Raw genomic sequence first — 63,422 nt, 5'->3', positions numbered from 1 at the left:
AAGTACCTCAACAAGGGATTAGCCGGAGATAAACGGGTGTTATTGACAGCGTCAGAGCAGCTCAAGCTCCCTCCTGTTAATTTAACCCCCCGCCCCGTATATGACAAAACCCTCCTCGGACCAGATGGTGAAAACCGCAGGTTCGGTATCCGGGTGAAGAATTAGATTTGACAACATTTTCTGATTTTCTTCCTTTGTTTTGCCAGACGAACCGAGGACTCCGGGTGACCCGTGACCGCTGACTTGTTTCCCGTTATCCTCCGAGGCAGCTGACACGGAGAGGATTGTCACACAGGATTTCGACGCGGATCCGTTTCCCGTGTCCGGCCGTCGGCCGAGCGTCTTAATCCCGCAGGATTCCGTACGTCCGGGGACGTCAGATACCGGTGTCACGAAAACGCGAACATTAATTGCCAACGCTCTATCGACTGGCCTGCCAAGCCCTGTGAAACCACCCGGCGGCTTTACCGAGATCAGAGCTCGCGTCGCGTCGCTTTGTACCGATGACAAACATCCATTCTCCCCCTGCAGCGATTTATCTGCCTTTCAATGTGTGTCACCTTTCATTCCTCGCTATTGTTTTCAGCTGTCTTCCCTTCTGACCCATGTTCTCTCTTGAAAGATGCACTCGGATTTCTGGCAGCCCGCTGCTTTTTTTTCCTTTTTCTTTCTTTTTTTTTTATATTATGCCGCGATCGCCCCGCGGAGAGCGTCCGGAAGCTTTCGTGTATTTCTTTAAACATCGAGGGGGAAACATCAAACACCGTATATTATATGGGGGCGGGGGGCCGAGTTCGACCGAGAGCCCCTGAAATTCGGTTATCCTCGCCCCCCCCCCCCCCCCCCCCACATGCGCCCGACACCACCGTCATGGATCTTGTCTCGCTGCAGCGCTGCTGAAAGGAAAGAGTAGCTTGCAAGGAGGAGCGGGGAGGAAGCTGCCTCTTCCCCGGCGTTTTTGTCCATCAAGTGTCATGGCCGCTCTCAGCTTTCATGTTCTCTTCGGCTGAACCTCCTGCTCACCAGTCTGTTTCCTCCTTGAAAAAAAAACCCGCGTCCCTCAGAGGCGGGAGACGATCTCTACTCTGCATCCATTTCACCTCGGCTCAGCTCGGTGTACCCGGGCTCCGCTCTCACCTTCCTGACACCTGGTCCTCGGGCAGACGCCTCCGTCCTGCATGGGCTCAGCTGGCTGACAGGCAACTGTCTGTGCGGATCAAGCGGGAGAGGACACACACTGTACTCCAAGTTAACGTCAATCCCCCGCCTGCCCGACACCCTCGCTGTGTGAAACCGCTTTCAGAAGAATTTCAAAACGAAACATCACTTAACCTGACAACGGGTTATGCGCGTCTCGATTGAGGTGAAAACGCGGCTTTCCGATTTTTCGATCTATTCGAAACATTTACGCCGGCGCGCCTCTTTAATGCGGCCGCTTTTTAACATCCGCGAATAATCTCGTTCGCTCCCGGCTAATTGCTGAGTCGGATAAAACGGACTTTGACTCGAAACGCTGACAAGCGGGGCCGTGTTTGATTACCGCTGGAAAGGGAAAATTCAGTTGGAAACCCAAAACAAGCCGGTGGCTTGATGAAGACAAATGTGCAAACACATGTTGGCAGAATTGCTTTTCGGTTGAATGTGATCGGCCACGCTCGGGAGGGCGGAACCGGGAGTAGTGATTTATAGTTTTGCGCTGCCCCTGGACCACCGCTGTCTGCTGCCTCCCACTACTGTAATTACTATGTGTGTCTATTAAAATGGTCCTGCCGCCGACAACACATCAGCCCGGCGGAGAAGAGGAGAGCGGGGGGAATCACTTCTCTCGGCTATTCTTGCTATTCAAACTGCGTTGTCCAAAACAGCCGGGTATATAGAGGGAGAGCGGAGGGCAAAAAGACACCGCCGATGATTTGATAAAGGTCAAAAAGAAGCACGGTGAAAGGTTGAAGAGTGCATCGGAGCAGAATAGGGACAAAAAGGCCTTCTTCCCACAGCAGGTCGTGTGCATTCGGATTCCGCGAACCACAGAAGATTTTGCGTCGGAAGTTTATTTTCACGAGTAAAAAAACAAATTCGCCCTCTCGGTGTTGTTAAGCGAGAGTTATTCACGCGGACTTGTGATTCAGCGAGAAGCTCGTTGTGTTGTTCTTTATTTGTTGCCTCGGCTGCGGATTTAACAACCTATTCAATCTTCTTTTACCTGTCCTCCTACGTCTTATCCGTATCGCTTTGACCACGCCAAAAATCTGCTTCAAATTAGGTCTTGTCTGGATTTTGTTTTCTTTGCCCGGGGCCTTATAGCATCTCCTAGTGGACAAACCGCCCACTATCGTCATCCCCATGAAAATTAATGCTGTAAGAAATTCCAATTCAGTCAATATCCTCACGAACCCCACAAATAAGAAAACTTGACACACTGAGTTTGTTTATAAGGTGCATTCCTCTGCAGTGTTTCAATTATAGATATTTTCATTTGCTATTTTGTAACCACCTGTGTGTGTGCGTGTGTGCGTGTGTGCGTGTGTGCATGTGTGCGTGTGCGTGTGTGTGTGTGTGTGTGTGTGTGTGCGCGCACCCCATTACACTCAAAGCTTTTGCAAAATATGTGTCTGTATTTATTATTTTGATTCGATAATGATCCAAGCAAACCAATAACTGTTTTTCTGGCTTTTCAAATATTTTATTACAATTAATGGATTTTTTCCACGGCTTCCAGGAGATGAACAGAATCAGCTTTTTCTTGTTCATGAGAGCTCTGAACTGATAATGAGATTTGGCACTGAGCTCTGGTCAGTGTCATTTATGCTGTAATTGGGTGTAAAGGGCAGCCATGCATCAGAATAGACAGAGAACTAAGTGGCTTCCAGTGACAGGACTGTGAGGATGAAATGCAGGTAAAAGGTCCAAGCAGGTCACGCACTCAAGTGTTTATGACACAAGAATTGATGAATTAACTGCTAAATCGCGTCCATTAAATCATGCATTATGATAAACAGATTCATATTGTTTTCCTAGCTGCCCCGCACAAGAAGATAATCACTCTGGTCCATACGTCTCAGAGACAGAATTGTTGGCTCGCGTGTCATCGACCATTTCTCTTCACGTGACAAAAAGAGGAGAAACTCTGGCTTAATTAGCTCCTTACACGGAGCCCCGTCATTTGACTTTCAGATATACATCTTACATGTTATTCAAATGAACCGCTAAATTCATCATATTTCTTGACATGTAACAGCCGCCTCTGAATAGACAAAATGAACGGATACAATTTGGAAAACCCAAAACATATGTTTTTAAAGATAAAATTGCACCGGTGTTCTATAAACCCACAAATTAACAAGATATCCACGGCATTGTGGTTGCGGTTGATTTAAATATGTGATTCATGGGTCGTACGGATAATTGAGGTCAGACAGAGGATGGGGTTGTGCCATTCACACTGATATCATAGCTCATTAGAGAAATAACAATGGTCTCATTTGATCTCTGCGACCATGAGATCCAGAGCTTCAGGTTGAATTTACGAGCCATTGATTTCTATGGCTTATTAAAGGTGTGAGTATCTTCCTATACAGAGACATATGAAAGCCGGATTAGCAGGAAAATAGAAGTATCGATTGGGTCTAGAAACAAGGGTGTTTCATTTCAAATTCCGCCAGGGAGATACTGTTTCACATGAGAACCATATTAACTTGAATGTAAGGGAAAATAGTCTGGTGTGTCACGAGCTCTTCATTCTTGTTTAAGACCTACGATGAAGGAGAGAGATACTGGGAGATTAGTCAACATGTATGCACACAGAAGATGCAATAACAGAATAAAACGAGACATTGTAAAACAATACTATAGCATTTTTTCCGCTGATGAGCATTTTTTTTACATTTCCCGCAGGTGATTAATCTGATAGCACACAAGAAGTGCTGGATGTTTAAACTTCCCTTTGGAAATTAAATATCAGATTTAAGGAAGGTGAATGTCAGATATTTAAAAAAATAGTTGTGGCCGTATATTTATAACGTGAAAATGTCAACTGCCCGGTTCCAGGAGGCTGAAATAGTGGCGGAAGTTAAGCTTAATAGGTAGCATCCTGTGTCAAGTGGTTTGCCCTTTAAACAGAAAAAAAACATTTATTTATATTCATCTGAAATTCACATCCCAGGAGGAAGGCATCATTTTGTTTTAGAATAAGAATAAGAACAACTTTATTTATCCCGAAGGAAATTGTTGTGCCAGAGTTTCAAGTAAAACATAAGAATAATAGATAATAGTAGGAAATTGTATAAACAGTATAAAAAAGGGGGGAGAATAAGAAATACAAATAAAACTATAAAGTGTCAAAGTAGCAGAGACCATTCACTTTGTTTTACATTGTTTTTTACATTGTTTCATGTTATGTTCCATGTTATATTTTTCCAACAAACAAATAAATAAACAAAACGTCGCATGTCAAGTAAATCCTGCTTTCGAGATACATATCTACTTTTATTTACTATTGATTGATAGATTTGTGACATAAAAGCTGCTACCTATTTTGGCCGGTAGGGGGCAGTAGTTCGCTTACAATGCCTCTGACGTCATAACCGGAAGCAGGAAGCGATCGTTTATCAACGGGGCTGTCTCTCTTCTAGATGGCACTGTCAATATCACCATTATATCCAGGATTTATAAGAATTTAATAATTTTTCGAAAAAAAATTCCACGCATAATAGCTGTGTAGCAAGTACGTTTTTGTCTGCGGTCATTTTCTCGACAGTGCCACCGCCGTGTTGTTATAGTGTCATAACCTTTTTCAAGCTAGCTGCACAGTTGCTACGTGTTTTGAAGCGAGCTGGCCCAGTGACGACGTCGATGAAAGCTTCTTGTCCGTAGAGAAATGTTTACCTGGCAAGGACCCTGGATATCCCTGCTCGCGTCAGTGGCGACCTCCTTTCTGCTCAACATTGTCGCGGTTGCACAGGCGAAGGTAAAACTTGCAGCGCCAATCCCGATGGCGCAGTTGGCTTCGCATTAAATGTTCATGCATAAACAAGTATTTATCAGCAGGACGCGTTCCGGCCTATACTTCCCCCAGATGTTATGGTGTTTTTACTGACAGTAAAAAAATTGGTTGAAAGAGTGGAAATTCTCTGTTTCTCTTAAGTAATCGCTTGTGTTCGCCAGCGGAGTTCTGGGCTAAATTCTTTACAGTATCTTCTTTCCCATAGGGCAGCCTTAACTGTCCCTATGTAAAGCATCTCTTTGTAGTAAATATTCCAAGTGCTGATGTTTCAAAACATGATTGTAAGATAATACAGACCAAGCAGTTGGCTTAGTTTGGGAAATTCTTTGACCTGGTTTTTCCACATTTGTAGAGCTTTGAAGATGTTCGCTGCAAATGCATCTGCCCTCCGTACAGAAACATCACTGGCCACATCTATAACAGAAATGTCTCCCAGAAGGATTGGTAAGAGGACCTCCTGTTTCACCTAAGGTTTTTAAAACAAATTTCTGCTGAGACAAAGAAAAGTTCAGCACGCCGGACCTTTGATAGATATTTATTTTGTTATTTTTCAGTGTTTCAAGCTGTGTGTTATCTGACCTTCAAGCCAACTACTCACTGAGATCACATTTGTCTCTGCAGTAACTGCCTCCATGTAGTGGAGCCCATGCCGGTGCCCGGCCATGATGTGGAAGCTTACTGCCTGCTGTGTGAGTGCAAGTATGAAGAACGGAGCAGCAACACTATCAAGGTACGTTGTCACGGTTAATGTCATGAAGTAGACAAATGGAATGTGAATGTTTGGAAGTGTCAGAATGTGAATGTTTGGAAGTGTCAGTGATTGTTTAAAAGGTTTGTTTGAGTATTGAGTATTAAAGCCCATTTATCATATTTCATCTCAAGACAATAAAGATAGTAAAGTAAAAAAGAAAAATGCCCTGGAGTTTTGTTAGGACGTAGGTTTTTGCAGTGAAACAGTGAATCTGTGTGTAAAACTTGGGAGTGCCATCTGGGAAATAATGTATGGGTGTAGAAAAATGACAAGGGTTTGTGTTTGTTTGCTTCTTTTCTACTTCCAAACAAACTCAAAAGTCTGTTTTTCCAATACCAATGACAATCTGCTCCTGTTTTTTTTTTTTTTTTAAGTGTTTATTTTGAAGATCAGGTCAGTTTTAACCTTTAAAGAGTTTTTAAGGGACAAGTGTCCATCAGCATTTTAATGAACATAGTTTTAAACTGTCTTAATATTATTTTTAGTCTGTATTGTAGTATTATTTTCATAGATAGATAGATAGATAGATAGATAGATAGATGGAGAAAATAGACTTCCATACACCATGATCATATCTCCCACATCCACGAAACATTTCTAATACTGTTCCAAATAATTTTCTAACCATTGACGAAAAAGACCTCCTGCAGCATGCTGCAGGAGGTAGAGCAATCGTCTTTGGAACCAAACTTTCGATTCCTGGCTCCTCCTAGTGTGTCAAAGTGTTGTTGAGCAAGACACTGAACCCCTAACTGCTCCCCTGGCGCTGATGGACGGCAGCCTACTGCTCATGGTTCATCCATGATGGGTTCATTGCAGAGAACAAATTTCCCCACGGAGATTGATAAAGGATAAATTATTATTATTAAAATCAAGTTTTTTTTTATTTTTATTACTGGAATTCCCGTAAGATCCACTTGAAGTTGCCACTCAGAAGAAATGAGAAAAACTTTCTGTCCACTTGCATTATGGGATTTCACTCAAAGATACTTTTGAAGATCAGCGTGATACGATGTGGTCGTGTTTGATTGCAGCAAGATGACAAATGATGACTTTCGTCCCTAAATTGCAGGTGACTATTATTATTTACCTCTCTGTCGTGGGGGCACTCCTGCTGTACATGCTTTTCTTACTCCTGGTCGATCCACTGATCCGCAAACACGATCCCTACACACAACCCCTGCATAACGAGGAGGACTCTGAGGTACATGCTCAAACAACACACACCTTAAATAAAAACGATTACACCGAGTTGAATATTAATCACCAAATTTGGCCTTTTTCTCGCATGTGCACGTGTGTTCAGGAGATGCGTCCACAGCTGGACAGCAGGCAGGCCAGGGGAAACACGGTCCTGGAGCGGGTGGAGGGCGCACAGCAGCGCTGGAAAAAGCAGGTGCAGGAACAGCGCAAGACCGTGTTCGACCGCCACAAGATGCTCAGTTAAACCGCGGTACTGATTCAGAACAAGGCTTAACGGAAGCGACCTCCCCTCGACTCAGATCTTGAGCACATTCAGGGGCTGCACTATTACCACCCCTTCTACATCGCTGTGCACTGCACTCTCAGATTCAGTTATGTCTGAGAAACAATGAAATATACCTATCTGGTTTTGGATTTACCGTAGCAGAAAACTGCAAAACCCGCATGTGCATTGGAGCTCAATCACGTCAGGGCTCGATACAGCACTCGCTGTGAAATTTCTGAATTTACGATTGTGAAATGCTTTTGCACTTACCGTGGATCATTTTGCTGTCACGATTTGCTGATTTTTACAATCGGTTTTGTTTGTAGCATATTTATTTTAATTACCTCAGAGCACGAGACTTTCTGGTTTGTGAATGGTGTGATTTTAGAACTGGGATAGCCAGACGCCCGCTTTGGTTTTGCTAAGCGTTTCACATACCCAATTTAAGAAATGACCTTATTTATTATGATTATCATTCATTTGTGCTTTATTTTTTTGTACATTAACCTCTGGGTCCATTTTCATTTCAACAATTAGAGTAATATAAGACTTTGGTCTTTGTAATGTAAAGACTGGATCTTTAAAGAAAGTCCTATGATGGTTCTGTTTGTCAGTGTGCTTTGTTTGATTCACCACAGAATAATGAGCTGAATGAGATTTGGCAGGTGTGCTTGTATAAATTCTCACCCCAAATTTGCAAGTGAAGCTCGTGCTGAGAATGTTGTCATTGAACGAGATGCAGGCTGGAGAGCACATTGATATTCTCGCTAGTGTTTGCTGGAATAAGTTTCCCTGTGCAAAGGTTGAAATGGATAAAACACCAGAATTTAAATCATCCTAAATTAGCATGTGATAGCATATATATGTATTTTGGAAATTGTCCCAAGGTTCTGGAGGGTCTCGGTGCGCTCTATGAGAACGCAAGACCTGCATCTGATCCTACTACTGAAATTCCCAGCAAGGGGTATTTTTAGGTGCCTAAAGGTGCAAGGTGCCTTAAATTACCCCCATGCAAAATGTGAACTACTGAAGTTTTATGCCCTTGTTATTCATTATTTTATCAGTAAAGTCTTGTTTTTTTTCTTTTTAAATGAATGTTTGAAATGATCTTGAAACTAATATTTGTGTTTTCAGTAACATCTTTGGAACCCAATTGTAGTTATTTATTGCTCGCATCCACATTTTGCTTGATGTGAAAAAAAATGAATAAAGCATTCAGAGTCAGTGCAAAATGTTTCATTCTCAGGTTTTTGGGAAAAATACTATTTCAGTTGGGGTAACATTTTCATATTTAGAGTATTTTCCATCATTGAATGATGGCTTGTACAATATGCTTTCTGTAGAAAAACGTTTTCCATGAAGTAACTGATCCTCACATGTCTCATGAGCAAGTTTTTGTCTTTGGCATTCAAGACCAGTTTGAGAGGTTCAGAATGATCTTTAAACATAAAATTTCATACGAGCAAGAAGAATTTAAACAAATAAGGCCCGCAATTTATACATTTTGCATAATTGAGTTACGAGTGTCTTGTCTCACCATCAGCGATTGTGTGTCTCCTTATTTCAAGCGAAGCTTTTCCTGAGTTTGATGGTCGCTTCTCTGAGCCGGCGTCAAACCGGAGATACAAAAACAGTGTGTTTGTTTTGCCGCTCCTTGGTTTGTCACAGCTCAGGTCAATGCCCCCCTCTGGAGATGTCCTGCGAAGGCTGTTTCAGAAGTGCACGCAGGTGTCGGGCGCCGATGACCCCCTGTTTTTGCTTCTCTGCCTCAGCGCCCCCCCCCCAAATCCCACCAGGGCCTGTTCTACACCCCGCCCCCCAGCCCTTGACCATCCCCAGGCATGGCTTGTCAGTGGTTCACCATCTAAATTTAAACTGCAGCAGGGCCAACTGCTCCCCCAGCCTAGTTGCCCTCACAGGGGGCTTTTTCAGTCAGAGGCCCCCAGCCAGCAGCAGAGGCCCGTGGCTCTGTTTGAGGGGGACAGAGTCAAAGGAAGAGGGGCCTGAGGGCAGAGCGCACGAACGGGGATTAGCGGGTCTGTAACCCCGGGGCCTCGACAGCAACGGGCCTCGATTCGGAATCCTATAGTGAGAGGATCCGTATTTCTCCCGGACTGAAAGCTCGTCGGAGGAGCCGTCTTCAAGGATGGCGGCCAACGCGGAGGCGGCGAAGCCCGTCATCATGAATGAAGAGGAGCTGAAGAGGAAGCAGCGGGAGAAATTGAAGAAGTTACAGGCCACCGGAGGAAACCCGAGACCAGCGAGATCACTTTTCTTCTTTACTCTAAAAAACCCTTTCCGCAAGGCCTGCATCAACATCGTGGAGTGGAAGTATCCTTTATATAATATACACACTCTCATTTAGTGATGTACACACTGCAGTGTACACGTTGCAGTGTACTAAAACATCTGGTATCTGACAAATCCTGTTGGAGATTTGCAGCATAAAATCCCAATAACAATCAGCGGCAACTAATGTCCATAGCAATGATGTGAGTACACAAGCTAAGTCTGCTAAGTCGAGCGTAAAGACTTGTATTATGTGTCAGGCAGCTGCGTGTCGAAGTCTGGAGCAGGCGGCTTGTTGACCGTTTACGACAAACCCGAGGGGGAAACCGTCTAATGAAACTTCCTCTCCTACCTTGTGAATAGCTGAAATTCTGTTTCTAATGCGGAAATTTCCTGTGTGACGCATGAAGCGCAAACACACAGCAGCCTGCTGAGTGATGTTATGGTGCCTATGGGGACTTTCCTCAATTATTATAGCCTCATTTCTATTCCTGGACGAGACATATCCGTCCAGAACAAAATTCATTTCAAGGCAACTTTTTTTTTTTTTTGTTGTACCAGCAGCCTCTAGTATAAACGTTTGAAACTGTGTATAATTTCTGGAATCAAATTTAAATGATATTTTTGCAGCACTATTATCATACAAATGAACAGACATATCCTGAACCCTTTCGGTGATATTTTCACCAGCATGCAGGTTGTAAGGAATATTCTTTACTAATATACTGCGACAGTATAATCACGTTGATATGCCGTTCCTAAACAAAAATACAGGAAAGGACAAGTATCTCGTGAATAATTTTTAATTCTAATTAATTATATGATATTAAAACGCGTATTTGAAAATATATTCTCAGATTGGTGTGTTTAAATGGTTCGGTCGTATTCTTGGGCCGTGCAGCTGTCCCGCTGCCTCAAACAGACATGATGCTGACATGGCAGGGGAATTCTCTTAGAGTGCCTCCTACGGGTGAGAATGAAGAAGCACGACAGAAGATATTGCAGGCCCGGGTCCGAGGCAACTGATACGGCACATCCATGCCTTGTTATGCGATGATGTTTCTGGTGGTGGACAGACAGTGATCGGCGCTGAGTAGCTTTTTGTTTAAGTGCAGAACCACAACAAACAACGAAATTGACAACATCTCTCATAAATGTAGCCGTGCTTTTTGTTATTGTGATTGTCCTTGTTGATATAGTGAAAGTAGCACTGGTTGCAAATGCAGAGATTTCAACTAGTTGTCTTTGCGCTCTTGTGATCCTGAACATCCCCCTGACCAGAACCTTTGAGATCATCATCTTGCTGACCATCTTTGCAAACTGCGTCGCTCTGGCCGTGTTTCTGCCCATGCCGGAAGAAGACAGCAATAACACCAATTCAAGCCTGGTGAGTTAAAAGGGAAAGCATGCATGTGGATTATTCAATTTGAAATGCTTTGAAATATTGGAGCGTCTGGGTCTGCCGGCCACTAGATGACAGCGTGCGGCCGTGTGAAGATGCTTACTTTGAGCCAGCGCAACTGTAGAATGTCACATATAAATGTTTTAGTCGGACTCCGCCAGTGGCCTTTCAACAAGTCAGCGCTTTACTCGGAGTCACGTCTCCGTCTGCGGAGAAATGTGCTGTGAGTATTTCTGTGGCGAGGAAGACGGCCGCGGTACCAAACCATGGAATTTGACCACGTGTGATGTTCATTTCTATCGTTGATGAATGACATTCTCAGAATGATTTTAAAAAAAAGCATCCTGTGTTTATCCCAGCTGATAGCAAATATAACTGACCAAATTTAAGGTTCCTTAATCTGATTATCTTTTATTAAAAGTCCTTTTTCTTCCTGATTTTTGCAAAAAAAGTGTCACCAACTCGCTCGGTAAACGCTGTTGTCCCTCGGTGATGCTGATATGTATCCAGGTATTGAATTTCAGCCCCACAGTTGTGTGTCGACACACCTTCGGATAGTGTATTATGGTCCGGTGAGTAAAGCGTGCGAGAGCGGGAAACTGTCGATGTAGGGCTGTTTTGATCAAAAGATAAATTTGCTCTGAGTCGGTGTGCACATCTGCTTGGAGTTCAAATATTTGATGTTGACTCTGTTTTGGTATTGACGAGGCTTAGAATAATAGACTTTGGAAAAGATGGGATCGGCCTTACATGCAGCAGAAATGTCAAACATCGCTCCCGCACCTGGCCATCTCTCACCGCCTATGATGATCTATTAAACCCCGGCTGATTTTTCCATCATATCTGGACCTGGGATTCTGCCCACTTTGCCTTTTCCAAAGCCTTCATACTTCTGAGTGTGTCATTCCTCAGGGGTGAGCGATGTAAGAGGAGCCTCAGCCCTCCTGGAGCTGTTAGCGGGTCAGCGCAGACAGCGGGCCCCGAACCCAAGCCGTCCGCTGAAATCTGGGTTCTCGGTTTGTCGCGCTTTCGTTGCGTCTTTGGACGGTTCTTTGTGGAGGGCCTTGAAAATGACCATGTAACTATGAAAAAACCCTTGACTCTGAATTATTTAGATTTAGATAAAACTGAATTAAAATAACCCACCAATCAAACTCTGGGTTAACACAGTTATGGCGACGCCAAGAATAGCTACTTCTCAAAAAAAAAGTCCATTATGAGGAGAAGCATTTAACCTGCCTTATGACCAAAACCTGGAGAAAAACCAAGGATTGTTGTCTCCTGGAAACATTGACGCTGAATCTTTGCTTCTTATATGGAGCTCTTCACTGACTCAATTTTTTTTGTCTTTTTTTTCAATAGGTCATGCATTGCCGTCCTCTATTTACGACATTAACGTGTCCATGATTATCAGCCGGGGTTTTAAATCTGTTTTCCTTATTTTTTGCATATTCATATCATGCAACTGTTTATCATCTGTGATTAGCTTCTGTGAATAACAAATGTTAGCAATCATTAAGAATTCAATGGATTTTTTTTAACATCCTTTAGCCTTGTTATTTATCGCTAAGCATCTGTTAACAATTTGTTAAGAATTGATGATCCCCCGTCAGCACCTGTGAGCCCAACGTTAGCATCTGTCGTTCACGTATCGATCTATGGAAACTGTGTGTTTGCCAACAGCGGTAGAATTGAGGATCCTGCGGCGGGATTGTCCCTCTCCTCGCGTGTCGTGACAACAAAACAACATGTTCACAGCGTTCTATTGACATGTTCCCGTCCGCGCTCCTTTGGTGTCCTGAATTGATCCAAAACGGGATCACCTTTGAGGAAACACATGCTTGATACTGTGTGTGCGTGTGCACAAAACCGTCACATTTTACAGTATTTCATAAATTCACTTGGAGTGTGTCGCATTTATCTTTGTTGAGCCTTCTGCGGTCATGTAATTTATATCAATTTAAGCACCAATGAGCTGTGTGTGATGTGTTTAGGTGCGTATAAACATTCCCATTACCGTTCGCCATTGTCCATTATGGCTTTTATAAAGATGTAATTCCCGTGCTCGGTTTTATCTCCCTGCAGGAGAGCCTGGAGTATATCTTCCTGATTATCTTCACGTTGGAGTGCTTTCTGAAAATTATAGCGTACGGTTTTGTATTCCACGAAGGCGCTTATTTACGCAACTGCTGGAACATACTGGACTTTGTCATCGTCTTCATGGGGTAAGATGAGCTGCGGGCGGACATGCAAGCGGACTGGCTTCCATAAATGCATTTTATCAGTTAAAAGTCTTGTTTGTTTGTTTTTTTTGTCCAGAAGACCAACTGAATATATTAATGCACGTGGTAACATGGCTGCTTGGTACTTTTCTACAGTCTCTTCACCTTTGCCTTGGATACCATCAATAAAATAGCGGGCGTGCCGATGGAGAAGGGCGGGGGGTTTGACATGAAGGCGCTGAGAGCCTTCAGAGTGTTGCGACCCTTACGCCTCGTTTCCGGAGTCCCCAGTAAGAACACTTTCAAAAATAAATGCCGCCACAATCATAAAGATAAATCTTAAGAGTGTGTGACAATGACTGATTAAAATGAAATGCAAATCTAATGATTTTTGATGTAATGGAAAATTGCACTTGCAATGATCGCTTTCCTGCAAAAATTACTTTGCAGTTATGATGATGTTACCACTGAGAGGAGAAAAGGAAAATATATATTACATTCATTACATTACATTACATTACATTGCATTTGGCAGACGCTTTTATCCAAAGCGACTTACAATAGAGGACATAGGGACTGCAAATACACTTGCAAATACACGATGCACAGGAAATATACAGAACAATAAGCTTGGGTTTGTGAGGGTTTTTTTTTTGTTTTTTGTTTTTTTATGGACAGAGACACACAAACGTACACACAAACACACACACACACACACACTGCACATATTATATATGTATTGATAGTTACAGATCACATTGATGCAACAGGATCTTTTTTCTGATTTGCCCAATGGATCGATACAAATCACTTGTTATGCCTCAAATAACAAAAACGAAAAATAACCCGCCAGAAACTTTATGAAGGCTTGATGTTTTTTTTTTGTTTTATTATTCACATTTAGGCCTGCAAGTGGTCATGAACTCCATCCTCAAAGCCATGCTGCCTCTGCTGCACATCGCCCTGCTCGTCTTTCTGCTGGTCACCATTTATGCCATCATGGGATTGGAGCTCTTCAAATGTAAAATGCACAAGACCTGCTATTACACGGGCACAAGTAAGCACGGAAGGGCTCGTTCAATTTTACGCGTATGGTTATGCAGCCACGGTTCAATGTGTTTTTAGTTGTACAAATGCTATTTATCTCTTTTGCCCACAGACATCTATTCTACAGCAGAGGCCGAGCTTCCCGCCCCCTGCGCCCAAGCAGGTAACGGACGTCGCTGCATGATCAACGGCTCCGAGTGCCGGCCAGGGTGGGAAGGCCCCAACAATGGCATCACACACTTTGATAACATCGGGTTCGCCATGTTGACCGTCTACCAGTGTATTACGATGGAGGGATGGACCAAAGTGCTGTACTGGGTTGGTAACGGCAAAGTTGTTTGTTTTTAAATTGGAGATGCTCTTTGCGTCCCGTGTGTGATCCCGTGTTTCTTCCAGATAAACGATGCCATGGGAAACGAATGGCCTTGGCTTTATTTTGTCCCCCTCATTCTGCTGGGGTCTTTCTTTGTGCTCAACCTGGTTCTGGGCGTCCTTAGCGGGTACGGTCGCTTTGCAGATACCTAACTCGGTGCCGGTGCTGGCAGCGATACTCTTGAGTGAAAAAATAATCTCTCCGCTCAGAGAGTTTACCAAGGAGCGAGAGAAGGCGAGGTCTCGAGGAGAGTTCCAAAAATTACGAGAGCGTCAGCAGCTGGATGAGGACCTTCATGGCTACATGGAGTGGATTACTCACGCCGAAGTCCTGGATGCTGACCGAGAGGGCAAAGGTCAGCATCGCACAGCCCCTTAACACCTTTTCTGTTTAGACACGCTGGGAAATAACAGCTTTTCTTCTGTCTTCAGGCCTCTTGCCTTTGACCAGTGGAGATTCTGACAAAGACAGCCTGTACGACCTGGAAGGAAAGAGTCAAATCATCTACTACTAGTGAGTCGGCGGTTCGTAAATGAGAGAAACAATCGGCGGTGGCTTGGCTTTGTAACGCCGGATCGTTTCCGTTTCAAGTCGGCTGGCTCGTCGATGGAACCGGTTCTTCAGGATGAAATGCCTGGTCTATGTCAAAACCAAGGCTTTTTATTGGCTGGTGATGTTCCTCGTCTTTCTCAACACGCTGACCATTGCAACGGAGTACCACCACCAGCCGGAGTCCCTCACGTCCTTCCAAGGTGGGCCGTCGCGGTTGTCACGAACGTCCGCGTGAATGTTTTTCCCTCCATTTCCCGTCTTCTTTTATCCCCGCAGATCTGGCCAGCCGCGTCCTGCTGGTGCTGTTTGTCATTGAGATGTTTGTGAAGATGTACGCCCTGGGCCCCAGGGCGTATTTCATGTCGCTCTTTAACCGTTTCGACTTCTTCGTGGTGTTGTGCGGCATCCTGGAGATGATCATGATGTCTGCCGGAGCTGTAACCCCTCTGGGTTTCTCAGTGCTCAGGTGTATTCGGCTTCTGAGGATCCTTAAAGTCACAAAGCAAGTATTCGCGCCGCAAAGGACAATTTATTGTTAAAATGCATTGTCACGAAAGGCTAATCATTAATATTTCTGAGCTGTTTTTGCTATGTTAAACATCTCCTCCTCCCTTTCTTTTCAGGTACTGGACGTCCCTCAGCAATCTTGTTGCCTCTCTCCTCAACTCCGTCCGTTCCATCGCCTCCCTCCTCCTCCTGCTTTTCCTTTTCATCGTCATCTTCTCACTCCTGGGGATGCAGGTGTTCGGAGGCAAGTTCAACTTTCCCGACAACAGGCCTCGGCGCAGTAACTTCGACAACTTCCCCCAAGCCCTTATCAGTGTTTTCCAGGTGAGACGATAACACGGCGGGCAATCCGCCGACGAAACTCTGAAAATCTTGGGAAATATTTAACGCACGACGACCCCTCGCTTATCCCTCAGATCCTGACAGGGGAGGACTGGACGTCTATCATGTACAATGGCATCATGGCCTATGGGGGACCTGTCATCCCTGGCATTTTAGTGGCTATCTATTTTATCATTCTCTATGTCTGCGGAAACTGTATCCTTTGCACAAGTGTGCATTTTCCTATAGGGAAAATTTACCGCTACACAGTAAAATATTGAAAGTAAGAAGGTAACGTTGGTTCTTTTTCCTGAGCTCGGTGCGAACAGACATCCTTCTCAATGTCTTCTTGGCCATCGCGGTCGATAATCTGGCAGAGGCCGAGAGTCTGACCTCGGCTCAGAAGGAAAAGGCCGAGGAGAAGATGAGGAGGAAGTTACTGAGGTGAACGACAGTTCCTGTACAACAATCTGGTTTTAATGGTCGTAATTGAACTCTTTTTAAATTTTTTTTTATTTTTCTTCCGCAATCAAGGTCAAAAATGCCAGACAAAACTGACGAGGAGAGAGAAAGGATAGCAAAGAAACTGGCGGAGCAGAGGGCCAAGATCGAAGGGATGCCAACCACCGCAAAGGCTAGCTTCGATTCTGGTTTCTTATAGAAAAAAAAAAAACGAAAATTCATCAATATATATATCATTCATGGTTATGTTCTTTTTTTCTCAGCTAAAAGTTGATGAGTTTGAGTCCAATGTCAACGAAGTAAAAGATCCTTTTCCGCCAGCTGACTTCCCAGGTAATGTAAACTCTACATGAATGAAAACATCTTTTCGCCAAAACTTGGGAAAATGCGTCACCCAACAGAAAGTGAAAATGACACATCGCTATCAAGTCAGCTCAGGGAGTCTAAAAATACATTTGTGTTACTATCCTTGTGCTGTAACATAACCGGCACAGCAGTGCTGGTGTACAGCCAGTGTAACCGATTCCAAGTCCTGAGGTCAGTCACCTCTCTCTGCTGAAACCGCATCGGACAGAAACGGTGCGGGAATACAAGAAAAGTTAGCTTGATAGCTAGGTTTTAATTCCGTGCAATATCGACCTTTTTCGTCCACTTGGTAGGTGACGATGAGGAGGAAGAGCCCGAAATCCCCATCAGCCCTCGGCCACGACCCATGGCCGACCTGCAGCTGAAGGAGGAGGCTGTTCCGTTGCCTGAAGCCAGCTCCTTCTTCATCTTCGGCCCTCAGAACAAGTAGGCGTCGCCGGACAGAAAAACAAGACCGGTTCATCTCCTGATGTGTACGTCTGCATCTTTGAATTAGTGTGCGCTTCAAATACGATCTATCCAACGGTATCCAGGTTCCGTAAATTGTGCTACAAGATCATCAACGCCTCGTCCTTCACCAATTTAATCCTGCTGTTCATCCTACTGTCCTCCATCTCGCTGGCAGCTGAGGACCCCATCGATCCGAAGTCGTACAGAAACCAGGTGACGACCTGTTCCTTCAGACCAGGTTCTGACTTTCACAGCACGAACCAAAAAACAATCCTGAAATCCGCATTTTTTTGTCCACAGATCCTGGCGTATGCCGACATTGTCTTCACCACGGTGTTCACTATTGAGATTGTCCTCAAGGTAAATTCAAGTCGTGTTAAATATTTGATTTGGGTAGTTAAAAACAAAGCATTAAAACGTAACTGTGACTTCGGTACAAGTCCTTTTTAACAACCTTGTTCTTTATTCTGCGTGCATGTGACTGACAGATGACTGTCTATGGAGCGTTCATGCACGAGGGCTCTTTCTGTCGCAACTCCTTCAATATATTGGATCTGATCGTCGTTGGGGTTTCTCTGCTCTCCATGGGAATGGAGTGAGTTTACATTTTGGCCTCGTCGTGTCGGATCGGAAATATCCTGATCGCGTTTGTCTGCATCCCTTAATGACATTTCAGATATCATATTAAGCTTTGGAATTTTGTTTTTTTTTTCTACAGATCCAGCGCCATCTCGGTGGTGAAGATTCTCAGGGTCCTGAGGGTGCTCAGGCCCCTCAGGGCCATCAATCGAGCCAAAGGCTTGAAGGTTCGAATCCACCGTCACGGAAATGTCACCGCCTCGACAAATGTGCTCATCCAGTGATGTTATTATGTCTGATTTCATACACAGCATGTGGTCCAGTGTGTGTTTGTTGCCATCAAAACCATCGGCAACATCGTCCTGGTCACCATGCTGCTGAATTTCATGTTCGCCTGTATCGGGGTACAGCTCTTCAGGGTACGAGAAGGACATCCCATTGGACATAGTAGCTTAAAAGCTGATAGATGCAGGTTAACGTACTCTTTGTATGAACAAGCTTGTGTTGAGATGCCTGAAAAGTGCCTATCTTTCCGTTGCAGGGGAAATTCTACGGTTGCACAGATGTTTCCAAAATGACAGAGGAGGAGTGCCAGTAAGACGTTATAGACTATTCCAAAATCAAAATCACATACTCTCTGATAATGATGATGCGTTGTGTTTCTGTCCTCAGGGGTTACTTCCTGAAACCCATGGAGAATTCTCTCCAGGACACAGTGCTGGCCAAGAGAGAGTGGCTCAACAGTGACTTCAACTTTGACAACGTTCTCTTCGGCATGTTGGCTCTCTTCACTGTTTCCACATTTGAGGGCTGGCCAAAGTAAGGAAAAAAAAAAATTACACTTTTTATCTTCTGCAGTATGGTTTCATGCCTAGAAGGAGTACTACAGGTGCTGTATTTGCTTTAAGAATCGTGGTTGAAAAGTACAGAGAGGGTCAGAGGGAGCTTCATTGTGCCTTTGTAGACCTAGAAAAAGCATACAAGAGGATGCAGAGAGAGGAACTATGCTACTGGATGAGGAAGTCCGGAGTGGCAGAGAAGTATGTTAGGCTGGTGCAAGACATGTATGCTAGCTGTGAGACAGTGGTGAGGTGTGCTGTACAGAGAAGGTTGGGATGGCGGTGGGACTGCGTTCGCTGTGGTGCCCCCTGAAAAGATCAGCCAAAAGGAAAGGAAGATTATCTGTTGAATAATGAGACAAAAATTTAGTTGTGCCTGTTTTTGGCTCAAAGTAAGTCGGCTAGATCGAGAAAGAGCTTCTGCATGCCTCTATTCTTTGCAACATACTCCCCTTACCCTCACTGTACCCCACATATTTGCCCTCAGCCTCTTATACAGGGCCATCGATTCGGACAAAGAAGACATGGGACCCGTTTTCAACAATCGAGTGGATGTTTCGATCTTCTTCATCGTTTACATCATCCTCATTGCCTTCTTTATGATGAACATCTTCGTGGGCTTCGTCATTGTCACTTTCCAAGAACAGGGCGAGCAGGAGTACAAGGACTGTGAGCTGGACAAGAACCAGGTACCTTGAGACCTCCATATATGAAATGATAGGGTCTGAGAACATCTAGGAAAAACATCTAACCGCATCTTTCTCTGTGCCTCGTCCCCTCAGCGTCAGTGTGTGCAGTACGCCCTAAAAGCCCGTCCTCTAAGGTGCTACATCCCAAAAAACCCCTACCAGTACAGGGTCTGGTACATAGTCACCTCCTGCTACTTTGAGTACCTCATGTTCTTCCTCATTATGCTCAACACCTTGTGTCTGGGGATGCAGGTATGTACATTTCGCTCCACGGTGTTACACGAAAATGTCATATTGTTCGTGGAGAACCTTTATTGTCTGGTATTTTTAGAGATATTAACATGAGAAGCTTTATCAGATAGCTAAGACATATATTTGTTTTGCAATGTATTGCTGCAGTACACCCTGAAGTTAATAATTGACGACATGATAACTCTGTATTTCATTAGCTGAGCATCAGTGTAAGATAATTCAAGCTTTCGCTTCAATTTTGTTTATTTCATCAAAAATATTTGATGTTATGAAGCAACACACTATAAGTGGACTATTCGTGGAGTTAAATGCCAGTTTACTCATCTGTGCATTTTAAAAGTTAAGCAAAGCGCCTGAAGTGCTGACTAAAAATCAATTATTCAGTCACGATTTAACACCGGCGTATTTTGATTTCATATCGGATAAACAGATAAAATAACAGACTGATTTTAAAACAATTAAGTTATGTTTTGACGATAAGATAAGATTGACTTAACTGATCCCGCAACAAGGCAATTCAAAGTGTGCAAATAGAAATAATATAAAGTATATGTAAATAAAGGATATAGATACAAATAAACAAATACTATGTACAATATAAACCATCAAATACAAAAATATAAAAAGAATTGCCATGTGCAGGGAAAGGTAATAAAAATAATAGGTGTACAGGAGGAGGTGTAGGTAGTAAAAATTAAATGAAAATAGGCAAGGTGTCCTGGTGAATATGAATAAATATAATATAAATACAAATGTAAATATTGCATGAACGGGAGTGGTAAGTAGAGATGGAGAGAATGGGGTCGTGCAAAGAAATATTTTGGTGATGTCTGGAAGCATTACCAACACAGTGCTACATTCAAATACGGCAGACGCAGATTTCTCATAATGTCAGATGTAACGTATATTTCCCGGGACAAATCCAGAAAAATGGTTAAAACGCGTTGCAGACAATATTTTTTTTCCTCCCGCGGCGCAGCACTGCAACCAGTCGGACCACGTGACCAAACTCTCAGACACCCTGAACTTAATCTTCACGGTGCTCTTCACCGTGGAGATGATACTCAAGCTCATGGCCTTCAAAGCGAGGGTAAAACCCGCGCCGCCTCACATCCGACCGTTACAAACTCCTCCCGGCTTCCCCGCTGTTTGGTTTGACGCCCCGTCTGCCTCCCCAGGGCTACTTCGGAGACCCCTGGAACGTCTTTGACTTCATCATAGTCATCGGTAGCGTTGTGGACGTCATCTTGAGCGAAGTGGATGTGAGTATGAGGCCGTCACGCTTTGATTTGAAAGCACAAAACGAGTCCTGTCGTCATTTCAGGTGTTTCTCTGAGGGTCCACTTCCAGTGTTGTGGTTTGATTTCTATGAATAAACATATATATATATATGTATAAAAATATTCAATGCTCCAATCCAGAACTTATAATTGCGGCCGGGCATATATACAACACTAATGGTCAGTGATGTCCCAACGCCGACCTTTCCTTCCTGCAACCTGCCCCAGGATCCACTGCAGCCAATGAGGAGTTTGTATTTGAGTCACCAAAGCAACTTCCCCAATGCTGAGATACTTTCTACAGAATCTGAAGTCCTCTGGTGCCTGTTTGTTGTTGAAGCACTTTAAAAAAGAGCACAATATCGGTTGATGGATTTCATGTTTTTTTTTTTTTTTAATATGGTAATGCCACACAGTTTTTATTTTCCCTGCACTTTTTATCCTTTTTGCTGTTCTCTCTCCATCGTGTCTTCCACACAAGCACTTTTCTCCACCCCGAACCTTACATCCTGTTTCCTGTCTCTCCTGACTTTTTTTTTTTTTTAAATCATCTCAGTCCTTCCGTCTTCCATGCATCTCACTCCTCATCTGTCTATCCTTCGCAGACTGCCCTGGCCTCCAGTGGAGGACTGTACTGTCTCCATGGCTGTGCTGTAAATATCTGATCACCACTGCATGGCATTGCACAGCTGCATGAGCATGCCGAGTCACAGTGATCACCTGACCGTCGTCTCTACTAAACTGGACTTAACCTGGCGTAGCTCAAATAATTCATTTGAAAGAAGAAAATGGAAGATACAACCCCCGGGGGTCTTTGCTTTGTTTTGTCCCGGTATGGCTCGAATAGTTCTAGAAATTTGTATACGGCTGGATACGCAACAATTTGCATTAATATGATTAGACTGACTTGAGCTGGTACTATTTTGACATTAAAAAAAAAAAAAAGCATTTTGCATGAGTTATAAACCGCTTCTAGTTGTGAGAAACTAAGAACCGAAAGTTGGGAGCTTTGTAACTCATAGAGATTCAGAAATATATATTCTAATATTAACCTCCTACTCTGGGATTGCCAAGCATACCGTAATTATCGGTCTCCATGTGACGGTAATATAACCCTCTTGTAATCTACAACTCTGTAACTTCACTCCATCATTTCTTCTTCTACGCTGCGCAGGAGACAAATCCCATGCAAGCCATCGCGGTAAGCCCAAGTTCAGTTGTCAATGTATAAGATAATTCATTTACCTAAATGCCATTTATTCCAGTTTTTTCTCTTTTTTCCCTTCAGGCGGATGAAAATGCTTCGGTTTCCATCACGTTCTTCAGACTCTTCCGTGTCATGCGTCTGGTCAAGCTGCTGAACCGTTCCGAGGGCATCCGTAACCTACTGTGGACCTTCATCAAGTCTTTCCAGGTTCGTCACGATCTTTGTCTTCATTTTCATTTGAGCGACGTCGCCGCCCCGGTGGCAACTTCTCAACCGATTGTGCTGTTTTTCGTTTGTTTTTTCGCGTCCTCAGGCGCTCCCGCATGTAGCTCTGCTCATTGTGATGCTCTTCTTCATCTACGCTGTCATTGGGATGCAGGTACACTCTTAACAGTTGCTTCCTGAAGGAAGGTTTTTCCATAAACATCCGAGGTTCTGCCGAGGTACTAATTGCATTGATTTTTGACTCGGCCTGTTAAAATCACTCAGATATTCGGGAAGATCGCGCTGGTGGACGGCACCCAAATCAACCGCAACAATAACTTCCAGACATTCCCCCAGGCGGTTCTGATGTTATTCCGGTGAGTGTCAGAGACGGAATAAGGCGAGATGTCGGAAAAGTTTACAGATTTCACCGCTGAGGTGTTAAAGAAAAACCTCACTCGGTCTAGATGTGCCACCGGAGAGGCTTGGGAGGAGATCATGATGGCCTCTATGTACGGGAAAAAATGTGACCCCAAGTCCGACTTCCTGCCAGGAGAAGAATACACCTGCGGGTCCAACTTCGCCGTCTTCTACTTCCTCAGCTTCTACTGTCTCTGTGCTTTTCTGGTGAGCAGCTGCCATTTCCTCTTTAAATATGTCGCTTTTATTTAAAGTAAAGCAATTAAGAAATAATATTAATATTCATTTTTGAACACCAGTGGAAGTGCTTATACAGGACTATCTCAGAAAATTAGAATATTGTGATAAAGTTCTTTATCTTCTGAAATGCAATTACAAAAACAAAAATGTCATACATTCTTCAGAATCAACTGAAACATTGCAAGCCTTTAATTCTTTCATTATTGCTGATTATGGCTTACATATTAAGAAAACTCAAAAATCCTATCTCAAAATATCAGAATATCATGAAAAAGTGATTTTTGTTTTTTTAATTGCATTATAGAAGATAAAGAACTTTATCACAATATTCTAATTTTCTGAGACAGTCCTGTACACTGCCTAGTATACAGTACGTATAATATATTCATATTTGTTCTTTTCTTCGTTTTCCAACATGCGTAGGCCAAACAAGCTAATGCTTCAGCCTTTAGCTTTAGCCCAAAGCTGTTTTTGGATTTTTCTATGAAATGCCGTTGTCTTGTTTACTTATATTTAAATCTTGTGTGGAGTGTCGTTAATTATTCAATTATGTTGAAAAGACAGAAAATAAAAACGACAGATATTTTTTTTACTTAACTGTGAATCTTTTTTATCGTCTTGACGATTTAAGACGTGAATAAAAAGACTATTTTCCCCGCAATCTGCAGATCCTCAACCTGTTCGTGGCCGTCATCATGGACAACTTCGACTACCTAACCCGCGATTGGTCTCTCCTTGGTCCACACCATCTGGATGAGTTTAAGAAGATCTGGGCCGAATATGACCCGGAGGCCACGTACGTCCGGCACCGTGACCAAACCAGCATAAAAAAAAAAAAATCAGATTCTCGGTTTATCCGGTTTAAAGTGGATGCGTTCAAAGCAAAGATGTTTCCAACAGAGGGAGGATAAAACACCTGGATGTGGTGACGCTGCTGCGGCGCATCCAGCCTCCCTTGGGTTTTGGCAAGTTCTGTCCTCACCGGGCTGCGTGCAAGGTACATCGGATTGGGATCGAACCCACGCGTCTATTGATACATGTGACGTGAACACAAAACATGTTTGTCCAAAAGATAATTATTGCATGAAAAAATAATCCCTCATTGAACTCATTGAGCCTCCTGTCCTTAGCGCCTGGTTGGTATGAACATGCCTCTCAACAGCGACGGCACGGTCACCTTCAATGCAACTCTGTTCGCTCTGGTCAGGACGGCGCTCAAGATCAAAACAGAAGGTAGCAATCACCTTTTTTAAGCATTATTGTTTGGTAAGATTTATGTGATTCGAAGGTTTTCCTCAATCGTCCTGAACAGGAAACTTCGAGCAGGCCAACGAGGAGCTACGAGCCATCATAAAGGCGATCTGGAAACGAACCAGTATGAAACTTTTGGACCAAGTCATCCCACCAATAGGAGGCGAGTCCATATTTGAATGTCATAGAGTTTCCTCGCTCTTTATTCTGACGGTGCCTTTTAACAGATGGTTGACTTTTAACAGATGACGAAGTGACCGTTGGAAAGTTCTATGCCACCTTCCTGCTCCAGGACCATTTCCGTAAGTTCATACAGCGTCAGGAAGAATACTACGGCTACCGGCCGAGTAAGAAGAGCGCCTCCGGACCAGAGATCCAGGTAAGGAGCCCGACTGGAGGAGAGCAGGACAGAGTAAGGTAGAAACCGAAAATCACAACAATATAATATTTAATATATATATAATTTTTATTATCATCGTTATTGTTTCTGTTGATGATGATATTATTACTAATTTTATCAATATTATTGTTATTTCCTTATATATATAATAATGATAGTAATGGCATTGTTTTTTTATTGTTACTATCAAACTACCACTGCAGCTTCTACCTACTAATAATATTTATGAGTGTTAATGATTGCTAATAATCATAATAATGATAGTGACCACAAAAAGTATAATGCAAATTATTAAAATGATCAAATTAAAATAACTTCTAAAATACTACGTGATGTTTGTTACGTCATGCTTCTTACAATGCAGTATTATATTTGAATACACAATGTGTGTGTGTATATATGTATATATATGTAGGTGTATATTTAGACATACTAACATACTTACATGTGGATATGTATGTATACATATATACACCCTATATATATATTTATGCAGACACACACAAATATAGCCACACATATATATGGGTGTGCACGCACACACACACACACACACACACACACAAATATACACAAATATACACACACACACACAAATATACACACACACACGCACAAATATATATGTATGTATATGTATATATATGTATGTATGTATATATGTATGCATATATATGTGTATGTAGATATATGTGTGTATATATATAAATACAAATATATATACAGTATACACATATACATATATATACAAACATTTATATGATGCATCACTACTATATAAGTTTATATATGTATGTGTTTATATATATATACACATACATATATACATACACATATATATATTTATATGATGCATAACTAATATATAAGTTCATATTCTTGCCTTGCATATCCAGGCCGGTCTGAGGAGCATAGAGGAGGAGGCCGCTCCAGAAATGCACAGAGCCATTTCAGGAGATCTGCAGAATGAGGAGGAGATGGACAGAGCAATGGAGGAGGCAGGAGAGGAGAGCATCTTCCAGGTGAGAGATACATTGGATGCCGTGCTGTTGTTGGCCAAATATATCATTGCTCTTTTTATCGTAAAAACAATTTGTTAAAACGTTTTCCTCTCTCCCGACGTCCCGCCGGTACCTCCAGAGGAGACACGGTCTGTTTGGAAACCAGGTGGATTCATTCTCTCCAGAGACGGCCAACGCTCAATCCCCGCAGATGACCAACCAGAGACCCCTCAAGTTCTCTGAAAGCCAGCCGGATTCTCCTCCCAACTCCGCACTGATGCCCACCGCGGACTTTTTCCCATCAACCCCACCCAAAAGCAACTCCAACAACAATGCCTTTGCAGAGTGGGTGACAAATCACACTCCCGTGAGCCCGAGTCCAGATTCCATCTGCACAATAACTCTGTTTATTGTTATTTGTTTTTTTCCCCCAGATTTTCATTTGAAAGAGAAGGCAGTCCTGTGGAGTTTTACAATCCCACAGAAGATGCAGAGCCAGGTAAGGACAGGGTTCTGATAAAGAGAGGGGATTTTAATATCTGAACATACATGGATTATTTACCGATGATGATGACAATGATGATGATGATGATGATTGTTATCATTATTATTATTATTATTATTATTATTATAATTATTGTTGTTGTTGTTTTTGTTATGTGTGAAACATGATTTTCTTTGGTTTTCATCCCTAAATCAATGCCTCGGCTGGAATGTAAATCCTTATTCCAAGATATTCCAAGGCTGCAACTACCCAGTGTAGCTCATATTTGTTTTATTATATTTTTTTCATACAAACACATTAAGGAATATTGAGCATATGTGCATATTGTGGCGCAGTGGTTAGCACTTCCACTTCAGTGCAAGATGGATCCTGGTTCAATTCCGACAGGGGCCCTTTTTGTGTGGAGGTTGCGTGTACTCACCGTGTCCTCTGTAGTTTCTCCCACAGCCCCAAAAACAGGATAAAGAAAAGTGGCAGGCGTTTTATCAACTAATAATTTCACATTGTTGAGATCAATCTCAGCTACTGTGTTGTTTTTCGAAGTATTTCAATCTTATCAACTCGCTGTCATTTAGACAATCTCCACCCCTGGAACATCACAACTGGAGCAGAAATAACGCAGGTAATATTCAATGAAAGACCCTCTCGTCCGGTGTTTTCAATCTGCCATAAATCTTTAGGACAACATTGTAAAGTTTCTTTTCTCCGCAGCCCCAACGAGACTCTTACTACGGCACCAGTCGCCAGAGCTCCCAGACAGCAGCCGAACAACTGGTCCAGGAAGTAAGTGACCAATCGTCATATCTTAGGTGGAGATGCTCAAAGAGATCCTAATAAACCCAACTCCATCTCCATCATTCGGTTCATTCGTTGTGAATGAGGACAAGCACGCTGTCGTTGCAGGGTTGTGAAGTTTTACTGCGGATGCAGTTGTGATACAATTCAATACACTGGAATCACTCATATGACACAACTGATATACCTAAGGCCAATATGAGGAAACCATATACATGTGTGTATTATCTACACTGAATCTTGAATATATAGAAATGTATATGTGTGTGTGTATTCATTTATGTTTACATATATATTTTCATATGTATATGTGCATTTCCACATATATATTTATGTTTATGTATGTATATATATATATTTATTTATGTTTATGTATATATATATATATGTGTGTGTGTATGTATATATATATATATCAGAAAAAATTCTCTGGACGTTCATTGCATATTCAGTTTTGATACACTGGAATGACTCAGATAACACAAACAATTTACCTATGAGGCCAATGTAGTATACATATATGTATGTATACCCACACATTTATGTATGTATGCATGTGTGTCCATATGTGTATACAAAATTTTACATGTAAAACCATAATATATACATATATATAACGAAATGTATATACATATATGTATATACATTTCGTATTTACATAAATACATATATGTATATACATTTCGTTATATATACATATGTATGTACATATGTATACACATAAAAAATTATATATGACTTATATATATATATACATGTGTATATATGTTCATAAATACATTTATATGTAAAAAGAAATCCCAAATTTTTCTGAATGTTCATTGCATATTCAGTTTTGATACAATTCAGTACAGTGGAATAACTCATATGACACAGCCAATTTAGCTATGAGGCCAGTATAGTATACATATATGTACGAATAGACACATTTATATGCATATGTGTGTGTATGTGTATATATATATTTTTTTTTATATGTATACACATAGGAGTATGTGTATATATGTACATACATAGATATATATAAAATATTTTTTTCTGACTTTTTTCTGAACATGTGTGTGTATGTGTGTGTATATAAAATATAAAATATATACATACATATATATAAATATATACTGTGTTTGTGTCTATATTTGTATATACAAACATATTTACATATTTGAAAAAAAAAGTATATATATATACATATATATGTTTACACATATGTGTGTGTATATATGTACATACATACATATATATATATATATATATATAATTTTTTTTTTCTCAAGTTTTTCTGAACGTTCATTGCATATTCAGTTTTGATACAATTGAGTACACTGAAATAACGCATATGGCACAACAACTTTACCTAGAACTAGGCCACTTTACCAAGGCCAATATAGTATACATATGTAAATACATTTGTATAGACACATGTATTTGCATATGTGTGTGTGTATATATGTACATACAAACATATATATATATATATATATATATATATAATTTTTTTCTCAGGTTTTTCTGAACTTCATTGCATATTCAGTTTTGACAATTAAGTACTCTTGAATAACAAATATGACACAACCAATTTACCTACGAGGCAAATAAAGTATACATATCTGTATGTATAGACATGTGTATATGCATATGTGTGTGTATATATATATGAAATGTAAACATTTATATATATACACACATATATGTTTGTGTGTATGTATGTATATACAAACATATATATATTGGAAAAAATATATATATACATATATATATGTATACACAAATGTGTGTTTGTGTATATATGTACATACTTACATACATACATATATATATATATATATATAAGACTTTTTTTTCTCAATTTTTTCTGAACGTTCATTGCATATTCTGTTCTGACACAATTCGGAACAATGGAATAACTCATATCGCACAACCACTCTACCTATGAGGCCAATGTAGTGTACATATGTAGATATATATGTATAGACACATTTATTTGCATATGTGTGTGTAAATATGTATAAAATTCATATATATATATATATATATGCATGCATATATATGTATACACATATGTGTGTGTGTGTGTGTATATATGTACATATATACGTTTTTTTTTTCTCAGGTTTTTCTGAACATTCATTGCATATTCAGTTTTGATACAATTCAGTATACAGGAATAACTCAAATGACACACCCAATTTACCTATGATGCAAACATAGAAAACATATGTATGTATGTAGAGGCACATTTATATGCATGTTTGTGTATATATATTTATATAAGAAAATATACATATATATATACTTATAAAATGTGCTTGTGTGTATATATATGTACATACATACATACATACATATATATATATACATAAAATATTTTTTTCTCAATTTTTTCTGTCCGTTCATTGCATATTCACTTCTGATACAATTCAGTACACTGGAATAATTCATATGGCACAACCGCTTTACCTATGAGGCCAATATAGTATATGTATGTACATACATATGTAGAGACACCATATATATCTTTGTGTGTATATATGTATATGCATACATATATATATACACACACACACATATATATATATATATATATATATATATATATATATATGAATGCATATATGTATATCTCAAGTTTTTTCAACGTTGATTGCATATTCAGATTTGGTACAATTCAGTACACTGGAATAACTCATAACAAGACCAATTTACCTATGAGGCACATATTGTATAGATATATGTATGTATAGACACATTTATATGCATATGTGTGTGTATATATATATATATATATAAAATATAAACATATATGTAAACATATATATGTATACACATATGTGTGTATATAAGTACATACATACATACATATACACACACATATATATATATATATATATATATATATAAATTGACACATTTTATGCATATTTTTGTTTATTTTCTATATATAAAATATATACATATATATGTATACACATATGTGTATGTATATATGTATATACAGACAAATATATAAAAAAATATATATACATACACACATATATGTATACACATATGTGTTTGTGTGTATATATGTATATACAAACATATATATATAAACATATATATATTTATATACATATATATGTATACACATACGTGTGTGCGTATATATGTACATACATACATACATACATACATACATATATAATTTTTTTTCTCAAGTTTTTCTGAACGTTAATTGCATATTCAGTTATGATACAATTCAGTACACTGGAATAACTCATATGACAACCAATTTACCTATGAGGCAAATATAGTATACATATATGTACATATATGTAGACACATTTATTTTCATATGTGTGTGTATATATATAAATGAAATATATACATATATATAAATATACATACATCTATATGTATACACATATGTGTTTGTGTGAATATATGTATATACATACATATATATCTTTATTTTAAAAAATATATATATACATATATATATGTATACATATATATATATATCTCAAGTTTTTCCGAACATTCATTGCATTTTTAGTTTTGATACAATTCAGTACACTGGAATAACTCATATGTGACAACCAATTTACCTATGGGGCCAATATAGTATACATATATGTATGTATAGACACACTCATATGTGTGTGTGTGTGTGTATATATATATATAAACACATATATATATACATAAACATATATATGTATATACATATGTGTTTGTTTTTATGTATATACATACATACATACTAAATATATTTTTATCTCAAGTTCTTCTGAATGTTAATTGCATTTTCAGATTTGATACAATTCAGTACACTGGAATAACTCACGACACACCCAATTTACCTATGAGGCCAATATACAATACATATATGTGTGTATAGACACATTTATGTATGTATACATGCATGTGTATCTGTATGTATATACATACATGTGTATTGAAAAACATATATGTACATGTTTATTTATACATACATATATAAATATATATATATATATATATTTGAGAAATCTTAGGATCTCACAATCTTCAAAATTTTAGTTCCCCTATAAATTTAGCCTCAGTCCACTCTGTTTCTATTGTTTAAAAAAAGTTGAATATTTTGTCATGGTGACATGATGGTGCTGATCCACCACTCAAAAAGTATATATTTTTTTTCCAGGCTCTCACCAACAGTGGTCTGTCCTCGCTGGCCGGAGACCCCGGCTTCGTGTCAATCGCTAAGAAGGAAGTGGCCGATGCCGCGCACACAACCATAGAGGAGATGGAGACCGTGGCTCAGGGTATCTTAAAGGAACGCTCCTTCGTCAAAAAGAAACGTCCCATCCCTGTCCCTCCTCGCGCCCCTGCCGCTGCAGCTCAGGAAGACCAGCCAGATCCTGCTGTGAGAAGAAAGAAACGTCCGGTACCGGTGGCTCCCTCCGGCCCTGCTCAGCATAGCCAGGAGCTGCCTGAGGACGTCTCCGAAGTTTAAAAAGCTGTCACAGGAAACAGAATCGTCATGATTATTTTTTTTCTTAACACGTCAAGGTAGCTCCAACTAACCTACCTTTATCAAGTTTGTTGCCTCTGCGGCATTCTGTACCTACTCCCCTTGCTGAAGGGGTAAAAAGCAAGTTGGCTCAGGTTTACTATCTTGTCAAATGTGTTCGAAACCTCTTGACACCCTCTTCGGATTTACTGACATGAATAAAAACTTGAACTGATCTCAGAGCGAACAGACGGATGCACCTCTTTCTTTGTGGCCGACGCCGAGGTTGGTCAATCCACGCGAGCGAGCCGAGTGTCTTACGGAGGCCTCGCCGGTGGCAGGCAAGAGCGACATTCAGTTAAGGCAGAGAGCAGACGGCGTCTTTTTTTTTTTTGAACCGTGCTGCTGCTCGGCGTGAACACTGAAAAATAGGACTAGTTTGGAAAACCGATGGAAAACCCAGCCCGAAAAAGTTCAATTAAATGTGACTGAGGGCTGTGGTTTGATAGTAATGCAAATAAATGCATTTTTGTCTTGGTTGGTAAGGCAACGTTCTCATATCTGGACTTACCTGTATGTATTTTATTACTGATGTTGATCATGCTCTTCTGTCTTACCAGTGCCTTTGCGGTTGGTAAGAGGCAGATTTTATAGTTGTTTTTTTTCTCCATTTAAGTTGCGGTAAGAGAAGGAGCCTTTAGCATACCTGGAGTATGGTGGATTTCTCTTTGCAGCCAACGAGGCGTCAAACCTGACATTAGTCATCCTCGGGCAGGCACACAATACACAGTAGCACTTGTTTCATGTCATGTGTTTAAATGAAAACATTTGCAGCCCCTTGGTTTTGTGTATTAGCTTCTGCCTGCAGGTCTGCACACATCAAGTGCTTCACCATGTCACCTTGATTTTTCCAGAAATCGGTGCCGTCGTGGTTGATGTTACGAGGTGTTTTCACCGGTGCGGAAAAAGAAATAAAGCATCTAAAAGATTAAATTCAGCGCAAGTTTTCTTTCAACGGTCAAGAGGAATGGGGACACGTGTCGGTGATTCTGAGAATAACTAACACTGAAAGTCTGCATAATTTTTATCTGTATATTTTGTCTGTCTTATTTATATTAATTATATTACAAAAACACCTCAGCATTAGCAACACAGTAAGACTCTGATTAAAGCACTGGAATTTTTGTTCACATCAGATTCAATTAAACCTGAACAAGAATGCAATATTTCATACATAGTTTAAGTTTTATTTATGTGAGCCTTAGAAATATCATACCTGCTTTGGCTGGATCCCTTAGCTTCAGGTAGTTTGTAAACAGTTTCCATAGATGGGACTCATATAGGCCCCCCCACTTTATGGAATGGATTGTTTTTCCCCCACAGACAAGATTTGTCAAAAACGTCGGTCATCAACCACCCAAATCAGAAACCTTGGCGGTCAAATCTCTGCTGAAAGCCAGGGATGCTGCTTTCAGGGCTGGGCATGCAGCAGCAGAGTAACGCTATTTCAGTGCTCTGTATGTGTGAACGTATGGCAGTATTGACAATATAGTTGACTTTGCATTCATTGACTTCCATCCTGGTGCAGGAACTCCACACACTCGGACTAAAACCCTCCATCTGCAACTGGGTGCTGGACTTTCTGTCGAACAGACCGCAGGCTGTCAGGATCCCCGACATTTCCCCCTCCCCCGTCACCGGCTCCCCTCGGGGTTGTGTGTTGAGCCCCCTCCCGCTCCCCCAAGAACTCCAGCTGTCACATTCCGGTAGTTTAGTTTGCAAACACAGCAGTGGTAGGATGGATCACCAACAACGATGAGTCAGAATACGGGGAGGTGGAAGACCTGGAGCGCTGGTTCAGAGTAAACAACCTCTGCATCAAATGTGAGGAAAACAAAGGAGATTATTGTGCACTTCAGGAGAGGGAGTCACCAACCTCCTCTGCACATCGGTGGAGCAGCTGTGGAAGTGATCTCCAGTTACAGGACCCGAGGCGTTCATCTTAAAGATGACCTCACCAGGAGTAACAACACTTCCCACCTGCTCAGTGTCCTCTGCTTCTGCAGAGCATCTGGAGCAGGACCACCAGACTGAAGAACAGCTTGTTCCCCCATTGCGGTGAGACTGCTAAACTGTGGTGCGGCTCCACGGACTGCTCAAAGGAACAAGACTTTTTTTTTTTACGTCATGCAAATTTGGCAAAAATAAAACTTTGCACTTTCACCCGATATATATGACTTGTAGGTACAAAGCACCTTCATCAACCACGTTTATTCTGTATTGTTCATTTTTTTGTTGGATTCTTATTTCATGTTATTTTTATTATTTCATTACTTTTTATTTATTATCCAACTACTGTGCATATCTCACACATCTATTGCACTGTGGCTCTGCTAGAGGCTGTCGACCGGGGCCTCTTAAACATCAAGGCAGGTTCAAATAAAGGTGAGAAATTTGTTAAAAAAAAAGCTAACACTGAGCTTTCAAACAAGAGAATTAGAAGAGAGGAATATTTTAAATAATTCGAAAATGATTTATTGAAAGCCAAGTATTCAAAACAAACAAGACAAAATACGCTTCACTGCTGCCAATTCGCTGATTCAGAAGATGACTCGGGAAACACAATCATCACTTATGCGGCTGTTATCACCTCAGCACATTTCTGTCATGATGAAAATTCCTGATCAAGTTGTTGCCTTGCCTGCCGCGACTAACACGAGAGGGTTTGTTTGTTTTCTTTTTGATGCACACAGGAATGTATCCGCTGTTCTGTGACAGCTTCCTGGTTCAGTGTAAAAAAAAAAAAGATACACGTGGGAAAAGAAAAAAAAAAAAAACATCTTTGCATGTACACGACAGAGGTCAGGCAAGGCCCTTGGCACACACTGTTTTAAAGAGAGACAATATTAATATAAAAGTTGTTTGGATCCATTCACCGGGGAAGAAGAATGTCTTAAAAAAAAAAAAAAAAAAAAAGCTTTTATTTTTAAAAGGATTCCCAATTTAGTCCAAAATGAATAGAGAGAATTTTCAGCAATAACTGATCAGGGCTGGGCTGTCTTGTATCATGGTACGTACATGGTGGTTGTTACTGCCTATGTGGGACGCCTGTGCTACTTTAAAAACAAACCAAGAACATCACCGAGATACTACTTAAGCAAATAGAAAAAGAACAAGAACAAAACAGCATAAAAAATAACATGTGGGGGACCTACTCGATACATGATCTGCGGCTACAGAGCAGAGGAGCGATCCAGAGAGAGAGAGTGAAGCAGAAGGAGCTTTGCCCAACCTGCCCACGCCAGTGATGGCAAAGTTCGTGCTATTCGTTTGGATTTGGGTTGGCGTCCGGGTACTGGGAGAGGTCAAAGGTGAGCACTTTGCTGATGACACAATCTCCTTGCTGTGTGAGAGAGGGGAGAGATATGAATATTATTAAAGCGAAACAGATAGGAGTGTATTTGAGGATGAATCCAAGGAATGTGAAATGCAGTCTGCGTGGTGCCGTTACCTCGGGATAAACACCAATGAGTGAGTCGGCCTTAGTGTAGAATTCCTCCTTGAGAGAAATGACAATGGCCTGGAAGTTCTGCACCGACTGGTCTTTGATATAGTTGGCCACCTTGAGGGGGCGAGAAGGAAAAACAACCCCTCGGGTTTAATCACATTTTTGACTGACGTCAGCGCATTGCGCGCGCTTCAAGGACGCACCTTTCCGATGTTGGTGTTGTCGAGGGCGGCGTCAATTTCGTCCAGGACAAAGAAAGGGGCGGGTTTGTAGCTGGGGAGACGTTGGCAACAATATTAAGTTTTGACACCGCAAAGGACAGCATTTAACACGGACAGATTTTCCTGGCCTTCTCCTTTTCTTTTCACCTGTGAATAGCGAAGAGCAGAGCCAGGGCGGCAACGGTCTTCTCTCCTCCGGACAGGTTATCCATGGGTCTGAACCGCTTCCCCGGAGCCACGCAGTTGTAGTTGATGCCGTCCAAATACGGCTCCTCGGGGTTTTCCGGGCCGAGGAAAGCCTGCAGAAGAGGGACGCGATTTTTACTTGTCACTCGACGACCTGATTCAATGCTAATTCTGGGACGGAGCTTCGGAGAAGAGTCCGGCGGTGGCGTACCTGGGCACTGCTGTTACGCGAGAGGGCCTTGTAGATCTCGTCGATGTTGGTGGCCACGGACTCGAAGCAGGTGTTGAAGCGATCGAACCTTTCCTTCTTGATCTGTTCAAAGGCTTGTTTGGCCTTCTTGGCCCTCTTACGGGCAGCTTCGAACTCTGAAGTAAAGGGAAGAATTAAGGAAATGGGGTTTTGAAGAGGTTTGTCGCCAAAATAAGTACTGCATTTTATTCCCAATACTCTTAGTTGACAGAAAAATGGATGTTATCGGAGACTTATTGACACCAGAGAAGCAGATGCGAAGTCAGGTTCCCCATCACACAGAACGATGTTGGAAAAACAAACGGCACCTCCTGGAACTTTGACCGACCCACTCAACGCAAGGTTCTTCATTCACAGCGAGGGATAAAAAATTCTCAACTATGTGACTAACTTCTTCAGCAATATCTTCAAATTTATATTTTTTTAATTACATTGGCTGATGGAGAAGGTTTAGCACCTTGGATCTGAAGTAGGAGGTATTAACTAGGGCTTTTAATAACAGCCGTATGATGTCTGAAATTGAAGCCCTTGTATCTCGACGGCCCTCAAATTAAGACGTTGACCGGAGGATGAAGAGCATTATGACGTCTCACCGTCACTCGTCTCTTGGAACTTGTCCCGCACGCTCTCCAGCTTCTCCATGGCCTTCATGTTGGGCGCGCTGATCCTCTGCAAGATGCTCTGCTGCTCGTTCAAGCGCTGCTGCAGGGTGTTGGTCTCCGCCTTGATCTCCTCCTCTGACAACGCATCCTGGAAGAAGTCATTAAATACTATGACACTTACAGCAGGCTATGCGAGCCGTATGTTAGGCTTGATTAACAAAAACATTGCATATTAAGGCCATTAGAAATTAATTTAATACAAAATGTTCTGTCTGTGTCTTGGAAGCGTGCATTCGTGGCACGAGCTGGCTACCTTGAGATCTTCGGACAGGTTGCTATAGTCGATCTCGATGAGGGCCTCTTTGGCCAGGACACTGCTGGACGTCCTCTGGCTGCTGGACTCCTCTGTCTGGGAACTCCCCTGGAGCAAGCAAATCATGCGGATGTTTAGTCTCCCGCAATCCAGAATGGCGGAATAAACAGCACAGCGTTTCTCCTTCCTCCGTACCTCTCCCTGGCTGATGTCGTCCATTGTGCCTGAACGAAGTGGCAGCCTGATATCCTGCATTTTGCAGGCCTGCAGCAGGTTGTGACGGTCGCTGCGCTTCTGCTCCAGTTTGGTCTCGATGGCCGTCACCTCTTTCTGGAGTTGGGTCAGCTCCCTGAGATAAACATCGTTAATAGCGGCCAGTCAGAGGGATGACACAAAGGCACTTGAGAGAAATGTTTTGTTATTCCTTCAAATTCTTTTGGCCACTCACTTGTTGGCGCCGCCCAATTTTTTGCGGATCTCCTCCATCTCGTGGTTCTTGTCGTTGACCTCAGATTTCTTGGTGAGGTGTTGGTTCTTCAGGTCCTGCAGCTGGGCCATCGTCTCATCAATAATTTTCATGTGCCTGTGCTCCTCCTGAAGGAAGGTTCGACGTGAAAAAGAATTATCAATAAGGGCACACGAGCGCAAAATTAAACTTAAAAGCTCAAATACGGGCACCGAGTCTCAACCTTCTTTAGCCTCTCAATTTCTGCCTCGTCCTTTTTGACTGTCTGCTCCCACATCATGACCTTCTCCTGGTCCTCCTTCAACTGGTTCTTCTCATAATCCACCTGGATGCCCAGGCGGGTCTTCTGGGTCTCGAACTCAAGACTGAGAAAACAACAGGCTTTGCGTTCAACATGTCACTGTGCTTGCCGACGCGCTGGAAAGAGTTTCACTGCCGCGGTTGGAGCCGAGCACCAGAGCGCAGTTTGGAGAAGTAAAAGAAACTGAGCACAGCGGGAAATATTTGCTCATAGTAGAATGCACACAGACCGAAATGAAGTCTTGTGTTGTGCTCCTTGACATCATGTCACGTGTGTATTACGGATGTTACACATGTAACATTAGCTTGTTGCCACTGCGAGAGGTTTGAAAGTGTGAAAAGGCCAGTTCTGCAATCTACATTCACATTTTATCCAGCCAATAACTTACATTATTTCTGGCCTTAAACAGATTTTCAGTTTTTGATGAGGTTTCATTTTGTAATTTTGCTCTTGCTGCTATCAAACATTTGATTTTTCTTTAGGGATGTTAGTTTTTGGGTATTGTCCTGTAGAAAAATGTTTTCACTTGAATTTACCCAGGGGAAGTTCCAGAGAGACCCATAAGAAATAGATGCTGATTTTAGTTATTTTTCATGTTGTTTTCTAGGCAATAACTAATAGGCTTTGTTAATTCCAGATTCAACATGTACAATAAGGTCATTTAAGTAATTTTTCAACAGCGAACCAGTCTGGCCTACCACCTGTACGTTCTTTAAATTTTGGTCCTGTGTGTGCGAGTTTGACACCCCTGACATAGAGCCAACAATGTTGAAACTGGATTAAGCCAGAGAGGCGCCTGGCTTTCAATACCAAAGAAAAAAATAAATTAATTAATTAAAAAAATTAAAAAAAAGAATCACAGATGCACCTCAAGTTTCTATCAGACTCACCGCTTCTTTGCGATCTCATTCTGCCTCTTGACCTTCTCTTCCTCAAACTCCCTGATGTTCCTGACGCCGATCTCCTTGCAGAACTCCACAAACACCTCGTCCTCCACCTGGAAAAAAACAAGTTCTTTCAGCGTCGCTGAAAACTGCCACGCACGATTTGAAAGACGAGTCTGTCAGCCTCACCAGGTTCATGCGGTCACGGAGGTCAGTGATTTCTCGCTCCCGGGACTGGATGATCCTCTTGATGTCATTGATTCGAGGCCCGAAGTTTGCCAGCTCACTCTCCAGCTTAGATTTCTCCTTCATGACGAAAAAAAAAAAAAAAAAAAAAAAAGATTCACATTAGCAGAAGTCATTTCGCTGGTCACAGAGGCCCAAATAAAATAGGCTGTTACGAGAATGTACCTGCATGTTGAGGGATAGGTGGCGAGTCTTTGTCTGCTCCAGGTCACTCTGGGAGTACTTCAGTCTCATTTGCAGACCATGAGCCTGAGACTGAACCTGGCGGAGCTCGGCCTCCTTCCTTTTGGCCTTCATTTGCTCCTACATGGAAAACAAGTGAAAGGAAAAAAGCTGTGAAGGATGACGGTCCCATGAACCCACCGTGTTCATTTTTAGACATCATCTTTCAGAAAGATCCAGAACGCGCAGCCACATCATGCTCAGGAGGCAGGAAAAAAAAAAACCATCAAGCTACCTTCAGTTCTTCAGTGAGCTTCTCTTTCTTCTCTTTGAGCTTATCCACCGCTTTCTCATCCCAGCGTCTGGCCTTTGCCTTCAGATCACTGGCTCCCCCGGAAATGACCCCAGATTTCTGGAACAGAGTGCCATCCAGGGCTACAGTCTGTGGAGAGGGGAAACAAACAAACAAACAAACAAGAAAAACAACAATCAATCACACTGACATTGTCAAAGATTGGAACTTTCCCTTCACCATAAAAAGCAGTGATCATGAATGCATTGATACATTCGTTACCTTGTGTCTGTACGGCCCCCCGAAAGCGATCCTCCTTGCATCTTCAACATTTTCGCAAACCAAGGCGTTGCCACATGCGTACTGCAGGGCTTTCTTAATGTGCGGAGGCTCGTAGCGGATGACATCGATCACCAGCTTGGCCCCGCGGAGCTCCCTCAGTTTCTCATCAGTTGGTTTGACCTTGGAGGGAACACGGGAACCATTGGATTAATAGCGGAAAGAACGAAAAATACTCGCGGTTATGATTTTCCAAGAGAACGAAACATTGACCAAATGACTATCCAGGATTTACCTCAAGGTAGTCGAGGGGGAGGAATGTCTCGGGCTCTCCCCTTTGCTCCTTGATGTACTGAATACAGTCCCTGCCCGTCTTTTCCGAGTCAACAATAATTGCATCCATGTTCTTGCCCAGCACCTTGGTGACTGCAATCTGATACTTCTTCTGAGTGGGTTGGCAAAGGTCGATTAGACGACCATACTGGAAAACAGAAAAAGGGTATTGTTGATATTTTAGTCGGTGAGATTTTTCATTCAGCTGTTCTTGTTCATCGTGTTCCCACGGACAGCTGACTCACCACAGAGCCCGGGTAGAGTCTTTTAATACTCTCCATGATCTCAGCCTTGCGCTGCTGGCGGCTGTTCTCCTGCCTGTCGATCCTGGCATCGCCCAGCTGCTCCATCACCTACGGAGAAGCCGACAATAGCAGTGTCGGTTATCGCGTTTTCACTTCCCGAATAGTCGTAAATGAATAGCACGTTGGCGCCATTTGCCGGCGCAGCGACGGAACGGGGTCCTGATTAGTCACAGCACAAAGTAGGTTATCTAGGATTCCAGTCCTGCCACGTGTGGGAATCGTCTACCTGGTTGAGCTCCATGTTGATCTCGTCAATCCTCCTCTTGGCCAGCTCAACCTCCTCAGTGAGTTCTTCCTCCATGCGTTTCTGCTCATCTAAGGACTGCCTGCAGACGTAAAGGAAAACGCGGTAAGAAAGAAGTATCATAATAGGATCAGGATGTCACCTCAGTGTGCGACATACCTGCTGGTGGTGATGTAATCCTCTAATTTCTCAATACGCTTCTGGTTTTCCTCAATTTCACGGATCTTCTGTTTGATTTTGGCCTGAGGAGAAGCAATAAGACATCACTGCGTGCATTCAAATAAGGCTATTTCTCCAAACCGGAAAACCGACGTTAGGGATTCCTTTACCTCAGTCTCCACTTTCTTCCTCTCCTCCAGGTCAAGGCGATCCTGGTCGGCCTTCTGGTCGCGGTTGAACTTCTCCAACTCCTGCGCCAGGGTGGCTGCCCTTTTGCTGGCCTCCTCCTTGAGACGATGGTACTGCTTGACCTGGACCCAGAAAAACACACCCATAAAAATGGCATATTATGTACACACAATAATTTTTTTTTCCTACTTATTCCTTAACTGGCAAAGACATTTGAAGTAAATTATTTTCTAGCAATAGCAGCATTTGTAATCTTCAAGTAATTCATTTGATACAAAAAGATTTTAGATGCCAGTATTAGTTACGTAGCAGTTGTGGCTGAATTAATTCAGAGATCAACTGAAAGATTAGAGTGGGATTTAAAAAATTTAAATTGAAGTACTAATGATAAAAAAATTTCAAGGTAAAAATTCTTGACTGCATTTTCATCTCTGATGCATGGAAGCCAAAATATTATACTGGGAAAAAAAAAAAAAAAAGAAGAAGAAAGCAAGTTGTATAACATTCTCACAATCCCACCTGGTTTTCCTCCAGGGTGAGGTCCTGGCCCTGACTCTGTGCCTCCTCCTCCATACGCTCCTCGAACTCTTGCTTGGCAAGTTCCACTGCTCTCATCTCTTTGTCGAGCTCATCCATGTCCGCCTTGCGCTTCTTGTACATCTTCTGGGCATTCTGCAGTGATTTACGTGCCGCCTCTAGCTTCTTGATCTTGTGGGAGGTGTTCTCTTTGGCCTTGATGTACTGTGGCCTCTTTTGGTTCAGTTCAGAGTCCTTTTCTCTGTAGACAGAACACAGGGAATTGATTCACAATCTTTTGTCCGCGTGTTTTAGGCGATATGAAACGTACATCTAAAAAATTTGCAGTTCTAAGACTCTCACTCACTTGATCTCTTTTTCAATGGTCTGCTGTTCTCTCATCAACCTCCCCAGCTCCTTTTTCTTATCTTTCAACTCCTCCTCCACATGGTCCATCTTTTTGCGGTCCTTATCAATCTCCTTATTCCGCTGGCCCAGCTCCTTGTTCAGCTTCTCTATCTCTGTCTCATTGTGGTACAGCTTGAAGAGCTGCAACTGAACACTGGCTCTGGCCACTTCATCCTTGAGACGCTGGTAACGCTCAGCCTAGGCCAAATATGGCAGGAGAGGAAATTCATTCAAATCAGTCACTTAATCTAGTGTGCTGATAAAATAAGCCTCTTCGGGTCTGCGTAAAGCTGTTCACAATACACCCTTATCAAATAAATATTAATTAGGTTAAGGAGCCCAAAAAAGTAAGAAACTGCACCAAACACTGTTGAACAGATGATGAGAATGTCGTATTTCTAAACGAACATGTACCTCTTCTTTCTCTTGCTTAGCCTCTTTACGCTCAGCAGCAATGTTCTTCTTGCGATGATAATTAAACTGCGTGTCCTCTTCCGCTTTCACCATTTCCTTCTTTCTCCGGTCATATTCTTGGGCCAGCTCTCCGGAACGCGAGATCTCCTCAAACAGAGCCGTACGCTCCTTTGGGTTTTTCATAGCAATGGACTCCACAGCTCCCTAGAGGAAGAATCAGAGGTGGGGAAACACTAGTGTTACTGAAAAATCTCTGAAATAAGAAGAGTTGATGGGCACAGCCCTGAAGATGACCGACAGCATAATTATTAGCAAACAGATTCCATCTAGAATGAAAAACTGTGTTCTACATGATTTTATGACACTACGGTATGAGGAACCTTTGGATGGATCTATGATACACTTTCCAAAAATAAGATGGCTCTACACTTCCATTAAAAAAATAAAACCGTCTACGGTATTTATAATCAGTCATATATACAACCATTTCTTACAAAACAGAAAAAGTGACATTTTAATGTATTCTATTTGAATAAATATTCAAGTGTTATACCTGTCTGGGTGATTAAAATTAAATATTTGTCTTTCCCAGGCAAAAAAAATTCTAACCAGAATGTGACCCGTCTCAGGTCTGGGGGTGGGGGTTAGAATACACCCTAAATGTGGTAGGAAAGATACCCGAAAAACACTCAACAACACAACTACTACGATCACTGTCAGATACCGCTGCTTTCCTCTCACCTGGAAAACCAAGAAGTTTCGAGCCTTGATGAGAATGCCAAGTTTTTCAAGTTCCTCGCTGTACTCAGGAAGGCCCACAACTTTGTTGTTGATGCGATACTCAGAGGAGGAACCTTTTTTGAAATTTGAATTCAAATATAAGAACCCATGATAAGAAACATTCATTTTTCTAAAATACATACATAACACAAAAGGCAGTATTGTGAGCTGCACAATCAAATTGTAATTCATATGAATAACATTCAATAATATAAAAGATAGGGTTGATGGCAGAAATTAGGAGCTTAAATGTAATATCAACAACAAACCCAAGGAAAAGGGTAAATGTTTTTGAATGGCAGAAATTAATTTCACACAGCTAAAAAAGATATCATATCTTGACATCTTAAAAGGGAGGCTTTTACCAATGATAATCCTTGTAAAGGAGCGTTCTTCTCCATTATCCTCTTGGTACACCATACTGACAAAGGCTCTGTTGGCAGCTGGCTTCCCAACTGGAGCTCCATGAATGAGATCCTTTAGAGTCTTCACACGCAGGTTACTAGTCTTCTCTGCCAACACAAAGCTGATGGCATCCATGAGGTTGGACTTTCCTGCAACAATGACAGTTTTTTTTTTACAATTTCACTGGCATTCACCGTTACTGCAATTTTTTCTCCTTCTTCTTTCGGCTTTTCCCTTCAGGGGTCGCCACAGCGGATCAACTTTCTCCATCTAATCCTATTCTCTGGATACTCCTCTCTCTCATCGACTACCTTCAAATTATTACACATACATTCAAATGTCTGACCTGATGTTAAACTTGCACAAAAGAATTCAAACAACTATGGTTTATTGCTTGAAATCAGCGATACATTGCATAGCAGCTGGAGGTTAACGTTAAACGGTGACCATTACGAGATGACTGTGACGCAACTGACACTACAATTTAGCAGGGTTGCAATTATGGAAATAATAACAGTTCTGATCAAAAGTTTACGGTGCATGCAGCATTTTTTTGCATTTTATGACACTACAAATCATTCAATATTGCGTGTTTACTTGTCCAGTATTAGAAACCCGTTACAATTAGCAGTAAACTGGCTAGCGCTATCTTTACTTACCAGATCCATTTGGTCCTATGATGGCAGTGAATTTGTGGAAAGGTCCGATGATCTGCCTTCCTTTATACGATTTGAAATTTTCGATCTCTATTAGTTTTAAGTAACCCATTTTAAGTAGAAATTCGTGCTCCTCCCTCAATTAAAAAATCCAGACAGTCTAGCTAATAGTGGCTAGCCAATGCTAACAACGGACGTTTACCCAATGGGCTATCTTAATTCAGAAGCATGCAAGCGGATACACGAATCTCTCTTTTTTGACGATTTATCCATCACATCATACAATGCACCCTACGGCAAATGAAACCGCTTCGTGATAGTTTAAATCAAACAGACGCGCTTCGGTAGCAACAACAATGCGCCATTTTACACCCCAACAGGAAGACTGTTGAGCGCGCGTCATCTGTAAACTCAGCGTTTCTCGCGAGATTTGGCATAGTGGGCTCCCATTACTTCGCTGTTTAACAAGCCATAGTATATTAAACATCTCAATTCAGGATAAATGATGTTATTAATAACGACGTTATCCTGTAAATTATTACACCCTGTCCTTATTTAATTTATAGCACGTTATAGGACAATGCAAAGCACAAACAAAGTAACAATAAAAAACCGTTGTCATGGTTACCACGGTACATCCAAACACAGCTGTGGGGGCCGAATAAGGTAAGCTCACCAAACTTCCTGACAAGAAGAAGTCACAGGTAAATCCACTTTGAAAAGATCGAAAATCCTCCGGGTCTATCTGTTGAACTAGTTAAAATATTGCTTGTCACGAATAGAGTAGATGTACTTTTATTGTAGTCCACTTATTTTTTAATGAATCTAAATTTTAGTCCTCCTTTTTGATTCCCTATGCCCTTTCTACTAAGCTTCATTACTTTATTTAGAGCACACCCATTGCTCTTAGCTATTTATAAGTTACTTACAACTTGAAACGGAATTTTTATACGGAGAGTCTGATTAAGAAGTATTTTTATGTTTTGGTATTAAACCTATTGCTTTGACGGGTCAATGCCTCAAGTTATTTTTCTAATTTTTCTGTAATGAAAAAGTGCACCATGGAAACTGTTTGCAATGCTCTCAGGTAAATGTCATTAATATAACTCTGATTATTTAATTCAACAAGGTGTAATAGTTTATCCAATTCTCAATTTCTTTTTCCAGCAAAGATTTCAGCCACAGTAGTACTGTTCCAATCCTTCCGGGCTCATAAAAGCTTAAAATGCAGGGAGTGGATGGAGGCGTTGACCAGTCGACTAAGGGGGCTATCGAGAGGCAAAGGGCTGCAGAGGCGGCACGCAAAGAGCGAATCTTCAACACCAGGTCACGTGTGATGGGTCTTGACCTCGCTGCTCTCGACCAACAGGTTCTGGAGAAAAAACAACAGCAAGACATGGAGAGGGAGCGGGACAAGGCTTTTGGTAAACTACTCACCCCACTCATAAGTCAGCATTCTAAGAATATTTTCATGCCAGAGAAAGAAACACACTTCATGGAATCGTCACAAGATCCTCACAAGTGCATTTATTCCCAACATGTTGCAGATACACTGAGAATGAATTATGATAAGATCCTGTTGCAAAAGGACATTGAGGAAAGGGAAATGCGAGCAGCTTTAAATGCTGACTTGACCCACTACTGGGCCGTCCATCAGCGAACCAAGGACTCACAAAATGCTGATCTCCGGTGTGGCCTGCGGGGGGCATTAAGAGCCAGTTTTGCAGAGAGTGAGCTGGGGCCTGCCAGTATGCAAATCTTCCAGGTAGGTTGCGTCCGCTCAATGACGTGCAGTCAGGGGACGCAGGGGAGGATGTGCTTCACTTGCCAATCTTGGAAAGGAAAAATGTCAAATCAAAAAAGAATGACACGGTTATATTCATCAGTGATTTGCTCTTTACGTCTTTTTCATTTAACTTCACCAGTGTTAGATTGTTTTTTTATTCAAAACCCCTGGATTTTCACATTTACTGTTCAAATAATTAGAAGAGACATGCGGTGAGGCCGCAGACTGTTGAGCCTCAACGTAGTTTGCACAATGACAGCACACTGCTGTCATGTTCTACACTATTGGTGTCTCTCTGTATGTCACTATTAAAATGTTTAAATACTTTTGCTATATGAACAACAAGTCCGATATACAGTGTTTTTTTGTCAATAACTGTATGTGTGTTACTAGCTTCTCATACTGACCAATCTTAAAATGGCTGCAAGGAGCCACTAAGTGAGGCACGCAGTTCTCCTGCCTCAAGGAAGTCAGTGGATCACCAGCCACGAACTTCACCGCACATCACTGCGTACAATAGCTCAGATGTTTATAAGGAAAAAGTCCCTCAAATGGGTTGAAATAAAAAATCTAATTTATATTAACATTTCAATTTTTTATTCGTTTATTTTTTTTAAGGGAGAGGATAATGGAGCAAAGCAAAGGAAAAGGGAACAAATGAATCAGCAAGAAAAATTTCTTGGAGCTCAAAAATTAGAAAACGGAAGACGGCAGATGAGAGACAAGCACAAAGGTGAGAAAAGAAGCCAGAGGCGCACACAAAAGAGCATACTCGAACTAGACGCACAGTAGCCAACATGTGGTATGATACGCTCTATGTAGATCACACAAATGCTTCTCGCTTTACCGCACGTTTACACACTCCCACATGTGGCTCTTGTTGCCATGTGGCACAGACGCTTGTCCCTGAGAACCTCCTTTGCATGTGACGGGGTGTCATAGAGAGAATTTGTATAACGCGTAACGAGGCTGGAAAAGACACAGAGGAGATGATTTCCCACGTGTGTTTTCTCACAGAAATGCTCGCACAGGAAGAGCAGTTGAATCGGGATCTCCAGTGGAGACGTCAACACGCACTTGAGGAAGATCGTAAAAGAACCGCTCGGGTCACACTTGACGACTACAATCGAGCTCTGGTACGGCGACTTGAAAGCACAAAGAAAAATGCAACGTATGCGTTTTCCCTTTCAGCACACCAACGGGATACCGAAATTTAAATAACATATTTAACAATTCTCAGTGACGCATGCAGACACTCACTGGAAGAGGGCAGCCATAATAGTTGATGGTACCAAGTAACACGGATGATTAAATCGCTTGGATGTATATGTGGGCTTGGGTGTTTTAAAAGCCATCCTTAGCACTCCCCTCATGTGCCTGAATGCACTTGACTTATTCGCCCCATTGGGAGGCATCATTATTAGTCAGGTTACGGTATTTCCATGACGGTTGTGTGGTTTCTCTGATCACCACTCACATGCATGATGCACAAGCAAATATAACTGACAGTGTGAATCTCTCAGGAGGTCATTCAATTTATGTCTCCATGCTTGAGAAAACCACTTATTAGAGGCGTGATAAGCTCCCTCCATCAGTGGCTACGCCTAACCACTGTCTGTTTCCCAAAGGCTGAAGAGCAGGCTGAGGAACAGAAGGAACAGCGCAGGAGAGAAGAAAAAGAGAGTCTCGCTGAAATGTTGCTGACATCTAAAATGATGACGGAGTGTTCGGAGGCAGCCGAGAGACCCGCGGGAGGAGGGAGGCCGCCCCGGGTTCTGGTAGACAGGTGGAAAGGGATGAGCCCTGAGCAGCTGAGTGCCGTCCACAGGGAGAGAAGAGCGCAGTGCTCAGAGAGACAGGTACCGAAGTCAATATCTGTCAGGTGCACGAGTCACAACATGCACACAAAAACATTTGGAATTTTTTTTTTTGACCTTGCATGGAGGTTACCCTTCACCGTGGTCGGCTAGACTCCAGACTTTTGTCTCATAACAAACCGAGCCGGTGTATTCAGCAGTAGAAAAAAGCCTTTTGCGAATGACGGCAAATGAACTAATTTGCTAATCTATTTATTCTGAAAATCCGTTGTTGATTATGTACAGTGAGATTTAGGTTGAAAAACATTGCTTTAGCTCAGTGGTTCTTAACCTTGTTGGAGGTACCGAACCCCACCAGTTCCATATGCGCATTCACCGAACCCTTCTTAAGTGAAAAATAAAATATAATTTTTTTCAAGCGGGGCGTGTCATCACGAATCCCCTGAGACCGACTCAGCGAACCCCTGGGGTTCGATCGAACCATGGTTTAAAACCGCTGCTTTAGTCAAATGGGTTTGGAATTCTGGTGGCAAAAACATTGCATCCCTCTATTTTGTTTAGAAACAGCACGCTGCTGAGAAGAGGCAGGAAGCTATGTGGGATCTCCAGCTACTTAAGGGATTGCAAGAGGCAGAAAAAGAGGAGAGGAGAAGTGCAAAAGTGAGACGAGAGAGGAGGATCCAGACGGACCGGTTCAACGTGCAACTGGCCGAAGAGCAGAGAGCACAGTGAGTAGCGCGCCGTGCTTACTGTTCAGGCATCACTCGACATTCACAATTCCCAAGCATCTTACCATATGACTTTTTGTTTTGTTTTTTTCTTACCCAGCCAGCAGTACCTGAACAAGAAGCTCTACACCAACAAACCTACTATGGATTACTTTAATCAGTTCAACACCAGCTCTCGTTAATTACTCGGATAAAACTATCGATCGCTAACACTCAACCCGAATGAAATTCTCGCCGATCGATTCCTCGTACCTCTTAAAAGTAACATCAACGTCGATGTCCGATGACAAAAAAGGAAGACGTTTTTCTTACAGAATGTTCCACATATTTTATTTTTTCAATCAAATGTCCGGTTACATGGTTAGAATCAGAATGCAGTTACAGTTGTATTAGCCCCACACTGTGAGCGGTACATCCAGCTCCTGGACCCAGCATACAAGTAGTTCCATCAGGCTCAATGTGCTCAAAGCGCACGTCACACATCTCAAAGACATACAGCTCCACAACAGTGACATCCGCTCCCTTCCTGTCGCCCTCCCCTCGCCTCCCACGCAGGTATCTTCGTTAAAAAAATCCGCTTTTACATCTTCAAGAATGTTGTCAAGACAAACCATTTCACTTTTGAGTCTTAATGCGTTAGCTACATAAAAGGGAAAACACAACAGTGGAAAAACAAAGGGCGAAGCTGAACCCCCCCACAAACACACACACATACACACACACACACACACACACACACGCACACACACACACCCTCGACACATGAGGAGCAGAGTGAACGGCAGCTGAGTGAGTATCTGTGTGTGTGTACACCCATACCTCGTTCAAAGCTAACGTTTGCCAAACAGTAACAAACACAGATGTTTAGCAGCAGATAGTCAAGATAGAATATTGGCATATTGTGTGTCATGCATTGCTCCTGTATGAAAATAGATTTATTTCTTTTTCTTTATCCTGAGTGTGTGTGTGTATAACCAACAACAAGGAACTTACATGCACTGCTTTAAGTGCCGCTAGCCTTTTTTTTTTCTTTTAGACATCCCATCATGGAGATAATCACCAGATATTTGGCTAGTGGAGAGCTTTACTTGGAAAGGGAAAACCGATAATAACGTGTATTTAGAGATTCCCCGTGTTTTGCAAACTGGCTTGATGCATCTTTGCCGTCATGACTGCACAAAAAACGCCACAGATATTCACTTCACTGCAATGCATTTAATGGGTTGAACGCAATCTTCCATTGTATCTACTATCACTAAATGACACTAAATGTACATTTGTTTTATACTCAAATGTTCAAAACATTTTGAAACATCTACAGAACAATGCGGACCCTTTTTTTTCCCTTTTTTAATTCCTCAGCTATGAACTATTTCTGCTAAAACAGCCAAATCTCACTGCATTTAATTTGTCAAAATTGAAAAAGCAATACTAAAGAGCAGAAAAAAATACATCTCGTAATATTGTAAAAGTTTTTTTTTTTCGTTTGTTTTTTTTTTTTTAAGTCTTTCAAACTTTCACATTTTATATATCAATCATATGTTATTTTGTCAAAACGATCTTTAGGGGATGTATTTACATTCCGTGAAAAAACAACCAAAAAACACCTGTCCAGGTCTCCTCCTCACAGCCCTCATCTATCAGATACATTGTGACCCCGTTTTATTTTTCCGGTATCATGTAGTACAGCGTCTGCCCCGACCCGAAAAGAATACATTCTCCGTGCACAACGTAAATGCAATATCTTCATCACTCATCACTTCATTTGTCTGCCCTTTCAGTTTGCATTAAAGAGGGTCTGAAAAACAAAAGCTTAAGAGTTTACCGACAAAACCCTGCTTCCTAATCTGTAATAAATACTGCTCCTCAAGCAATGTGCGAAGTATCAGATGAAGAGGTATGACAGATTGTTAACTGGAGACAACAATGTTTTTTTAATACGGTGTAGAAAGAGACATAGACACCTACAGAAAGCTACACACATATTTCTCAACACAAAATACTACGATATCATTTCAAATAATGACATTACACGTCTGGTGTGGAAAGCGAGAGAGTATGTAATGACATCAATCTGGAGCTCTATGCAAACCCAGCAGGCACAGGAACATTTAAAGAGTATGTACATATCTATAATACTGTATTATGGCTAATATGTAGATGCAGCTATATACACCGGATGCTACGTAGCATTTTCACAGCAAGTTCCCCTTTATGCATTCATTGTTATTTAGAGTTAGAAACTTGGCTCCACGTGTTTAAAAAGAAACAATCCTGATCATGAGATACGACGATAAAGAGAATAATTAGTTACTATATTTCATATAATTAGTGTGTAAAAAAATATGAAAATCAATTCGACGATAAAACGTGGCGAATAATCATTTGAAAGAAGATTCGTCATTGGGAAATCACAACGTGAAACCTCGTGCGATGGCTTAGAAAAGTGAAATGATTAAAAAAACAAAACCAAAAAAAAACCAACTTGGTAATTATCCAAGACGTGTTGCATCAGCCTATGCCGTGTTTCCCCCCCCCGCGAGGGCCCACCGTCACCATCATCACTTTCTACTCACCACGCTGCATCTCTATCGGGCCATACCTGAAAATCTGCCGATATCTCTACCTACATAACATTCTTTCTCTGTTGATTTTACTTTGAGAGGGAAAAAAAAAGAGATCAAAAGTAAAGACGAATAAATTATGTTCGTTTAGATATGTTGTAAACTACCGACACGCGCAAATAAAAAGGGTTCGAGGGAGTGAAAGGACATTTTCCTGTCAGTAGTTTTATGCGGTGTCGCTCACACGTTTTTTTCTACTTATCTGGACTCTCCTTTGGTCAAAATAGTTTTGGCGATCAGATGACTGCCACAAGCATCTGGAAAGTCAATACATTGATTGTGTATTAGCTGTCAAACTACACAGTCGGGAACAGGAGCATATGGGCACGTATGTGTTGACATATTTTGGTCTGGTGGTCCCTGGTTGATGTTTGGGAGTTAATCGAGGATGGTGACAGAGTTGGGCAGGCCGTTGGTGGCGGGGGAAATGATGGTGGGATTGAGCGGGGAGCTATCTGGCAGTCCTTGTAGCGCCTCGGGACCCTCGCTGGGGCGGCTGTACTGGCTGACCAGAGATTCGTCAATGTTGAGCTCAGTGGTCACGGCACTGCCGCACGTGAAGTCCAGGTTGTCCTCGCTGCACAGGTTGCTCTCCTTGCACAGGGACGGCAGGCTGTCCGTACACTTCTCTTCCAGATCGCTGGGATTTAAAGGCGGGGAAATGATATTCAGCGCGAAAGAGTCACGAATTAAATGTACGCTCCGGCAAAACAAAGAATGCGATGAGTAAGCGCTTCGGAAAAGACATGCAAATTGTACATTTGTAAGGTAAAGTGGAAATTGTTGCAGGCAGGCGAGTGAGTGGGATAATCGGAAAAACAACAAAAACAGGTGGGGGATTTTGAAGCACAGCATACCTTTCTAGAGATCTGCATTGCAGGGGCAGGCATTGGGGAGATCAGGGAACAAAGAAAGGAACGCAGTGGGTGAGGAAAACAAAACAAATATTAGGGGTGTCTGGAAGTGTTAGGTGTTCATATCCGGGTGATCTGCAGGGAAACGACACATCGCAAAACAGAGGCGGTTCGCATTCAAGTGACAAACCTGTACTCTCCGATCGTCTCGTCTTTCATAGGCCGCGCTTCCGAGTCCATCGGGCCGTCTTCTTTGTCTTTCACTGAGAGAAAAGAAAGGAGGGAAAAGTTTCGGACGTCACTCATGTCCAGAAGACATTTGTGATAACGCGAAAAAAAAAAATACAAATCCATGTCCACGACGGCATTTGATCTAATCAAAAATATTTCACAGCGTGAAGTAAATGGAGCGGGATTTAATTTTTTTTTTTTTTTTTCTTTTAAACAGAACTTGGCGTCTCACCTTCAGCAATGTCACTGTCAAATACATCTAAAAAAAAAAAAAAAACCTCAACACTTTCAAGAATTACTATTTGTCCTGGGATATCTCCAGATTTACTATTCCATCAGTCTTTGCTTTTACCACATCAAATAAGCCTCTTGCTCCCTCGTGTCAGAAGAATGAAAGGCCAGTGCATTTTCTCAGGCCATTTATGACCTACGGGTTGCAGTCAGTGGTGGGTTTGTAAATTTCTATCAGCCATTCCTTTTCAGAGCAGAGCCTCTTCTTCCTTTGCGACTCTGTGAGAAGGAACACCCTCAGAAGTCCTTTTCATTTTGCATTTGATGTGAGGGCTTCAAGGAGGGGAATGTAATTCAAGTGAAAGCCGGCCAATTATTTGCAATGGAGCCTCCAAAACGGATAAACGCGAGCAAGCTGTCGCATTCTAAACGCGAGGACTTTATCCATGGTAGTATCTTTGCAATGCGATGTCATTAAAACACGGTTTTAATAAACCTTTCCTCTTAGGTTGGTGGTGAGGAAGAGGAGGAGGAGGAGTTTCATCACGTCTACTGTCAGAGACAAATCAGGATTCTAACACTAGACAGCAATGAGAGGTTAGAAGACTTGAGGAAGCTTCTCAAAAATAAATGTGAAATTAATTCTTGTCACTCCCCTAACATTGATTACTCAATAACACATTTTAAATTTCAACTCTTTTTGTTTTGTTATTTATTGTTTTTTTTGAAACTCTTGATGCATATTTAATAGTTTGAGAGAGGTACATGCTCAAAGATGAAGATCGGTCTTAAATTACACGTCAGTCGGCATTTTGACAAAAAAAAAAATATTTCTTCATTCTTTCCAGAATTCAACCATTTTTTCCATGTGATTATTTGTGTTAAAAAAAGCTCAGTTTCCATCGGATGATGACACATTAAGTGGGTCAATCGGTGATAAAGTGACACTGACACTTATAAATAGCATACATGATACCTTGGTTAATGGGTCATCATTCGTGAAACTCATTCAATGTTAAATTCATTTATTTTATACAGAGGCTAGTCTATTTGCAATGTTGTCCCTCTGCATATTTCTTATAAACTAAATGTACACCGTTCCACTTTTACAGGCCACGGACAAGGAAGGTAATTTGAATGGGTTCGTTAAGTTTCAGAGGTGCCGTTTAAAACAAATGGGTAGGGTCGGTTTTGTTCGGGGACCCCGATGTAATATCTTTTCACAGGGCCCATAATCCATGACGGCACTCCGGGGGCCTGGGAGGGATGCTATTAATAGACACAAGCTGTATTCAGCCACAGCGGGCGAATACAGTCGGGTCTCACAGTTCAACATTAAGACCTGCGAACGCTCATTATTGGCCACGGCGTGTTCGACTTGCCTGAATATTTGCCGCCTTTGCTCCTCTTGATGAAGCAGAGGATGAGCAGTATCAGCAGCAGCAGCACGATGGCGCTCACCACGCCGATGAACCAGCCCTGCGTCGCAAAGCTCGGCTGCACCTCTGTCACTGCTTTCTCGGAAAAAAAGAAGGAGAGGAAAGTGAAGTGGAGAGAACGGAAGCGTATGGGGAGGAAGAATTTGAAAAAGGAAAACAAATCCACCACAGGGCCAAATGTATTCTGAATTGTGAGACGTCGGCGTGTCGCTCGGGACCCGTGAAAGCGCCCCGAAATAATCTAAACAAACAGAGGTAATAGATTATTTTATTTGGCGGAGCAAGCTCTGTTCTCGTGCGTGTTTGAAAGCACTTCACAAGCGCTGCATGGAGCTGCAAGATGTTCTCAGCAGGATCCGCTGTATATTAAGACGTGGGAAGCCCAGAGGAAAGGGGAGAGATGAAAGCAATAAAGTTAAATGAAGACAGACTCATATTACCTGTTCCGTCCGTCTTGATGTTAGTCTTCCAGAAGGTTTTGTTGCTGGCGGTGAAGAGTAGATGATAATGAGTGCCGGGCGTCAGGCCCTGGAGCTGGTAGAAGGACTGCGACGTGTTCACCTTTTCCGTCTTCTTCCATTTATTGTCACCTGCAGAGACGTAACGGGGAACCGCGGGGGGTTTTCCTCAGTCATGGGAGTTTGACAAGCTTTTCCCATAATGCACCGCTTCAACAACATGGTTTCGTGCCGCACGGGGTTTCCCCTGGGACTGCACGCGAAAGATCATCTAGTTATCAGAAGGGAAGCTTAAACAGGCTGATTATATCCGTTTTTGTTAAAGAGATATTTCAGAAAAAACAACACCTTTCGGGTCTCTAGGTTTTTTTCATGCTTTTTTCCGGAATCTAAAATTAAAAACCCCCTTTTCCGGATGTTGTGCCACTTCTCGCTGGTAACGGTGTACAGAGGCATGCAAGTTGAGCGTTAACAAAAAAGAAAAATTTATCAGTGACCTTAAGGGTTAGGGACTGAGGAAGTGACCTCTGACCTCTGACCTCAATGGTGACTTGGAGGTCCAGGGTGCAATCGAATAAAGCTTTAAATCTGGATACGCATTACCCCATGGTATCATGTGATCTGAACGTTTTATCTAATTAGAAAAAAGAACTCGGTTTTGACGCCTAGTTACGATACCGCATTTCACCGCATTTGGTCGGCAATTCTGCCAGAACAGGTTCATGAGGCAAACATGTCATTGCTTGACATGCACAAGACACGAAGAGAGTTTGCCTTATATACATATTACATATATACCATTTTTTTTGAGGTAGTGGATCTGGAAGTTGACATTCCTGTGTCTCTTCTTGGCCACCCAGCTGAGGTTCAGAAAGTTTTCTCCCGCAGACAGGAAGAAGTTATCAGGAGTAACTGAAAAACAGATTGAGCAGAGAGGGTTCGAACGCGTCCGCGGCGGCTTTTCTGTTGTGAGTTTTCTTTTGGCGTGGTACCTCCTTCCAGTGTTGTTGCGCCCTCCAGTACGACGGGCTTGCCTTCTCCTGCGGCAGTACGCGCGCTCAGGGAGAAGCGGTAGTGGCTGTGTCTGTCCAGGCTGTTCAAGGTGTACGAGGTGATCGTTGGATCGTCTACGGTCTTAATAACCATGGGGTTTTCTTCACTATCCATGACTAACCCCGACAAAAATACAAAAACAACAACTTAGATATTTAAGACCGGTGAACATCGACAGCAAGCAATGCTTTCGGCATTTATCAGTTTATGGATTTTGCTGAAAACATTGCATGGTATTAATGTTATTGACAGTCGTGGATATTATGGATCTTGGTAAATTTATGATAAGTGATTAAATGTAAATGCGGCTCACTTCGTTGGTACTGCAGTATATATCCAGTGAGGATCCCATTGGGGTGGTCGGGCGGCGTCCAGCGGACGGTCATTTCTGTCTCCGAGGGGCTGTCCAGCGTCAGGGACGTGGGAGCAGAAGGAACTGGGAACGCAGAAAGTCCATCATTATCATCACTGCTTATACTATTACTACAAAGAGCACGTTGACTGGAGTTGGTGCGAGGCCTGATTAACCGCAACAGAAAAACACGATCGGACTATTTCAACACAGTCATCTATTTCTCCCACCCTTTGCCGGCCGCTCAATAATATTTCAACCCACGATCTCCGACCCCGGCTCAATACAGTTTTGTCCCTCATCACGATTACCGATTTTTTTCCTCCCGCTCTCACCTCCCTCATCCGTTTCGAAGGACAGCATCTCAGATGGCGGCCCCTCTCCTTTGCTGTTGAACACAGTGACGACCAGGGTATACTGGGAGTAGGGTCTGAGATCTCCCATCACCTTCCTTTCCTCGTTGGCGCCGGTCTCTCTTATGATTGTTGTCTCCGGCTCCCGGGATCTTCGACTCCTGTGGTTATCCCTGGAGCCGGTCCTGGTCAAGTAAATCTAGAGCCGCACAAAAAAAAAAAAAAAAAAATTAAAAAAAAAAAAAAAGGTAATAAATCAGCCAAATGGAAATGTAACTTTTTTCAGTTCTGATGCAGGCAACAGTTTTTGTGCTTCAAGGAGAAAAAACGCTATGTCATTTGTGTTATGAGGCAGCGTTGGTTGTCAAAGAGTACGATCTACTGCGGCAGTTTGACACCAAATGCGGAGCTAAGCATGCCAAAGTTAGACTTCCAGAAAAGCATCAAACAAAATGTTACATACATTTATTTTACATTACATTTGGTTACATTTAGTGACATTTATACTGTTACTGTTACATGTGGCCCTTGAGGGCAACCATTATGTTGATGTGGCTCTTGGTGAAAATTAGTTTGACACCCCTGCATGAGACACACAGAGGAAGCAAAAAGATGTTTCTCACTATCACAGTGACATGAAATTAACAAAATAATCATAATAAAGTGCACAAACAGAAAAACGGTAAAGTGCACAATAAACGTTAAACATTAAAGTGCAGGCAGTAACAATTTACTGGTACTGAGGTGAAAAGGTGACAGAGATTTAACGGCATATAAATGTATAAATGTATGTATTTTGTATGTAGAGAGTAGCAGCAGACGTTTCTGTGCAGTTTATTGCAAAACAAGTCATTATATAAAACCATACAATAACAGCTTGATAATCAGGTGAAAATGAAGTAGATTTGAAGGCCTAAAAAACTGAATGTACTGAACTAAAAACTGAACTAAAATACAAATAGATAAATAAACAAATACATAAATGTTTTTATGGGGGAGAATAGTGGTAGAGGTGTCTGTACAGTTCAGTGCAAATCAGCTTCCTTGTCCCTTCTTTAATTAAACTCCTAAAATTCTGTGCAAAATGCAAGGAACATTATATCGTATCATGTTCAGGAAATTCAGTAAATGAGAAACACAGTTCGCTTCATTGCTTTGGGGGGGCGTCGCAATTTAACGACTCCATATTACAAACCATTTTGTCGCTTTATCGTTAATATTTTTGTATTGTGGTGTAATAATGCATTACATCAGCTGACATCAGTCACCAGCGTGGCACCAGTTCACAGGAAATGACATTTATTTGCTCGGGTTTTCTCAAGGCGGCCGGGTTTTACAGAAGAAGTAGAGATGTTTTGTTTTTTTTTTGCATCATAGGTGAAGATGTTTGAGGGATACCGCGTGACAAATGAGCATGGTCTGACACAAAAGGAGGCTTCGTTCCGCCCTGCCCGGAGACTAAACGGGACTCCGGAGCCAGGGTCAGGTTAAGAGCTGTAATATTAATTATTCTCAGGACGGAGGCTGGATATGAAAATGGATCAATACCTTGTATCCCAGCAGGTGCCCTCTGACCGTATCCCTGTCCACTGGCGCCCAGGTGACCCTGATGGCCGTGCTGTTCAGGAGCACAACGCCTACATCCATAGGCGCCTCCAAGGGAACTGGGAAGCGGTGACAGAAAGGAGGAAATCTAAAAAAAAACAGTCCCCTCTTCGAGTAACTCTTATAGCTAGAAAAAGAAAACAATGTTTACCGTCTTCTCCTGAGTAGCCAATCACAGGGTCAGGCTCTGGCCCTTCCCCTACCTCATTGACAGCCTGCACTTTTATCTCGAAGGCGGAAAAGGTGCCGACGTCGGTGACCACGAAAGGTGGCGCTTCTGTGTAGTTGGTGTGCCAGTTGGGCCCGCTGCCCACCACCCGCCTCCACAGCACCCGGTACTCAAAGTCAGGTCCGTTGAAATTACGCCCGTCCATTTCCTGCGCAGAGATAGCAAGACCGGCCAATGAGGCGTAGCAATTTTTGTCGCCGCCGTTTCACTCCGGATCCGGCTAAGGTTTACCTCCCAGGCGATGACTAGCGTGTCTGGAAATGTGGACTCGCTCCTAACGTCTTCAGGGTTATTATCCGGAGCTGCGGCAGGAGATAAACGTCAGGTTTTAAGGCATGACATCATTCTGGGTTATGGCGGTATTAAGCCGAAGCGACGGCCCTTACCTTCGGCGGCGGTGTTATGGATGTCCGAGGGTTCACTGGGAGCGCTCTTGCCCACCTCGTTGATGGCGATAACTCGAAAACGGTAGGACATGTACGGCCACAGAGTGAGACTGGCGTGCTCTTTGTTTCCTCCCACTCTCTTCAACTCTTCCCAACCCCTCTCCTTTAAACCCTGATCTTCAAACTCCACCACATACTCTGCAGAGCACAATAAGTAATCAACGCTGAACAACATTATTAACAACAGCGGAGCAACAAAGACGTAATTGTCCGTTTGGTTTGCATTGAAGCCGGAGTCGGAATTGTCCAATATTCCAAATGTCTGTGTGTTGCATGATCACACCTAAAAAAAAAACAGTACACCGAATATAATAAAACAGAATAAAACGGAGTGAGTCTGTACTAAACCTAGCACGGCGCTGTTGTGATCGTCTCCAGGGGTCCAGCTGAGGTTGACGGTACGACGTTTGGGCTCAGAGATCTGCAGCCGGACGGGTGGGTCAGGACGATCTGAGGGGGGACATTGATCGCGTTCAATAGCAAAATTCACCGCACACCAGTCACAAAACATGATGGGCAACAACTAGCGCTCACGTTTCACAGCTTCCCTGTTGAGCCGCAGGGAACGGTGCATTTTGTGATAAACGTCCAAAATGTAATAATTTTTTCATTTCATTTTTGTAATAAAGCCGCATTTTGTAATAAACCGCCGCATTTTGTAATAAATTTTGCAGCATTACATAATAAGTTATTACATTTTGAGAAGCTTGTTACAAAATGCACTTGCAACTTTTTTATTCTCTGGGAAATGAAATAACATGGAATTTATAGAATATTCTCTGTTAATGCAACCTTTGAATAGTGTACTGATAGTAATTGCTAAGTACTGCTACTAGGCTAATACAGTGATATTAATAATAGGCCTAGCTTTTGCAAATACGTTAAAGTAAAATAAAATACAACTGACAAACAAATAAACTATGCTTGTTATTACATAATGCACCATGTTATTACATTTCCTAGAGAATAAAAAAGTTGCAAGTGCATTTTGTAATAATCTTCTCAATATATAATAACTTATTACATAATACGGCAAAATTTATTACAAAATGCGTTGGGCAGTTTATTATAAAATGCGGCTTCATTACAAAATGAAATGGAAAAAGTTATCACATTTTGGACGTTTATTACAAAATGCACTGTTATTACAAAATGCGGCTCAACAAACAAGGATGAATGTTCCCTCAGAAAGGCGGCCCGTGACCTTACCGTATAACGTGAGCGTGCCACTGGCTTCAGCCGAGTCCCGCTTGCTCATGATCTCACAGGTGAAGAGTCCCTCATCTTCGGGCTGAACATTCGCAATGATCAAGTCTTGTCCATCAAACGTGTATCTGGAGGAATAAAGCAGAATTTTTTTTTTTCCTTCATGCGTTTTTTTCACGCGCGATCGTGATCGCGTCCCCGTCGGTCGTACTTTTCATCGCTGTGGGACTGGAAGATCTTCTTATTGTCCTTTTTCCACTGAATAAACGGAGGGCCGAGTTTGGGGTCGACCTGGCCGAGACAGGTGAAGATGGCCGTGTTTCCAGGCTGGACCTTCAGAGCCTGCGGGGGCGTCAAGATCACCGTCCTGTCTGGAGAGGGAAAACAAGGAGACGGAACGCTCGGACACGCTCCGGGCCGCGCATATAATATGTGCACGCCGTGCATGTGTGCGTGTCTCGCTCACTTGGTACGTCCAGCTCTGCGGTGATTGACAGGTTGCTGTTCAGCAGGGAGCAGGTGTAGAAGCCGGCGTCGTCGCGAGTGACATTGAAGATTTCGAGTTCTCCCGTGGTGAGCTGGTTCACTCTTGGATCTGCCAAGAGGGAGACGGTGCTGCTACTCAACCTGGAAAAGAAACGTCCGGCTACGTTAAAAACCTTCACAGGGAAGTGGAAAAATATAACGGAGGCGGCTATTCGAGCATCTGAGCCACGCCGCTCCCGTAATGCGATATAGGATTCAGAAATAGCTGGATGTAAGCGTTTGGCATATGACATTCAGTGAGCCTACAGAGATTTCTATCAACTATAAGGGTGAGTGATTCCAAAGTGTTTACACAAGTATGCAAAAAACCCAATAAGTATCAATATGAAATCATCTGCAACTAAATATGGTGCCTAATATGACTACAAAAGTAAACATCTGTGTTTTCTCTTGTCATTATACTGACATTCAGTAATAACAATTCACCGTACCATTGACTTGTCTAAAATGGTCATATTAAGATTTGTAGATGTTACAGTGTTAACATGTTACATTCCATCGTTTTTGATGTATTAAACACAAAATCATCTAGAACAGGAGGCAGCATTAAAAATATCATATTTTATCATTCTGAGACAGGTGTTGCTCATTAATTCAAGTTTTTTTGGCAAAGATGATGATGATTAGGAGCTAAAAGAAATGTTCGGATGAAGAAATCAATGCCAAAATTCTAAAGGGCAAGTCTTTTGTGCACGTGGCTCTTTTTTTTCCTGCTGCAGGAGGAAAGCCCAGACTCAAAGTGCCGTGATTCATTTTTATTCCTGATACGGGATTAAAAAAAAAAAAAAAAAAAAGAAAATCACCAATGATCTAAATAGAAATTGACAATATTAGTGTCTTCGGGACTGCCTAACACTTTTTTTTTGATTTCTTTATAAGAAAAAAAATCATCACTCTCAGGATGGAAGGATGGAAGACAGACAACATGCAGTGTCTATAAGGAAAAAAAACAACAAATCCCCCCAGCAAGGTTAAAACAACACTTCAGAAAGAGCGACTGATGAATTAATTGCCAATTTGGCTGTTGGTCCAACAGTTATTTAATAGCTAAATCTGGTTGGCTGCCTGCCAAACTAACAGTTGGCTGTAAATTATTCATACGAAATGCTCCGTTCGCCATCGTGTCGCGGCTGTGAAATGTCTTCATATTAAAAATTGTCACCGAATAAATCAGTGAACAAAGGACCGCAACACACTGAGGAGAGCGCACGTCCCGAGGGGTCTCACCATACGACTTTGGGTTTCGGAGAACCGAAGGTCTCGCATTCCAGCACGGCCTTCTGGCCTTCGGGAAACATGTACAAGTTCCCCTCTTCGGTGAGAATTTGGGGCGGGAGCTCTGGAACCGAACAAAGGAAGAAAAAAAAAAAGGATAAACGAAAGAACGAATACAATTGTGTTTAATATAAAGACCGGATCGGAAAACTCACCGATGACGTAAACGTTCACGTTGGTGAGAATGACCCCGTGCTTATTGGAGGCCTTGCATTGGTAGGTTGCAGTGTCAGCAAAATTGACATCCTGTAGGATCAGCGATCCGCTCGATGTGACAATGCGTCTCGAGTCCTCATCGGTCGCTGTTTGAAAAGCACGCACCCTGTCAGCACGCCCGTCTTATTGAGATGTGTGTGTGTGCACGTCTAGATGGGTGTGGGTACTGACATGAGATGGGAACCCCGTTGATGCTCCAGCTGATGTTGGGGGAGGGGATGCCTTCCGCCTGGCAGTCCAGCCGGACATCCTCGCCCGGGGCGTATAACTGACTCTCTGGCTCTTTGGTCCAGTACGGAGCAGCTGCGGAGAACGGAATAACAATCGCTCACGATGACATTTGAACAGTGATGTGCAGTCAGGGGAGGCAGGAGAGGCCGTGCCTCACTTGAGAAGAAAAAAAAGGATTAAATGGTTATATTTATCAGTGATTTGCACTAAAGAAGATGTTTTTCTTTTGACTTCACCAGTTTTAGATCAAAAATCACTGGATTTTCATATTTACTGTTCAAATAATGAGAAGAGACATGCAGTGAGGCCGCAGACTCTTCAGCCTCAATGGAGACTACGCAATGACGGCTGACTGCTGGCATGCTCTGAACTAAGACCGTACTGCTGTCTCTCTGTATGTCACTTCTAAAATGTGTCAACACTTTTGCTATATGAACTACATCTTCAATGTTGTACAGTGTTTTTTTTTTTATCAACAACTATATGTGTGGTACTACTTTCTTGTGCTGAGCAGAGCCACTGCGTGAGGCATGCAGTTCTCCTGCCTCTTGATAGGGGGCGCTTGTGATTCCAGGGATTCATTTTTGGCGGCAGAATGCGGTGCCTCACCGGCCACGAACCTCACCGCACGTCACTGCTTTTGAATGAAATCAGCTTTACTTGACGTACCCTCCACGATCAGCGTGTAAGTGTGAGTGGTCGTCCCCTGGATGTTCTCAGCTATACACTGATATTCGCCCCCGTCGCTCTCCAAGATATTGCTGAAGCGCAGTCGACGGTCGAACATCACTTTCTCGGTCTGAGATTCGGACAGCTCGCCGTCCTTTCTGATCCACGTTACTTTGGGAGTTGGACTGAAGGGGAGAGAGGAAGTACATTAGCATGAGAAGGGTATATGGAGGAGAGGTGAATATAAAAGCAGGTAAATGGAAATAGAGAGTGGTGATTGAACGTATCAGGAGGCGGACATGTACTATAAAAGGCGACGTGCACGGACTCAAGACATGTATTAACCAGAGTGAGCGTTAAGAGGCAGAGTTGGCAGACGAAGACAGATAATGGAATTAGGAGAGTCCGGAAGGAGGGAGGAGCGAGCAGAATTGATGTGAGGTAGGAAAGATTGATCAAGAGAAGTGGAGTAACTTTTATGACCAATGAGTTTGGAAAACTCGGACGTGCACGCCGACACTCACTGGCCTTGGACGATGCACTCAAGGTCTACGGACTCGCCCCGGAGAGAATGATAAGTGCTGTGACCTCCAGCCGGCGTCATCATTTGGGGCCTCCTGTTCCGGACCACCGAGTTGGCTGAAGAAAGACGGGGAGGAATAGAAGGAAATATGGAAAGATGGGTCATTTACATTCATGCGGAACTGATTTTTCCTTTAAGTGACACATCACGCAGATTCAATCCTCACACACACACACACAGAGGTCTTATGTTAACATGTGCTCATCTGCCCTGACCTCTAGTAAGGCCACAGATGCTGGCAGCCACATCTCAGTGTGAACTGCATCTCATTACCAGTGGGCAGAGGAGGTGACAGAGCCTCCCCACAGGCTCCCCGACCATCAGCTGGGTATAAGGTCACTGCTTATGTCAGCAAACACAACGCACCGTGGGGGCTGAGGGGACTTTTTTTTAGAAAATACTGTTCCCTGTGGTTCGTGGCTACAGCACGCAGTTTCATTGGTGATCAAAATATACATCGTTTTATGAATGATTTCAATGGAAAATAAGATAAGATAAGATAAGATAAGATAAGATGAGATAAGATAAGAACAACTTTATTAATCCCGAAGGAAATTGTTGTGCCAGAGTTACAGAAAATATAACAGTAATAAATAATAAAAAGAAAAGGCAGAATTAGAAATAAAATAAGCTATAAACTATAAAATGTCTCAGTGAAACTGTAAAGTGTCTTAGTAAACAAGTGATAAAACTATAAGTGTCTTAGTAACAAGTGAGGTAAGGAGTGCACAATAGTATGATAAAGGAAACATTGTAGTGTACTGTTATGAAATGAAATATTGCACAGTTCTGAATATTGCACGGTGAAATTAAATATTGCACAGTTTGTTTTTTTTTTACGTTAAAGATAAGTTTTTATGGTTGCCGGCGGCTGAAATAAGTTTGACATAGTGAAATGGATCAGCGATGCTCTTGCTTATTATCCTCTAGAATGGTGAGAGCTGAGTGACCCCCCCCCCCCAAGTGGCCGCAAATAGTTTTGGGATCGGCAAATGGATGTAATATATAATTAAAAGTATATTTGGTCAG

At 42.1% G+C, this 63,422-nt stretch overlaps 5 protein-coding genes across 7 annotated transcripts in view; 3 read left to right on the top strand and 2 right to left on the bottom strand.

The window, feature by feature from the left end:
- Positions 1–4,589: 4,589 nt before the first annotated feature.
- On the top strand, positions 4,590–8,453 carry tmem9 (transmembrane protein 9). Its single transcript, XM_086141991.1, has 5 exons — positions 4,590–4,966; positions 5,355–5,446; positions 5,624–5,732; positions 6,826–6,957; positions 7,060–8,453. The coding sequence occupies exons 1-5, from the start codon at positions 4,877–4,879 to the stop codon at positions 7,198–7,200; spliced, it is 564 nt and encodes a 187-aa protein (XP_085998117.1). The 5' UTR covers positions 4,590–4,876; the 3' UTR covers positions 7,201–8,453.
- A 739-nt stretch (positions 8,454–9,192) lies between these two features.
- On the top strand, positions 9,193–32,330 carry LOC147214314 (dihydropyridine-sensitive L-type skeletal muscle calcium channel subunit alpha-1-like). Of its 2 annotated transcripts, XM_086141986.1 has the most exons (45): positions 9,193–9,552; positions 10,792–10,897; positions 12,998–13,137; positions 13,291–13,424; positions 14,039–14,191; positions 14,294–14,499; positions 14,578–14,681; positions 14,764–14,909; positions 14,986–15,067; positions 15,146–15,306; positions 15,383–15,608; positions 15,730–15,937; positions 16,030–16,150; positions 16,264–16,378; positions 16,469–16,568; positions 16,660–16,729; positions 17,056–17,188; positions 17,296–17,425; positions 17,513–17,572; positions 17,701–17,807; positions 17,931–18,018; positions 18,103–18,210; positions 18,333–18,385; positions 18,464–18,610; positions 19,118–19,319; positions 19,413–19,571; positions 20,551–20,661; positions 20,750–20,833; positions 21,457–21,504; positions 22,026–22,052; positions 22,140–22,265; positions 22,372–22,437; positions 22,548–22,639; positions 22,730–22,889; positions 23,591–23,718; positions 23,823–23,919; positions 24,053–24,155; positions 24,235–24,336; positions 24,419–24,552; positions 25,470–25,595; positions 25,714–25,919; positions 26,009–26,073; positions 26,655–26,701; positions 26,791–26,862; positions 31,034–32,330. In XM_086141986.1, exons 1-45 carry the CDS (start codon positions 9,368–9,370, stop codon positions 31,343–31,345), a joined length of 5,550 nt encoding a protein of 1,849 aa, XP_085998112.1. In that variant the 5' UTR covers positions 9,193–9,367; the 3' UTR covers positions 31,346–32,330. The 2 variants fall into 2 exon arrangements, with proteins under 2 accessions (XP_085998112.1, XP_085998113.1); XM_086141987.1 differs by having other exon boundaries at positions 17,296–17,572; positions 31,034–31,587.
- A 1,522-nt stretch (positions 32,331–33,852) lies between these two features.
- On the bottom strand, positions 33,853–43,847 carry smc1a (structural maintenance of chromosomes 1A). The gene is made up of 26 exons (XM_086141420.1): positions 43,465–43,847; positions 42,766–42,954; positions 42,362–42,474; positions 41,621–41,824; positions 41,166–41,404; positions 40,802–41,060; positions 40,264–40,404; positions 40,094–40,176; positions 39,917–40,016; positions 39,631–39,738; positions 39,348–39,533; positions 39,056–39,235; positions 38,777–38,923; positions 38,485–38,622; positions 38,263–38,379; positions 38,080–38,186; positions 37,112–37,253; positions 36,871–37,016; positions 36,618–36,771; positions 36,423–36,530; positions 36,101–36,257; positions 35,469–35,623; positions 35,219–35,370; positions 35,054–35,123; positions 34,854–34,964; positions 33,853–34,745 (listed from the first exon to the last, which is right to left on the bottom strand). The coding sequence occupies exons 1-26, from the start codon at positions 43,571–43,573 to the stop codon at positions 34,665–34,667; spliced, it is 3,696 nt and encodes a 1,231-aa protein (XP_085997546.1). The 5' UTR covers positions 43,574–43,847; the 3' UTR covers positions 33,853–34,664.
- An 839-nt stretch (positions 43,848–44,686) lies between these two features.
- On the top strand, positions 44,687–48,019 carry ribc1 (RIB43A domain with coiled-coils 1). Its single transcript, XM_086141120.1, has 7 exons — positions 44,687–44,885; positions 45,009–45,226; positions 45,866–45,980; positions 46,265–46,383; positions 46,876–47,106; positions 47,626–47,792; positions 47,893–48,019. Exons 1-7 carry the CDS (start codon positions 44,687–44,689, stop codon positions 47,972–47,974), a joined length of 1,131 nt encoding a protein of 376 aa, XP_085997246.1. The 3' UTR covers positions 47,975–48,019.
- Positions 48,020–48,094: 75 nt separating this feature from the next.
- Positions 48,095–63,422, bottom strand: part of l1cama (L1 cell adhesion molecule, paralog a) — a 45,886-nt gene continuing 30,558 nt past the window's right edge. For both annotated transcript variants that reach the window (XM_086141984.1, XM_086141985.1), the window contains 21 exons: positions 62,335–62,449; positions 61,811–61,995; positions 61,082–61,213; positions 60,850–60,996; positions 60,647–60,758; positions 59,340–59,500; positions 59,085–59,244; positions 58,877–59,001; positions 58,016–58,117; positions 57,608–57,805; positions 57,453–57,523; positions 57,144–57,369; positions 56,936–57,051; positions 55,370–55,586; positions 54,996–55,118; positions 54,622–54,798; positions 54,428–54,541; positions 53,612–53,761; positions 53,115–53,246; positions 51,461–51,533; positions 48,095–51,056 (listed from right to left, as the gene is read on the bottom strand). In XM_086141984.1, the coding sequence (XP_085998110.1) occupies positions 50,795–51,056; positions 51,461–51,533; positions 53,115–53,246; positions 53,612–53,761; positions 54,428–54,541; positions 54,622–54,798; positions 54,996–55,118; positions 55,370–55,586; positions 56,936–57,051; positions 57,144–57,369; positions 57,453–57,523; positions 57,608–57,805; positions 58,016–58,117; positions 58,877–59,001; positions 59,085–59,244; positions 59,340–59,500; positions 60,647–60,758; positions 60,850–60,996; positions 61,082–61,213; positions 61,811–61,995; positions 62,335–62,449 (3,098 nt within the window). In that variant the 3' untranslated portion in view covers positions 48,095–50,794. The remainder of the gene's footprint in view (positions 51,057–51,460; positions 51,534–53,114; positions 53,247–53,611; positions 53,762–54,427; positions 54,542–54,621; positions 54,799–54,995; positions 55,119–55,369; positions 55,587–56,935; positions 57,052–57,143; positions 57,370–57,452; positions 57,524–57,607; positions 57,806–58,015; positions 58,118–58,876; positions 59,002–59,084; positions 59,245–59,339; positions 59,501–60,646; positions 60,759–60,849; positions 60,997–61,081; positions 61,214–61,810; positions 61,996–62,334; positions 62,450–63,422) is intronic.

The sequence above is a fragment of the Fistularia commersonii genome, chromosome 34, assembly GCF_037954325.1.
Source record: "Fistularia commersonii isolate RoL2024-O1a breed Wild chromosome 34, RoL_Fcom_v1.0, whole genome shotgun sequence".
NCBI classification, from domain to species: Eukaryota; Metazoa; Chordata; class Actinopteri; order Syngnathiformes; family Fistulariidae; genus Fistularia; species Fistularia commersonii.
This window is presented reverse-complemented; position numbering and strand designations above follow the sequence as displayed.

Bases quoted from the DNA above. Each gene is read 5' to 3' on its own strand.
- tmem9 (XM_086141991.1), top strand. From the start codon at position 4,877: ATGTTTACCTGGCAAGGACCCTGGATATCCCTGCTCGCGTCAGTGGCG. The intron at 4,967-5,354 runs GTAAAACTTGCA...CCACATTTGTAG, and splicing joins TCGCGGTTGCACAGGCGAAG to AGCTTTGAAGATGTTCGCTG. The intron at 5,733-6,825 runs GTACGTTGTCAC...CCTAAATTGCAG, and splicing joins GGAGCAGCAACACTATCAAG to GTGACTATTATTATTTACCT.
- LOC147214314 (XM_086141987.1), top strand. From the start codon at position 9,368: ATGGCGGCCAACGCGGAGGCGGCGAAGCCCGTCATCATGAATGAAGAG. The intron at 14,910-14,985 runs GTCAGCATCGCA...TTCTGTCTTCAG, and splicing joins TGCTGACCGAGAGGGCAAAG to GCCTCTTGCCTTTGACCAGT. The intron at 18,386-18,463 runs GTAAGACGTTAT...TTCTGTCCTCAG, and splicing joins ATGACAGAGGAGGAGTGCCA to GGGTTACTTCCTGAAACCCA.
- smc1a (XM_086141420.1), bottom strand. From the start codon at position 43,573: ATGGGTTACTTAAAACTAATAGAGATCGAAAATTTCAAATCGTATAAA. The intron at 37,254-38,079 runs GTGAGTCTGATA...TTGTTTTCTCAG, and splicing joins AATGAGATCGCAAAGAAGCG to TCTTGAGTTCGAGACCCAGA. The intron at 36,531-36,617 runs GTACGGAGGAAG...TGCTTGCTCCAG, and splicing joins ACGACATCAGCCAGGGAGAG to GGGAGTTCCCAGACAGAGGA.
- ribc1 (XM_086141120.1), top strand. From the start codon at position 44,687: ATGCAGGGAGTGGATGGAGGCGTTGACCAGTCGACTAAGGGGGCTATC. The intron at 45,227-45,865 runs GTAGGTTGCGTC...ATTTTTTTTAAG, and splicing joins CCAGTATGCAAATCTTCCAG to GGAGAGGATAATGGAGCAAA. The intron at 47,107-47,625 runs GTACCGAAGTCA...TATTTTGTTTAG, and splicing joins CGCAGTGCTCAGAGAGACAG to AAACAGCACGCTGCTGAGAA.